The 72,089-nt window shown below is 36.2% G+C and overlaps 1 protein-coding gene and 5 long non-coding RNA genes across 37 annotated transcripts; 4 read left to right on the top strand and 2 right to left on the bottom strand.

The window, feature by feature from the left end:
- The first annotated feature begins 14,830 nt into the window (after positions 1–14,830).
- On the top strand, positions 14,831–17,814 carry LOC111889335 (uncharacterized). Of its 2 annotated transcripts, none has more exons than XR_006185361.2 (5): positions 14,831–14,935; positions 17,166–17,219; positions 17,414–17,475; positions 17,563–17,647; positions 17,732–17,814. It is a non-coding gene; the product is annotated as an uncharacterized LOC111889335 (long non-coding RNA). The 2 variants fall into 2 exon arrangements; XR_006185360.2 differs by having other exon boundaries at positions 17,171–17,219.
- An 856-nt stretch (positions 17,815–18,670) lies between these two features.
- On the top strand, positions 18,671–19,647 carry LOC111889333 (callose synthase 9-like). Its single transcript, XM_023885466.3, has 5 exons — positions 18,671–18,754; positions 18,848–18,929; positions 19,010–19,167; positions 19,245–19,365; positions 19,447–19,647. Exons 2-5 carry the CDS (start codon positions 18,852–18,854, stop codon positions 19,645–19,647), a joined length of 558 nt encoding a protein of 185 aa, XP_023741234.2. The 5' UTR covers positions 18,671–18,754; positions 18,848–18,851.
- A 2,403-nt stretch (positions 19,648–22,050) lies between these two features.
- On the bottom strand, positions 22,051–25,328 carry LOC122195272 (uncharacterized). Of its 3 annotated transcripts, XR_006185358.2 has the most exons (4): positions 24,948–25,279; positions 24,554–24,716; positions 23,988–24,389; positions 22,051–23,571 (listed from the first exon to the last, which is right to left on the bottom strand). It is a non-coding gene; the product is annotated as an uncharacterized LOC122195272 (long non-coding RNA). The 3 variants fall into 3 exon arrangements; XR_006185359.2 differs by lacking the exon at positions 22,051–23,571 and having other exon boundaries at positions 23,985–24,389; positions 24,948–25,263; XR_008225306.1 differs by lacking the exons at positions 22,051–23,571; positions 23,988–24,389 and having other exon boundaries at positions 24,424–24,716; positions 24,948–25,328.
- Positions 25,329–25,339: 11 nt separating this feature from the next.
- LOC111889334 (uncharacterized) lies at positions 25,340–35,948 on the top strand. 28 transcript variants are annotated; one of them, XR_008225305.1, is made up of 12 exons: positions 25,340–25,706; positions 25,835–25,923; positions 26,565–27,367; positions 27,499–27,568; positions 27,644–27,751; positions 28,405–28,493; positions 28,602–28,703; positions 29,033–33,153; positions 33,244–33,308; positions 33,691–33,760; positions 33,835–33,956; positions 34,684–34,947. It is a non-coding gene; the product is annotated as an uncharacterized LOC111889334 (long non-coding RNA). The 28 variants fall into 28 exon arrangements; XR_006185348.2 differs by having other exon boundaries at positions 25,341–25,706; positions 25,835–26,044; positions 26,565–26,671; ... (1 more) ...; positions 27,252–27,367; positions 29,033–33,760; XR_006185347.2 differs by having other exon boundaries at positions 25,341–25,706; positions 25,835–26,044; positions 26,565–26,666; ... (1 more) ...; positions 27,252–27,367; positions 29,033–33,760.
- On the bottom strand, positions 33,021–39,193 carry LOC122195273 (uncharacterized). Of its 2 annotated transcripts, none has more exons than XR_008225307.1 (3): positions 38,439–39,193; positions 38,029–38,342; positions 33,021–33,144 (listed from the first exon to the last, which is right to left on the bottom strand). It is a non-coding gene; the product is annotated as an uncharacterized LOC122195273 (long non-coding RNA). The 2 variants fall into 2 exon arrangements; XR_006185363.1 differs by lacking the exon at positions 33,021–33,144 and adding an exon at positions 37,659–37,904.
- LOC128127516 (uncharacterized) lies at positions 36,042–38,913 on the top strand. Its single transcript, XR_008225308.1, has 2 exons — positions 36,042–37,100; positions 37,171–38,913. It is a non-coding gene; the product is annotated as an uncharacterized LOC128127516 (long non-coding RNA).
- Positions 39,194–72,089: the final 32,896 nt, after the last annotated feature.

Consider the following 72,089-nt stretch of genomic DNA (forward strand, 5'->3'; position numbering starts at 1 on the left):
GGAGCCTCGGCTATCGAGGCAATGACCTGGTCGGACTTTGTGGCTAGGTTCAGGGCAGAGTTTGCGCCAGCGGTCGAGCTTCAGCAGCTGGCCAGGGAGTTCTTAGACATGAGGCAGACGACAGAGACCGTGGCGGAGATCACCGCCAAGTTTCGGGAGAGGGCTTTATTGGTGCCCCAGTATGCAGGTGACGAGAATATGAGGAGGACTCGTTACCACGATATGCTACGAGCTGACATTCGGGAGCATGTTAGTTTTTCGGCTTGCCCTACCCTGGACTCCATGATTGCCAGGGCTAGGGAGAGAGAGGTAGATTTGGAGCACATCCGGAAACGGAAACTTGAGGATGGTCAGTCATCGGGGGCTTCGGGGAAGAAGCCCAAGGGATCAGATGGGAGGCCGAAAGGCCAGTCGGGACCGAGCCGCTGCAGGAGGTGCGACAGGCCGCACGAGGGGGCGTGCAGGATGGGATCGTCAGGCTGCTACAAGTGCGGCAAGTTTGGGCATATCAGCAGGGATTGCACTGCTCCTGCGACCGTTATTCAGACATCGGAGTTGCTGTGTTTCCACTGCAACCAGAGGGGCCACAAGAAGGCCAATTGCCCCATGTTGACAGCTTCAGCGCCAGTGAAGGCGCCAGCTCCAGCAACCCTGCGGATCATGGATGGCCGTCAGGACAAGGCAGAGGCTCCAGTGGTGAGGAGTCGGGCATTTCAGTTGACTGCCGAGGAGGCACGCGCCGCGCCCGATGTGGTGACGGGTATGATTCCTTCCTTCTATCTTTTATTTTACGTTGTTATGATATTGATATGTGCTCCGTGTGTATACATGTGTATTAGGATCGTTCCATGTGAACGGCATCCCGGTTCAGGTATTGTTCGACTCGGGTGCATCCCGATCGTTCGTTTCTCTTGCTCTTAGCAAGAGATTTCATGAGACTTCAGGCGAGTTAGATTGCCCGTTAGAGGTAGAGATTGCCGATGATCGATCGGTGCGAGCATCGATGGTGTTTCGAGATTGTGTCCTGCGACTGTTTGAGGAGTGTTACCTGGTAGACTTGGTTCCCATTCCATTGCGTGGGAACAAGGTGATTATTGGTATGGATTGGTTGAGCCCTAATGGGGCAGTGATAGATTGCGCACAGCAGCTAGTGCGAGTCAAGACCCCAAGCGGGGGAGAGTTAGTGATTCATGGAGAGTGGCCGCAGTGTGGACCCACTGTATGTTCAGCAGCGAGGGCTAGGCGCTACCTTCAGCAGGGATGCGCGGGTTATGTCGCGTACGTGATGGACACCCGGGAGGCGGGTAAGGCGACCGTGAGCGAGGTCCCGGTGGTTCGAGATTTTGCTGATGTTTTTCCGGAGGAACTACCTGGGATACCTCCGGAGCGACAGGTGGAGTTCAGGATTGACCTCGTTCCCGGTGCGGCTCCGATAGCCAAAGCACCGTATCGGTTGGCTCCTCCCGAGATGCAGGAGTTGTCTACGCAGCTGCAGGAGCTGCTGGACAAGGGATTTATTCGGCCGAGCAGTTCGCCCTGGGGAGCCCCGATTCTGTTTGTGAAGAAGAAGGATGGGTCGCATCGGATGTGTATAGATTATCGGGAGCTGAACAAGGTAACGGTGAAGAACCGTTACCCGCTTCCGAGGATTGATGACCTCTTTGACCAGCTTCAGGGCGCATCCTGGTTCTCCAAAATTGATTTGCGTTCGGGTTATCATCAGATGAGGGTCAGGGAGGAGGATATGCAGAAGACCGCGTTTCGGACGCGCTATGGCCATTACGAGTTTGTGGTGATGCCGTTTGGGCTCACCAATGCTCCTGCCGCGTTCATGGACCTCATGAACCGTGTATGCAGACCGATGCTGGACCGGTCTGTGATAGTCTTTATCGATGATATCTTGGTTTATTCCAAGACCCGGGAGGAGCATGAGGAGCATTTGAGAGAGGTGTTAGAGACCCTGAGGAGGGAGAGCTTGTATGCCAAGTTCTCCAAGTGTGAGTTTTGGTTGCGCGAGGTGCAATTTCTGGGGCACCTCGTCAACCAGAACGGGATTCTGGTCGATCCGGCCAAGGTCGAGGCCGTGATGAGATGGGAGGTTCCGAAGTCCCCATCTGAGATTCGGAGCTTCCTAGGATTGGCAGGCTACTATCGGAGATTTATCCAGGATTTCTCCAAGATAGCCGTGCCCCTGACGCGGCTGACGAAGAAAGCCGTGGTCTTTCGGTGGGGACCCGAGCAGCAGGCTGCATTTGAGACGCTGAGACAGAGATTGTGTGAGGCGCCGATCTTAGCCCTGCCAGAGGGCGTAGAGGATTTCGTGGTTTATTGCGATGCGTCCATTTCTGGGTTGGGCGCGGTGCTGATGCAAAGGGGGCATGTCATTGCTTACGCTTCGAGGCAGCTCAAGCCTCACGAGGCGAACTACCCGACGCACGATTTGGAGTTGGGGGCGGTGGTATTTGCCCTCAAGATTTGGCGACATTACCTCTATGGGGTTCGGTGTACCATCTACACGGACCACAAGAGCTTGAGGTACCTCATGGACCAGCCGAATCTGAACATGAGGCAGCGTCGGTGGTTGGATGTGGTGAAGGATTATGATTGCGAGATCCTTTACCACCCGGGAAAGGCCAATGTGGTGGCCGATGCGCTTAGCCGCAAGACGGCGCCGATCAGGGACGCCTATTTGAGGATGACTGTGGTGACTCCCCTGTTGGAGCAGATTCGGGAAGCTCAACAGGAGGCTATCAAGGAGGAGCATCGGAAGAACGAGCGCGTAGTAGGTCAGGTTTCCTCCTTCGATTATGATAGCCGAGGGTTATTGACACTACACCATAGGGTGTGGGTGCCGTATCACGGGGGCGTGCGCCAGATTTTGATGGAGGAGGCGCACAAGTCCCGATTCTCTATTCATCCCGGGGCGACGAAGATGTATAGGGATCTTCGTCTAGGCTATTGGTGGCCCTGCATGAAGCGGGATGTGGCATGGTACGTCGAGCGGTGCTTGACCTGCAGGAAGGTCAAGGCCGAACATCAGAGGCCGCATGGCAAGATGCAGCCGTTGGACATTCCACTGTGGAAGTGGGAAGATATCACGATGGATTTTATCACGAAGCTTCCCAGGACCGCGCGTGGAGTGGATTCGATTTGGGTCATCGTGGATAGATTGACCAAGAGTGCTCACTTTATTCCGATTCCGGAGAGCATATCGGCCGAGAAATTGGCCGACATCTATATCAGGGAGATTGTGGCACGGCATGGGGTGCCAGTATCGGTGATCTCGGACAGGGATGTGCGTTTTACTTCCAGGTTTTGGAAGAGATTCCATGACGAGTTGGGCACTCGTCTGCATTTCAGCACCGCCTTTCACCCGCAGACAGATGGACAGAGTGAGCGGACCATCCAGACTTTGGAGGACATGTTGCGGGCGTGTGTTCTGGATTTCGGTGGTAGCTGGGATACCTATCTTCCTTTGGCTGAGTTCTCCTACAACAACAGCTATCACGCGAGTATCGACCGCCCTCCCTTCGAGATGTTGTACGGACGGAGGTGTAGGACCCCGATATGCTGGGGTGAGGTTGGCCAGAGAGTTATGGGAAGCACCGAAGTGGTGCTCAAGACGACTGAGAGGATACAGCAGGTCCGGAGCAGGCTTCAGACTGCTCAGAGTCGACAGAAAAGTTATGCCGACAAGCGTCGATCCGATTTAGAGTTCCAGGTCGGGGATATGGTCCTCCTGAAGGTGTCACCGTGGAAAGGCGTCATCCGATTCAGGAAGCGGGGCAAGTTGGGCCCGCGATTCATCGGACCGTTCAGGGTCTTAGCCCGGGTGGGCAAGGTAGCATATAGGCTGGATCTGCCAGCCGAGCTTAGCCAGATCCACAGCACTTTCCATGTTTCGCAGTTGCGGAAGTGCCTAGTGGACGATTCTGCAGTAGTACCTTTGGAGGATATTCAGGTTGATGACAGCCTGAACTACATCGAGCGCCCAGTCGCAATCCTCGACAGGAAGTCGAAGGATTTAAGGAACAAGAGGGTGGAGCTAGTGAAGGTGCAATGGCAGCACCGCAAGGGTTCAGAGTGGACTTGGGAGCCGGTAGACGAGATGATGGAGCACTACCCCGAGCTGTTTCAGGATCAGGCAGCAGACTTCGAGGACGAAGTCTAAAATAAGTGGGGGAGATTTGTAGCACCTGGTTTCCGGTATGTGAATTTTATTTGAGCATTGCCCTAATTTAGCCTCAGACTCGGCGAGTCATAGGGTCCGACTCGCCGAGTAGGGACGAGACCCAGGACGCGTTTTAAGTAGGCGACTCGACGAGTCCATATCCTGGACTCGGCGAGTCACCGCTGCGGGATGAAACCCTAAGTTTCAAGGGTTTGCACCCTATTTAAACTCTCATTCCGCCCCAACTCGTCCCCATTCACCCCCAGAACTCCCCCTACATCGTTTTCCCTTGTTTTCTTGAGAGTTTGAGGTGTTCTTGGTGTGTTCTTGAAGGTTTTGAAGAGTAAGAGGAGTAGATCAAGAAGAGGAGAAGGAGATCAGCCATCCTTGTGTCATTTCAACATTTCCTTTGAGGTATAACCCGTTTTCCCCTTGATTCTATGCTTAAAACTTCATTTGGGTCCTTCTTGGTCAATTCCCCAAGTTTGCATGTTCATTATATGTTGTAATAAGGCGTTTGGCCTTTGGATCTATGTAAGATTGAGCTCCAGGAGCTCAGATCTGTTAGCTTTTTGGCCTCATGAGGCTTGTTAGCCCTAGATCTACCATTTTGAGACATTTTGAGCCTTATAATCCATATTGGTGAATATCCACACGTAAAGTTGGAAACTTTACGTGTGATTCGTGTCCTAGAAGTCCAGATCTATGAATGGCATGGTCTGGAACCGAGCAAATCGGTATATTTAAGGAGTGCATGGCGACGACTCGGCGAGTCGCATAGGTGACTCGGCGAGTCTGGTCGCGAGTCACCGAATTGGTCCCTTCTTCATGTGTCGAGTTGAGCCTTGAGTCACAGGGGGTGACTCGGTGGGTTGGGAGCTGAACTCACCCATGTTAGGACTCGGCGAGTCAATGCCCTGACTCGGCGAGTCCAAGGCAATCTTCATAGCTCAAGAACAGACTCGGCGAGCTGTTCATACAACTCGGCGAGTCTTAGCATAAAGTGTTCATCGGATGAAGATGAACTCGACGAGTTGTTCATACAACTCGGCGAGTAGGATGAAGGTGTTGAATGGCAGTTAGAAGGTGAACTCGTCGAGTCATAGCCCGACTCGACGAGTAGAACCAGGGACCCAGGACATTGGTTTACTAGGGACTCGGCGAGTGGTGATCCACTCGGTGAGTCGGGTCAACTGAAAGTTGACTCCAGCTTTGGCTTAGAGTTAATCCAGGGGTAAAATGGTCATTTTACCTAAAGGACAGTTAGCAGTGTTTGATTGAGTATGTCGTGGAAATTGCAGCCGGAGTACTCCCGGAGCAGCAGCAGTCAGTTAGTTCCCGATCAGTTCAGCAGCTACTTTGAGGTGAGTTACCTTCCAGTAGCGGTGGGTCTAAGGCCACAATGCCGACCCACCAGTAGGAGTTGTATGATAGATGATTGTCTTTGTGATATCATCTAAGTTCGCTAGTACCTGACATGTTATATGCTAGCATGATATGCTGTATGTGATAGTAGTAGAGTTTGGTTGTTCAGACCGAAGGGTAGTCAGACACCCCAGATACGTCTGACAGTATGTGACGATATGTATGCATGCTGGCTTGTTATGTTATATGTGATCGTAGTAGTAGGGGTGAAATAGTCCCCGAGGATCGGTTGTTAGGACCGATGGGTAGTCAGCACCCCAGAATGGCTTGACACGGGTAAGACGGCACCCCAGAATGGCCGTATGGGTAGGTCGGCACCCCAGAATGGCCGTACCGGGTAGTCAGGCACCCCAGAATAGCCTGGCAGTATATATGTTATGTGTTTGTATGGTATGCGGTACGTTGGGGGAACTCACTAAGCTTTGTGCTTACGTTTACAGTTTTGTTTTCAGGTACCTCTGCATCGAAGGGGAAGGAGCCGGCGCGGTAGCGGCACGTCATACACACACTCTTCGGTTTCCGCATTTATGAGATTTACTGGGATTGTACTCTGATATTTGATGGGATGTACGGTTTGGCTTTTGAGAACATGGTTGCAATGTGTTATGGTGTGAACAAACAATGTTTCTTTTTATTTAGACAATGTTTTTATTTATTAATGTTTTCTAAAGTAATATAAAAAAAAAAAAAAAATTTGGGTCGTTACATTACATGACTTTTAGCAATTTTAGTAAAGGATTATGTGACACTTTACTTTTACACCCAAAGATCTACTTGAACTATATCAAAGGTAAATTAATGACATACATATACTTGCTACCTTAAATATTAATTAATACATACGACCTCTCTAGGTTTCTTTCTCTTTCTCCTCCATTTAATTTTTGTTTTGTTGGTCTTTTGGATTAGGTCACCCAATCAAAACTAGAGCATCTATCAGACAAAGATGATTGGTTGATGAAATGTCTTAACTAAGTTAAAGAGTTTTTTTGCTTTGTTTTGAGGGTGAAATTGTGCAGAGAGAAGTAAATAATCACCAACCAAATTAAGATATTAAACAACTTATTAAGCTATTAGAAATTCATTTAGAGAAAGATAATTTATTGTTTGTATTTTCAATTCATTTACAAATAGAAGTGTAATTTGCATATTTGAAACAATTTTTGATTTTCATTGCCACAAAAATATTATGGGTATGATAAATTTATGTATTTTAGTAAATTTGATAAGGCCTATTGATGCTCAATTAGGTGTGTGATTATTGTAGTGAAGTCATATCGCATCTGATGGCCTGAGAGAAATTAGAGCAATGCTGGAGCTGTCAAGAGCAACTAGAAATCTGGAAGAAAAAAAAAAGCTAAATGAACATTTACAATGATGCCATGGTAAGAAACCAAATTGTACTTTTCCTATTACTTAATATTAATATATATGCAAAATGTCAAGTAGGGAGTAAGTCTTTCCATATTGCCTCATAAGTTTTTATGCTCTAATTGAATGCTATTTATATGCTAAGTTATAAAAATTCCCATTAAAACATTATACTTACATAATCAAACCTATCAACACATTGTAATTTTATTATTTTTCCTATTTAGTCTCTGTACTTTGAATAACTAAACATGTTTGGTTTTGGTTACCAACTATAGTATTATAACTTCTAAGTTTTTATTATTAAAACATTGTACTTTCAAAATTTATTCCAAATCCTTTCAGAAATTCCATTCTTATCAAAAATATTTTGTGAACCACAAGTTCCCTTACATTACACTGAGATGAATTGCTATGCTTAATTCCAATTCCTTTAATAAGTTCCATTCATTACTCTGCAACAAGAAAAGGTTTTGGAAACCAAATAAAGAACTTGTGGTTGATAAAAGGAAAAGAATATGTGATAGTTTCGTTTTTATTACTTCTTTTCATAGTTTATTTTTAGTTAAAACCATCTCATTTTAGTCAATCTTCATGCATATTTTCTCTTTTTGTCATTTTTCTCCTTTACCGGGTGCTTTCTAGTCTTTTGAGCTTAATTGCAGGATTTACCGAAGACTATTTGTTATTGGAGGCTTAGAAGGATGCGGGACTTATGGAGGCATGTGAGTTGCTTGTGGACTTGAAGTTGTGCGATTGGGCTTGGTGCTTGCGTAAAAGAAGAAATCAATTTGGATTTAATTTGTGGGCAAGGATGATGATGAGGCGATGCGGAATCAAGCTACAAGAAAATTTAAGGAGTATTGGGACAATCATTAGAAGGCTTTGGAATGACAAATGGGTCCTAAAGAGTTATGGTTATGTGCTGAAGTTAAAGAAGTGAAGATTTGACTAAAATGCATGATTAATGGCCCAAGTCTCACATTCAGCGTGACCCACGTGGTCCGCGTGGACTCATACACGGTCTGCGTGAATTGTTCTGAGCTGATTCCGGGTTTGACTTGTTGACTCTATTTGTGGAAGTTTGGTGGGTGACTTTTGGCACCTTTTTGAATCCGGAAATCAACTCCCTTTTGCTGGAGATTGGAGCCATTTGGGGGGGGGGGGGGGGGACTTGAAGAACACACACCATATTCTCTCTCAAGGAGTCTTAGAAGATTTGAAGAACTTTTGGAAGATTAGTGTAATTTCCTTTCATCTTGCATCTAAGACAATGTTTGATACCACTAATCTATATTGTTTTTCTTTTACTTTGGCCATGCTTGGCTAAACTTTCATTTGGTTGATTAGGGTTTAACCTATGGATGATTATTTGCTTTGAAGACTTATCATTACATTTGTGTTTGATGTTTATGGGAATGTTTTCTAGTTAAACATCTTGGTATGTTTATTTATATTTGATCATGAGCTTGGATGAATGAATGCTTGTTTTTGTTGACTAATTTCTTGGTTAAGTAATAGACCTTCAAATTAGTAAGCAACAAATGGTTTATATGTTTGTTTTCATTTCATTTAGACCATGGAAATGTTTCCTCCATAATGACAATGTAAGCATTTGATTATCTTTTGGACTTGGTAACTCTTACAACTTAAAGCTAATTGATTTTCACAAGATTTTATGCTTCATTGATTTTGCGACTTCAATTAAGGAAATGTGTTAAGAGATCCTCTAACCATTTTAATTTCTAAGAAGAGTTGAGGCAATTTGTGCTTATGAATTGCTATAGCCAAGTTAAACCAATTCACAAGTGTTATTCCATTAAGTCTAATGATAAGTCAATCATATCATCCATGAGGTGTTCCCCAACATCAACCAATTCCACTTCTTTGAATTTAATCCAATCTTTTACTTGTTTACTTGTCATATTTTCATTCTAGCTGGTTTTAATTTTTGTTGAACAATCGAAAGAATTACCCCCCCCTTTTTTTACTTTTGATTTTATTTTGCGAGTATTTTACAAAGAGATTTACATAGCGATTTAAATTGAACCAATCTCCGTGGATACGATCCCTTTACCACTATATACTATTTTAGTGTAAAAGATTTAGGGTTATTAATTTTGTTGGCCTCGACAACCACCAATATGCCCCTGAGAATCAATGTGTTAACATGTAGTTTTTACCCTTAATAGTATAAAACACTTTATGTTCTTATTTAGTTTTTATGTTAATGTTTAAAGGTACACTTTTAGTTCTATCGAACCCAAATAAGGGTGTTGTGTTGGGTGATTATGCCTTCTTGGAAATGATATGATGGTGTACAGGTAGCTATAGCTATGGGTCCTTGTTTGAGGTTTATAACGTTTTTTTACTCGTTTCAAGTAAAATGACAAAAAAATTGGAACCAAAGTTGCAAAAGTCATCTATATTTGGGGACAAAAAATAGTCACATGGAAATAGGGAGCGAAAATGGTACAAGGACCCAAATTTTATAGATTTGCTTTATTAAGGGACCAAAAGTATATTTTACTCTTGTTTCTAAGTTTGTATGCTTTATATTATATTCTTCTAAAAAACCCATGTTTGATTTCATGTGTAAACACCCTTGGTCACTAGAGATATTATCTTTCAAGATTTGAAGTGCATTTTATCACCATATATCTACACTGATGCACTTAATTCCAAAATATTTTGAATTCATGGTTCATTAATAATGCAGATAGATGCTGATAGATCACCATTGGCATTAATTAGGGTTCATTTTACACACATATTTGTGTTCTTTGGTTCTTTAAATGCATTTCATACCATTTTTATACTACTTTCCAACTTTTTGATCATATTCAGTCTTATAGTTTCCGAATGGATATTATGGGCCATGTATGTGGCTTCCTGAAGTTCTTGTAGGAGTCTACGAAATACATGAGAGTATATATATATATATATATATATATATATATATATATATATATATATATATATATATATATATATAGGAATGAGTTCTATGGAAAACAAATAACTAGGGCAACATCTACCGGAACCAATAATCAAATGACATGTGTCCATTTCTTTCTTCACAAGTAATGTATTGTGGAAGTTATTGTGGAAGTGATGTGTTGTCATGTTTTCATTGGTTCAAATATGTGTTGCCCTAATCATTCGTTTTCCATATAACTCTTCCCTATATATATATATATATATATATATATATATATATATATATATATATATATATATATATATATATATATATGGTACATATGTTTTTATATACAACTTATGCTTTTTTAACATAGAAGATATGCCAATAGGGCTTGAGTAGTTTCGTGTCTTTCAACTCGAGGATAACGTGATGTGGGGAGAGTCACTGGAGGAGGAAGAGGAAGAGTTGAAGAAGCATGACGTCCAATTCCACCATTTCCCAAAGAAGAGAAAACATTTTCACATTGATCTGAAAGTGGAAGATCATCTTCTGGAGAAAGAGGAAAACCATTTCCACAAAAATAAGGAAGACCATTGTTATCTTGACACGACATCTATAATAGGAGAAAAGAGAATTCAAGTTAGTTGATTTTAGTCCTTAATTATTAACCCATAAATTTTAAATTAAGGCTAGGATCCATATTTTCCAGTGGAACTTTGAAGAGGGATGCCGTAATGAAATTCAAATCTATTTTAGGTAGGTAAGGCTTTTACCAATTTCAATCTTATGAAACTCCTAGATCTTTTAATACTCACTGAATCTAATTAATGACATTTTTAATCTCAGATTATGTTCTCACATTTGTGACTGGAATGTCGATGATCACAAACGATATATGAATAACCATGCAAATTAGATTGGCATTCTCGATGTCATTTATCATCTCGTTTTACTATTTCAGTTAACCATGCGCGCTCCATTAATCAACGATAATTTTCGAGACATCCACTACCACTCTTTATTAGTCCCCCATTAGTGTGTTGGTTAACCACACACGCTCCACTAACGACTTATAAAGTGTAATGTGCAATTTCATGAAATAGCATACAAATTCACATTTTTCCAAAAGTAACTAAGAGTGAGATTTTTTCAAAATAGTTTAGTTACTTTTTCATCGCATTATACTTATTAATGAGAATTAATTGTCCTATCAAACCCATTCGGCTAACGACCATCACCATACAAGAGAGCGGTAGGTAAGAATGGATACCCAATGACGGTCATTTTATAGGCTGCTTCCTTAAAATTCCATTATAGTATCACTTCGTGAATGAGGTGTACTAGCGGTTCGACTGACTTTTTTATACACATTTTAAAATTGCAATGGTTTAATCTTTTAATATATTAAACTTTTAATTTAATTAAATTTAAACCTTTTATGGATTTATTAATTATCTTTTAATTAATCACTTAATTAAATTAATAATAAGATTCATAAGGATGTATTTTAAACTTTTCAAAATACCAAATATTATTTGACATTAATTATTAAGTTCAATTAATATTTGGATTTATTATTTGTACACTTAAAAGATCAATCATATTGATCAACAAAACAATTAATCAAGTCAAATAATTATCTCATAACTTCTAGGCTTTTATTTTATCATATTAGATACACCAAAATCAGATTTGAAGGATAAGTATAGCAAGTAATTATATATTAAAAAAAGGCAGATTAGGCAGAAAATCTTCAAAAAATCGGACCTAAGCTGAGCTCACGTTGTGGGCATCAATGCTCATGTCGTGAGTTGCGACAAATCCAAAAACAGGTTTCTTTTTTCTTTCGATCGATTCATCAATGTGCAAATATATGAAAGATAGCCCTAGTCCCTGATACCACTTATGGGTTTTAGGGTTACAACTACAATGCCTTAAGCAGAAAAACAGTAAAACAATCAAATGATTAAAGCACATGCAACTTATAAGGATATATGTCTTTCATATATATACAACATACTATGAATTGTCATCCTACAAAACTTTCCTATGAAAAACTAATTCATAAGAACAAGAAGTCAAAAGTTAGGGGTTATGTGCCTTAAGATAAGTGGAAATGTTTTCTTAGTATGATAATTTAGAAAGAGTGTTATTGTATGTACCCCGATAATCCATATAATTCCTCATCCTTTTTTTGTCATTTTATTGTCTTTAAAGTCCTTTTTGATTAGACGTATTTTGTCCTTTTTGTTGTTTTTTGTTTTGTCTTTTTGTTGTTGTTATTATTATTATTATAATTATTATTTTAAAAAATGATTTGATTAGATGTCTCTTTAATAATCTAGATGTCTCTTTAATAGTCTAGATAAAAAAATAACACAATGATAGTGTTAATGAAAAAATAACATAAAGATAGTCTGAATGAAAAAATAATAATAATATATGAATAGTTTGAACGGAAAAATAATACAGAGATAACAAAAAAATAATACAAAGATAGTTAAAACAAAGAAAAAATAACACATTGATAGTTTAAATGAAAATAAAAATAACACAAAAATAATTCAAACGGATATATAGATATATATAGCGTTAATAATAATACTATTAATAATAATGACGAAGACATATATATATATATATATATATATATATATATATATATATATATATATATATATATATATATATATATATATCGTTAATAATAATATTAATAATAACGACGACGACGACGACAGTCCAAACGAAAAAAAAAAATATTATTTATTTATTAAAAATAATAGAAAAACAACAAAAAAAATACTTCTTTCGTCCCAAAATTCTTGTCCACCTTATTATTTTAGTTTGTCCCAAAATTATTGTCTACTACCAAAAGTAGATATAACTTTTTACCATATTACCCATAGCATTTAATAAAGTAAACTACAATAATTAGATATACGCATTTTCCACTGTTCTGTTATTTTATTTTATTTTTTGTAAATGACATTTTTTGAACTGCAACGAATCCAACTTTTTAGTGGTAATATTTTAATCAAAAAATACAAAGCATTATCACAATTAACTTTGAGGACTCGTTGGAATATTTTAATTAAAAAATACAAAGAGTTATCATACTTAATTTTGCACACAAAGAGTTATCATACTTAATTTTCTTTTCCTCGATTAACTATGCATATACAAATGTTGTGCAGCTTCGTTTATTAGATATTGATCACACTCAATTCAGAGTGGCAAGTTATCTTCTCGATCCAACCTACTCTTACCAATATGCGGTATTTGATAATTGTTGTCACCTCGAACCTTTATGATTTCTTTCATGCACGTTTGCAAAGTTAAAAATACATTGTTAAGTTGTCGTGCTTGCATTCTTTCAAAGATGTGTAAACTGCAGAAACCAATTCATTAATTGTACCCAAAGCCTCTTGTTCTTGAAGTGATTGGATAGCTCGAAAAAAACCAAGGTCTAAAACATTTAAATATGGACTATTGGGGGGCTGAAAACATAGTGGAATATCAAATCCATCTCGAGGTGTTGCTTGAAGGAACTCGCTACCATTAACATCGATATGCGGTTTTGCGTTATCTTGTTGAATAAATATGGGACCACCATGAGCCTACGGCCATTTAGCTCTAATATCTAGTAGCACTTTTTCTATCAACCATGACCTTGTTACCTCTTTGGTAACCGACATAATGGGCTTCGTCTCCAATGTCCCCGCTACTTGGTTTTTGCTTGAACGCTTAGTAGGTTCTAATGTTGTAAATGGATAGATACCAATTTTTCTCGAAAAAACTTCTTCCCATATTCATTAAATCTTGGTCTCGCTACGGTTGCCAAAAACATAACCTTTGTGATGAACTTTTTTCTTTGGTATGTTCTTAATGGTTCACTTTCGTCGGGCACAAGGTAGTAACGTTTTGATGGTTTTGACATGTAAAACCACTTTTAATCAATATGAACAACATTAAACATATCATGGAATTTAGGAATCGGACTTGACAATGATCGTGTGACCTTAGATAAACAAAATTCCAGCCTTGCTCTTTTATTCTCAACAGTGAGTTTCGGTTTCATGGCGTTCGTGTGTGGTCGAAGTTCACCTTCCTTGATATGCCTATGCATGGTTGATTTAGAAACACCTAAAGATTTAGCAAGAGATCTTATATTGGTTCGATGACGTAATGGAATTTCCATAACTCGATTTAAATTGATTTGAACCTTTTTCCTCCAACAACTGTTGGCATGTTTGAAGATAAATCAACCGTTTGTCCATTATCAACTTGACATTTCGCTTGATGCCAAATGCGACTAACGGTCCGCTTGGATACCGAGAATTGTGATACTAAATCACATACGGAACCCTTTTTTAACTCACCACAGGAACTATCTAGCAATAAGGACTGATATATAGCTTGACGGTCTTCATTACTAGTGTTCTTTTTAGTTACTGAAATTGCAGCATGCTCCATCTAGAAGAGGTAAACCTGGAACTAATTAAAACAACAATAAAGTTCAGCAACAACCATAAACTAAACAAAGTCCACAAAATTTTGATTATCTAAAGCTAAAACACAATAGTAACAGCTCGCAGTGAACCAAAATAAATCGTAATCTATAACAAAATCAAGAATACAACAAAAGCAAACAAAAAATAAACCAAAACAATACAACAGCAAACAAAGTGTAAAACAACACATTAAGAAGCAAATCAAATTGTTTACATCAAACATATGTAAAAAAATCATTCCAATAAACCAACTACATGCATATACAAAAATAAGCAAACAAACTACAACGAACGCAAGCTAATCAAATTGTTAAAAACCGACTACAACAAACGCAAGCTAATTGAATTGTTAAAAACCGACTACAACAAATGCAAGCTAACTGAATCACTAAACCGATTTATGTATATAACAAAAGAAAAAATAAAGCAAACACTACTAGAAACATGAGTTTTAGAGACGGAAGTATCCGTCGCTATTCCGTCGCTAAATGTTGTTTGCGATGGATCAGCGACGGACTCACTCCATAGGTAATTTATAAGTGGCTAATTTCTCAGCGAGGGTTTTAGCGACGAAGTGGTTTTTCCTTGCGACAAATGTAGCGACAGAATATCCGTCGCTAAATGTCATTCAACACATTTACTCAGGGCATTAGCGACAAAATTTGATAAAGTCATTCTGTCGCTTTTCTGTCGCAAAATTTCAGTGATCGATTTTTTTCCGTAGCAAATCCCTTGCAAAATTCATATATTGATTTCTTTTTTTTTTCGTCACTAATCTGTCGCAAACTTTAGACATGGTTTTTTTCCGTAGCTAATCCCTTGCAAAATTTATACATTAATTTTTTTTTGTTCCGTCGCTGATCCGTCGCAAACTTTAGACATGATATTTTTCCGTAGCTAATCCCTCGCAAAATTGATGCATTAAAATACTTTTTTTTATTCTCACCAATCCGACGCGAACTTGTAATATCAGTTTTTTTATTATGATTCTAAAAGAAAAAAAATACTACAATCATCAAATTTTTATACTAAAAAACATCAAATAACAATGCAACCAAACATTACAATATCAAAACTATCAAAATTTACCAAAGTATCATTCAAAGAACATCCAAAACCAAAACTATCCATATAACATCAAACTCCCAAAGGTTTAACTTCAAAATAACATTTTAGCACCAAGAAATCCAAAGTATGCATCGGGAAATGAGTTTTCACAAAACATAATTTCAAAATAACATTTTAGATGCTCTCTTCATTTCATGTCCATCCAATCATCTTCGGTTCAAATTCCTATAAAATATTATTCAAAACAATCAAAAGTATCAAATACAAAAGGTTAACAAGTCATGCAAAAACATCAAATACTAATGGTTAACATCATATTACCTCTAATTTTCAATTTCTCATCATATTTTGCAAGGCTGCATACATCTTCTCCATTGCTTCATATTTTGCATCAATTTGTTGTTGTTTGACATCTATTGCTGTAGCTTTCGCATCCATTTCCTCACGCATTTGTTGATGTTTAGCTTCCATTTCTGCAGCTTTAGCATCCATTTCCCCACGCATCTCATTTCGTACACGTTCATAGACAACCTAAAGTACAATGCCATGATAGGAAACTTTGTAAGTACAATGCCATGATAGGAAACTTTGTAAATACAATACCATGATAGGAAACTTTGTAAGTACAATGATATGATAGGAATTTTTTATAAAGTACTTCTTGGGATGTTATTGTACTAGATGTTCCTTCCAAAAAGCTACAGGGACAAGAATTGTAATTCCTGCAAACTAAAAGCTTCAGGGACCAAAAAGATAATTTTGGAAAACTAGAACTATAGGGACTAAAAGTGTCTTGCTTATTTCCCTCTTTCATAGTGACCAAAATTGTAATTCCAGAAATTTAACTTTTGCAAATTAAAAACTACAGGGACAAAAATGTAATTTTGTAAAAATAAACTACAAGGACCAGAAATGTAATTCCCGCAAACTAAAAACTTTAGGGACCAAGAATATAATTTTGGAAAACTAAAACTATAGAAACCAAAAGTGTCTTTTGCTTATTTCCCACTTTCATAGTGACCAAAAGTGTAATTCCTAAAATTTAAAGCTACAGCGACTAAAAATATAATTCCGGAATATTAAAACTACAGGGACCTAAAGTGTCATTTGCATATCTTTTGTTATCTAACGTAATACTATACAATCTTTTCAAAAAAAATAATTTTTCATATATTTTAATTTCTTGTACCTAATTTTTTTTAGTTAATGTTGTTATAAAGATGTTATATCAAGTTATATAATAATATTATTAGTTCTATGAGATCTTATTTAATTAATAATAAGAGATTAGTTATTGGTAGTACTATTAAATTCGTGTTAATTTTAATACTCAAAAAAGCGATACTTGATTTAATAAATAAAAACAAAGAAAGTGAGTAAGGTAGAATTAGGAACAGAAGCTTAAATAACGATGTGGTTTCTAGTAGTTTTACTTTTATGCCAATCCTTTAGTATTAATAAATTGCCCCTGTTGACAGTTTATTGACATTTTACGGACGATTTTGCCCCTCACCTGTATCTATTTCTGTTTAGTTTATTGACCATTTTCCCCTGTTAACAACTTATAAAACCAATAGTATATAGGGAGTACCAAAATGACAAAAAATGATAATTAATAGGGCAACATATGACTCCTTTGCATGAGGTGAGTCTCAAAATTCCAGATTATGTGACCCATTTTGCCTAAAAGTGTAGGGTTCTCACCAGTTCTAAAGCCTAATAAGAATTCAAGAGAAGCATACAGGTTAGTTTCTTACCTTTTTTCTATCTCTTCTTATTCAAATTTGACATAATGACTTAATGGGTTAAGTCAAAAAACTTGGCTTAATCTATTAAGACACTAACTTTTTAACTACTTACCATTCTTTATCCTCCTGACTACTCTCACGTTAAAAGATTGACTTAACATTGATGAATATTGTAAAATTTGTTTTTTAGGAGTGTAAGGGTAAAATGGTCATTAGCGCACCATGATCTCAGTAGTAGCTCAGCAGACTCAGGTAATGAATCTAGAGTTTGTCTTAAAGTTGTGGCTTACAAAAATGTTTCTAAATTGATGGCTTACTAATTGTTGCTTTAATGCTTAGGAACATAAGAAAAGAGTTTGGACAAAAGTTGGTCATGGGCGAAGTTCCAGTAATGCAAATAAGAAGACTCAGCATCAGATAAAAGGTAATTATGAGTCATTTTTTTTATATGGGAATTGAGTATTGTTGTTTTTGTCCTAAATTTGTATTTCTTTTTTGAAAATTTCAGCTTCCATGGAGAATATGGTAACGGGAGTCCAAACTTTGGTTCTCCCCAATCTTATACACAATCAAGGCCACCAAAAGATTCTGTGTGTCCCATAACTAGCCATATCTTTAGTGATCCAGTAACCCTAGCAACTGGTCAAACGTATGAAAGAAAGGCCATTGAAGAATGGATAAAGAGGGGGAACACAATATGGCTCATCACAAGACAACCTCTCTCATCCTATTCCCTCCCTAAAACAAATTAGGTCTTAAAACAAATTACAAAAAAAGACTTCATGTTTCACAAGCCATGAGAGGATCGAAGAAGAAACCTATCGAAATTAACTTCGGATTGTGGGGTAATATCATTATATGTACAAGTATACAACTTTGCATTCATTTCTAATAATCACATTAAAAGCATTTGATTGTTAGTTTTACACTTATGGTCCTTTAGCTTAACAATTTTTCTTTGGGTTTGGTCCGAAAAGAAATGGGTTAGCAAATTTTATGCTTCTTAACTTTTTTAGTCCCTGATTTCTTAAAATCCAACTATTCGGCTTTTAATTTTTCTTATGACCATTTTGCCCTTGCACCAAATTCATTAATTTTTTTATCTAAATTATAAATTATCTTTAAATGTAAGTTTTGTATAATTTTACAATTAAAATGAAATTTTGTACTTTGTCCACCGAGAGTTTTTTTTAAATACTAATGCAAAATTAGAAACTGCCATGATAAAAGGGCCCATACAATAAGTCATTTGGAATCATCATTGATTATGTAAGACAATTAGGACGATTAATATAAGATCGTATGCATGCACTTGCTATGTATTTAATATAAGATGTCTTTATGAAATTTCGTAACATAATTTGTTGAATTCCATTTTCTGTCCTATATTAATGTTTAATTATATTTTTCAGGAGTTCCCTTAAGGTAACTGGTCAGATTCTTGTAAAAGATAAGTTTGATGCTGCTAGATTTCACCTTTCTGGAATGAGATTGTCAAGAATCTAAGAGAAGAAGATTACATTACTAATCTGTGAGTTTTTAACTTCTATTAACATGACTTGTTTAGGTAAAATATTACATTTTTGCCCTCAGGTTTTGACTTTTGACGTGTCTTTCTTTTCAGGGAAATGGAATTGCTTCAAATGCCTAAAAATACTGGAACTGTTCCCATGGTGCAATGGCCTCTTTTTCTACTAGTCAACAAGGTTACTAAAAATCCTTCAATTTTGAATTTTTACATTTTCTTTATAAATATTTATTTATTTATTTTCTTTTTTATGTTTAGTTATTCCTTGCAAAAGATATAGCTGGAGAGAGTGACACACAAGACGAACTATGGGATAGAATTTCAAGAGATGATTATATGCAATATGCAGTTGAGGAATGTTTTTACACCATCAAGCTAATTTTGACTTTAATTTTCGACAAAGAAGGGAACGAATGGTATGTGTTTAATCAGGGTCAATTATGTCATTTCACTATTATTATTATAATTTTTTTAACATATTCATCTCCCACAGGGTTGAAAGAATATACGATGACATTAAAGCAAGCATAGTGCAAAGAACAATCCACTTTGACTTTCAACTGAAAAAACTCTCACTTGTTATGCAAAAAGTCACTGCCCTTACTGGAATTCTGGTCTGTATTTGTTTTTTTTAATCAACTTATTTTCTTTTTAATGTAATAATGTGGTTTTAAATTTTAATTGTATACTTACAGAAAGAAGGTGGAAGCCCTGAATCCTTAAATTCTCAGAGAGACCACATTAACTTCAAGACCTCAAAAGGGAATAGGACTTATCAGAGAGACCACATCAACTTCAAGACCTCAAAAGGGAATAGGACTTATCAGAGAGACCACCCCCTAAATATGAAAGAGAATTGGGGAAAACCTAAATGTTTTGGCTACTGGTGTTCCTGAATCCTTAAATTCTCGTAAATTGGATGACAAACTATGATGAATCAAGCCCTAAATCAAGTTCTAATTCTAACTTTCAGGGTTATTCATGTATATAATGCTGAGAGATAAGAGGGACATCGATTGAAAAAGAAAAAAATGAGAAATTAAACCCTAACAAAGTATATTGTGCAATTGAACTAAAATTAACCTAATAGGGATGAGATTTACCTGAATCCGAAAGTTAACGAAGAATACTTTCAGCTTAAAAATGTGGAGGTTGCCGGAATCGAGTGAGTAGTGTCGTCATCGTCATCTGTTCAAACAGAGATTGTGAGATGGAAGTGGGTTAACAGATTGAAGGGAACTTCTATGCCGTCATCTGTTCAAAATTCATGTCCAGAGTCCAGAGTGATAGAAAAAACAAAACGCATTTCGTGAACTTCAAAGTATGCTGGAGGGAAGGAAACGCGTACCAGAAATTTCAATGCATTTCGTGAAGATGGAACTGGGTTGTGCCAATTTCAGCTAGAGATTGGCGATAGGAAAAACAAAACGCGCGTACCCACAATATAGTTTCCGTCGATGTTCTCTCGCTAAACGCGTACCAGATGGCGCAATTTTTTATCCTTCGTTGAACCCTAGCTAAGGCCCTTCATTTTTCGACTGATTAGCGAGGGATAGTGGTGCATCGATAAATACTTGCGAGATCCATAGCTGATCCCTCGGTAAATCCTCACTAATATTCCACATGTTGAATAAATAAAATAACTATAAAAAACATATCAAAAACATGGTAGATCCGTCGTAATTTCGTAGCTATAAGTCTAAATTTTGCTAGAGAACATATCCGTAGCAAAATCCATAGCTGAAACTCAAGTTTCTAGTAGTATGTATCAAATCGATCCATCAAATGCAATTTCTTAAACGCGGTTACATGGTATCCAAGAAGTATATCAAAACTCCAAATCGTTATCACATGTTTCCAATCGACATAACATGAAGAATAAAATGTGTACCTTGCATGCAACAGTGACTGATACATAGAGATGCAAATTTGACCCGTGGATTCGGGTATCCGCGGGTACCCGACCCTAACGGGTCGGGGATTACCCGCATTAACGGGTAACGGGGCGGGTATGGGGCTTATATTTTGCACCCGAAGCGGGGGCGGGGTGGACACGGTTACAATACTGTTCGCCCGTTTAAAACCCGATTATATATATATATATATATATATATATATATATATATATATATATATATATATACACACACACACACACACACACTAGTCGTTTGCCCGCGCAAAGCGGCGACAGTGAATAGATTTCGGACAACGATTAACTCATTTATGTGAATAGTTTTCTTGCGGCTATCAGATCAAACCATAAAAATCATGAAGTATTAACCATGGTACAAAATATTGGTAATTCTTTAGTTTATACAATCCTCAAACAATGCCTTCCTTGCAAATTGTAATTAATCACTTTCTTTTAAATTGTAATAATGTTAACTCCAAATAACTATAACATCTTAACTTATTCCGAAATTTTGAACTGTTTGATGAGTTGTGGGTGTAATATTCAACGAAAACAATGGTTAAAAATCAAAGTATATTGTTAATGTTTCAAAATGAACATACATTTTTGTTTTGGATTAATAACTATCCAACATTGTAAAACTCAAACAAATAACTTTTCCCATTTTTTAGCGTCGTAGTAGATAATTCATGTTAGAAAATTTTATAATTATCTACATAATATGACAGAGCTTGTTGTATATTTATTTGTTCAATGTTGTATAATATACTTTCAGTTCGTGATTGTTTATTATGGTTTTGTTTATTTGCATGTATTTAGAATCATTCTTGGTAAAAAATAATAATAACTGTTAATGTTTAATTATATTTTCATAGAATAGCAACAAAGATATTCTTTTGTTCAACTCGCAATTTACACCAAAATTTGTTCTTAATTTGATAAAGGGTAATTTTAAAGATCTCATGTACCAATGGTAATTTCAAACTCATTAATCTCTTACATAGCTCCAAGTTGACAGCAAACAAAGAACCCAAAGTGCAGGGGTTCTGAATTTTCCAGAAAATAACTATTATTAAAATTCAACTAAACAATAAACAAATAAAATATGGTAAACATGAGATACAAACCAAGAACCAAATGACCAATGGTGTACCACACACATTTATTACCAGCAACTTATACCTGTTTCTCAACAATTTGGTTTCATTCTTGACGTGGTTACTGAAAACGGATATGACGCTATTTTTTTTGACCAATTTCATATTTCAAAGCTTCGATTTGCTCCTTTTAAATCATTTAATTAGATCTAAACCATATATATATATATATATATATATATATATATATATATATATATATATATATATATATATATATATATATATTCAACACTAATGTTCATAAGTAAACAATTCAAATGGAGTAATATGAAAAATTAGTAAGCTTCCTTTTAAATAGATCTACAAGTATAGTAATCTTCCATTGTTCTCCTAGGTCTCTTACAACCCTTTTCTACTACTAAATTTGGAGGTGGAAAAAAGTAGGGGTGTGTATGGGGCGGTTTGGTTCGGTTATTGGTTAAAACCGAACCATAACCATTATGATTGGTTAATGCATTTTGGTAGCCATTGGGTATGGTTAATATTGGTTATGGTTAGTGGTTTTTATCGGTTAACGGTTTTGGTTAATGGTTAATATTGGTTAACCATAACGTTCAAAATAATATAAACGACGAAAGTATTTTGGCATGAAAAATGAAAATAAAATACCAAAAAGTCCTCGACGCCGATGTTTGTAACCTAACTTATAGTAATAGAATAAAATGTGTATCTTTAATACTTAGAGTGAGATAACACATAGTCACATTTAAAATCAAAAATATTCAATAAAAATATAAAACATTAAAAAAATTGACATTAATAATTTCATATATTGATAATTGATATTAATATTAAAATAAAGTCAAACATTCATACACGCTCAATACGATTAAATTAAAACTATTAAATAAAAGAGCCAAACATTCATATTATGTGTTATTAGATATAAAAAAAAGTCAATCACTCATCTACATTCAATGTGATTAAGTCAAAAACACTAAAAAAATTCAAAAAATTATAAAAAAAAAAAAATACATTCTTAATATATCACATAGTCAAAAAGAACCAAAAACTTAACTTACCTAGAAGTCTTGATTATAAAGTCAAAAAATCCTTCGAATAGGACTATAAAGTCCAAACAATCTTTGATTAGGATTAACGGTGTGAGAAGCCTTCGATTAGGATTATGAGTGTGAAGATTAAACTAATTGTGAATAATGTTTACAAATTGTAGAATTAGCCGATTATGAATTACAACATTAATTAATAACCTAATCTCAATGTATGATTGGAAGATTATGTGTGTCTGAGTGATCAGTTTTTGATGGTTTGATTGCTCGTTCGTCTCCTGGTAAGTGAGGATTAATAGATTATATTTTCAAAATTTTAATGGATCTTAAATAAGTTTGACTATATTATTTTATATATAATCTATATTTTTTTATATATATTAAAATATAAAGTTAGCGGTTCGGTTCATAATGGTTCGGTTAACCTATAAAACTATAACCGAACCGTTAGTTATTGGTTAACAAAAATTAGAAACCGAACCAACGGTTTTTAAAATGGTTCGGTTATATCGGTTAATTTGGTTTTGGTTCGGTTTTTCGGTTATTATGCTCACCCCTAGAAAAAAGACATCCAAGCATTATTCGCTTTAAAAATACCTCAAAGTTCATGGGTCCTTTCCTTTCACACACGCGCACAAATACACATCTTTTATTTGCTTTTGAAGAGTAGCAGTCACCATTATGTCAAATATGTTGTATAGGAATATTAACAGTCGGATGCCTCAACATAGTCACCTGTATTTATAGAAGAAACATAAAAATATTGCTATGAAATTATAATACAAATTTACATGGCTAGACTATGCTTGTGGTGATAAAGATGAGAATTTTACAAAAGAAAACCATTATCTTAAAAGTGAATGTGAAGAAGGTGTAATTGTTTATACCTCATTCCAAAAAAACTGTATTCAAAAGCTTAACATGAGTAGGCTGATAAAGCCATATCACACCCAAGATTAAAAAAATAAAAATAAAAAAATAAAAAAACCCTGAATACAGGGCTTTTAAAACGAATGAGTTAATTCTAGTGTTGGCTGCAACATAATATGCCAACCATAACAGTTAAAAGGAACTCAAATTAGCAACAACGTTGACTGGGAAACAAATGAGCTAAACATCAATAGCAAGTACGAAACAAATGTAAGAAGTACCTAAACGGACGATTCTACGGTTCCAAAATCAAGTGGCATCAACATGGACACTATGGAATGGAATATCAAATTCCAATTCTACCAGAATCCTTGAACTGTACATTCCATTACAATCAATAATATAATGATTGGGACAAATCACGAAGCATGTTGACATAAAAGAACTGATTACTATGATATATGTAAAATTACCCAACTACCCTTAGCTTTAACCAACAAATTAGGATCTTAGTTTCCATAGAGCAAAATTAGGTGGATATCTTTCCTGGAGTTAATTGCTACTTGTTCACAGTCATGATTATTTTCCAAGTTCTGCCTTGAAAGTCATCACTATTTAGGAAACCAATCAACTGAAAAGTATGCATCACCTTCAACTCTGTAGACACATCCATTACCAAGGGTCTGTGAAATGTAAACATCAATAAGAAATGGGAAGTATAATAAATGGCAAAGTACTTTCATTTCATATAATTTTTTCAGTCACTTCAAGGAACAATAAGAAGATATATGGTTTAGCATATTAATGATTTGGGCTATGAGATTTGAAACACAAGATTAAACATTACGAGAAAAGAAAGGAATATATGTCTTGTCTCGATGAAATTCCAACCATTCCCCCAATTTTGATCCTCTTGGGTTTCCATCTCTTCGTGGTGGTGGAGACCACAATGTTGGGTGGTTGAAGACGTAACCATGAGTAGGACAAATACATGCCTCAAATAAAAACACCTACAATGAATTTCACAAAGAAAATCTGGTTAATTTATAAAATCCAATGAAAACCAGAATAAGAGGAGCCACAAGAACCTAAAAATCAAAAAGTGAAATCGATGATACACAGTGAAGCGTTTGAGGTGAGCGAAGATGGCTATAAATGATAGTTAAAGCTAGGATTTCATTAAGAGAAAGAGGAGAAAATATCACTTAGAGAGAGAGAGAGAGAGAGAGAGAGAGTCTTACCTGGAGGGCGGTGACCGGAACAAACAGTCGTGGTGGCGGTTTCGACTTCATCAGATTCCTAAAAATCCAATAAAAACATAAATTACAAAGAGTTGGTATCAGTAAAATAGATAATGGTGGTAGAGACGACGATGTGTGCGGTAAACATCATGTTTAGGGTTTTATCGCCAGAGATAGGTGAATAGAAAATGGGAGACGATGAGGTAGACAATGGTGATGTGTGGTAAAGGTCGTGTAGTCAAGGTGAAGGTGCGATTGTTTTAGCAGTGCAGGTGACGATGAAGGGAGTAAAAAACAAAAAACAACAAAATAAATAAACAAATAAATAAGGAGGGTAAGAAATTTGAGAGGTGAATAAAAAGGTGTTAATTTTGGAAACGTTAAAGCTTTTAAAAAATAACCGTTGTGGGAAGTCAAAAGGGTTGCGTCGGTGTAGTGGCGCTTAATATTACAACTTCTTCGCTCTTCCACTCTTCACTCGTCCACCGGAGAGTGAAGCACCCCCTATACACTCGCAATCATCTCTATAATCCAAAGAAATTAACAAGATCGCCATAAGTTTTCATTGTTCTCCCATTCATTCGTTCTTCAATCATCCCGCGGCTCTCCAAACACCGCCGGAGACATGTTAGAGGGTTTTACTTGGAGTGGACTCTTTCACACCGCCGTATCTCCTTTTTTCTAGCGACACCAGTGTTTCCTTTTTCTTTCATTCTCGGGCTTTTAAGAATCCTCTGCTTTCCCCTCTTCGTCTCTTAGGTAACATTCTTGATTCTTGTATATATGTGTATTATTGATTTTGTTAGGTAGTTTCAATTAGGCAAAGATTCTTCGGGTCTCTCGTCATTACTAGATTCATCATGCTGTTGGGTTGTACCTTTATGCAGTGTATTTCATTGACGTCTGGTTGCGATGTAATTTTGGTCCATCATCCATCAACAAAAAAGAATACAGATCTTTCTCATCTGATCTCCAGGTAGCGTTTTTAAGTTTATGGTAACTTTTTATGTCATGAAACTGTTTTTTTCTAAGCATGCATCATCATCGCTTGAAGGATCAAACACTATGCCCATGGATCTTCTTGAACTTTATTAGAGGTAAATTAATGACATAAATATACCTGATTGCTGCCTTTAATATCAATTAACACATACGACCTCTCTAGGCTTCTTTCTTTTTCTCCTCCATTTATTTTTTGTTTTGTTGGTCTTTTGAATTGTATCACCCAACTAGAGCATCCATCATACAGAGATGATTGGTCAAGAAAGTCATGATGTGTTGTCAGTAAAACTTAAATAGTTTTGAAACCCAATAAATTATTGTTTAGTTGTAGATTGTTCTTCTGTGCATTTTAGGTGTTTGATGAAATGTCTTGACTACGTTAAAGAGTTGTCTTGCTTTGTTTTGATGGTGAAATTATGCAGAGAGAAGTAAATAATCACAAGCCAAATTAAAACATTAAACAAGTTTTTGAGCTGTTAGAAATTCAAGTAGGGAAAGATAATTTATTGTTTGTATTTTCAATTCAGTTAGAAATAGAAGTGTAATTTGATTTAGTTTTTGATTGTCATTGCTACAGAAATATTAGGACTTATGTTTGTAATTTTCTTACTGCAGGATTCTAGAGATTGAATCTTAATCAAATGAGGATACTTCCAAGAGGCGATGTGATTTTTTTTGTGGGCCTGTTTATATCATCGACTCTCCTTCTATTTCTGAGTTAGGTCAAAAAAATGTCTCCTGTTATTTTGGTTCATTGAAAAAACTGTCTAAAATTTTCTATTATAAGGTTACAAAGAAGAGGTCCATCTAAGAGATGCATAGTTTATATAATTTTTTCTATTTAGAGGTTCACAACATTGATTACATGTTATAATGCATTCCTATTAATTAAGTAACAAATGTTCCCTTTTGGGGACAAATCTTCTGCTGCATCTCCATTGAAGTTAGTTCCTGACATTGGTACCTTACATTTACAAGATAATTTTGTGTCTACATGTCTGTCTGTATTATACTTTCTTCACTGAAATTGTATAACATTGCAATAGGGATCCTGTATTGGACCATATATGATGTACTGGTAATGCTATCTCTTCCATCAGCAACTGGGGTTAATAAGGTTGTATCATTTTCAAAACTTTAATACAATTTAGTGCAACTTCAAATCCTTTTTTGTTGATTCACAAGTTTGTGTTCGACTTAAACATCTCCAATAACATGAGCTTCTTTGATTTGAGTTCACACTTTATGATTTCTGCCATTTTGATTACTGATTTATTTGCCACATGAATTGCTGCTTTTTAGGGAAATGACAACCCTCGCCCTTTTCGTCCACCAAAACTAGATAATTTGTTATACAAGTGAACAACAAAGGTGCTTTCCCATGGAAACCTGATTGGCACACATCACATATATGAAAGGTCCAATGCTCTTTCCAAATTAATTTCTAATAACGATTTCTTGATTGTACTTGATTACTTCATGACAAAACTGTTGTTTCTTTTTTACTTGATGAGGGACAAAACTTTTCACTGTAATTTTGTTTATGTAGGACAACTTGGATGACATGGCAGAATTGAGACCTATTGTGTGATTATATAACGAAGTATATGATATGACGGGTATGATAAATTTTATGTATTTTAGTAAATTTAGCAAGGCTTATTGATGCTGAATTTGGTGTGTGGTTATTGCAGTGAAGTCATATCTCATCTGATGGTCTGAGAGAAACTAGGGCAATACTGGATCAGTCAAGAGCAACCAGAAATCTGGAAGAAAAAATGAACATTTACAATGATGCCATGGTAAGACACCAAGTTGTACTTTGCCTATTACTTAATATTATATTAATATGCAAAATGTCTAATAGGGAATAAGTCTTTCCATATTGCCTCATAAATTTGAATGCTATTTAGATGCCAAGGTATAAAAACTTCCATTAAAATATTCTTCTTTCATAATCAAACCTATTATTAACACATTGTAATTTTATTATTTTTCGTATTAAGTCACTATACTTTGAAAAACTAAATATCTTTGGTTTTGGTTGCCAATCATGGCTTTATAACTTCTAAGTTTTAATTATTAAAACGTTCTACTTTCAAAATTTATTCTAATTCCTTTCAGAATTTCCATTCTTATCAAAAATATTCTGTGAACTTGGTTCCCTTGCATTACTCTGAGATAAATTGTTATGCTTAATTCCAATTCCTTTAACAAGTTCCTTCTGTTACTCTGCAACAAGAAAAGGTTTTGAAAACCAGATAAATAACTTATGGTTGATTAAAGTGTTCTTATTTAGTTTTTCTGAGAAACCCATGTTTGATTTCATGTGTAAACACCCTTGGTCACTAGAGATATTATCTTTCAAGATTTGAAGTGCATTTTATCACCAGATATCTACACTGATGCACTTAATTCCAAAAATTTTTGAATTCATGATTCATTAATAATGCAGATAGATGCTCATTGGCTGCACACATAGTAGAAACAACATCCGAACAGGGGACATCAATTAGTGTTCATTCTGCTTCAGAAGCAAACAAGGTGAAAAGTAACATACATACAAATTTTATGTTCTTTGGTTCTTTAAATGCATTTCAGTCCATTTGTTTATACTGATTTCCAACTTTTTGATCATATTCAATCTTATAGTTTCCAAAGGGGGACATACTTATAATATGGCTCCTGAAATTCTTGTCGCTACAAGCTCTTCGAAGTTCATGCTTTCTTTCTTGGAATGGCTGTTGATCAAAGGTGAAGAAACTGTAGATTATTTAGAAATTCAGTTGGATGATGGCATTGAATCTTTGAGGGTGTCATATAAGTATAAGAAGACAAATCCTTTTTGTGTAAGATAGTGATAGTCATCAACCTTACTTGATCACATAAGATGTTAGTTTAGTTATGCACTCTGAATATTCCTTAACTAGATTATACTCCTTGTAGGTGGACGAAAATTGTTTTGAACATAAATTAATGCTACAACTTTTAACCTTAGTTGTTAAATTAAAAGATTAGAATTCAAGACATTAGATATAATCTTTCTTTTTTAAAAATGTTGTCTAACGTTTATTTTCTAACAGGGATAGAAGATATGCAGGTGTTTTTCTCCTTTGTGATAATGTCCATGTTTCATGGACAAGGTTTGTCACTTCTCTCTTCTTTATTTTTTTTTCTATAAAATCCGATTTGGTGTGTATGGTGTGTTTAGATGGCTTTGTTGTAGTGAAATCGATTTTAATCTTATTGTAATATTGGCTAACAACAACATTGACATATCATGGTTAGTTGTTAGGATCTAATCTGCCACATTTACTAACAAATTCTATTTTTTTGTGGCTTTTTGATAGAACAACTGGACCAGTTGAGAGCACCTATAGATCTAAAAAAATAAAAAAACTAATTGACTCACCATATAAAATTCCTAATAGGCATTATACTTTCTTGACTTTTGATACCAACTATGTCATCATACTTTCAATAGTTTCTTCCTATTAAGATGTTCTACTTTAATTTTAGCTTTATACCTTTAGTTAAGAATTAACCTATCGAACCAGAAGTTCCCTTGCATTACTCTGAGATTAATTGCTAGTCTTATTTTCAATTCCTCTGACAAACTCCCTTCATTGCTCTGCAACATGAAAAGGTTTTAGAAATCAGATAAAGAACTTATGGTTGAGAAAAGAAAAAGAAGATGCCACTGAGAATCGTATGTTTTTACCCTTAACACTATAAAACACTTGATGCTTTTTATGTTCTTATTTAGTTTTTCTGTAAATGTTTAAAGGTACAGTTTTAGTTCCATCGAACCCAAATAAGGCTGTTGTGTTGGGCGATTATGCCTTCATGGAAATGATATGTACTTTTAGCTATGAGTCCTTGTTTGAGGTTTGTAACATTTTTTTAACTTGTTTCAAGTAAAATGACAAAAAAATTGGGACCAAAGTTGCAAAAATCAGCTATATTTGGTGACCAAAATAAGTCACTTTACTTAGAACAGGGACCGAAAATGGTACAAGAACCTTATTTCATGGACTAAAAGATTATGTTACTCTTGTTTCTAAGTTTGTGTGCTTTATATTATATTCTTTTGAGAAACTCATGTTTGATTTCATGTGTAAACACCGTTGGTCACTACAGTTTTATCTTTCAAGATTTGAAGTGCATTTTATCACCAGATATCTACACTGATTCACTTAATTCCAAAATGTTTTGAATTCATGGTTCATTAATAATGCAGATAGATGCTCATAGATCACCATTGGCATTAATTAGGGTTCATTTTGAGAAACAACATACACACAAATTTATGTTCTTTGGTTCTTTAAATGCATTTCATTCCATTTGTTTATACTAATTTCCAACTTTTTGATCATATTCAGTCTTATAGTTTCCAAAGGGAAAATATGGGCCATATGTATGTGGCTTCCTGAAGTTCTTGTAGCTACAAGCTCTTCAGGCTCTGTTCATCTTTTCTTTCTTGGAATGGCTATTGTTACTGTAAATCCATGATTTTCTTTTTTTTGGAAAAACGTATGTTGAGTCCCTGTAGTATTGAGTAAAGCACTTATGGCCACCATAATAATATAATCTTATTGATTATCAAGGGTGAATTTGTCCAAAAATATCAATTTTGGCTAGAAAGTTGGAGTGATGTGAAAACATTGTCAAAATTCGTATGATTTTCAAAATTTATCATTTTCTCTTTGAGTTCAAACTTCATATAAGATTTACTCATTATTTTCTTCTGTCTTCCTTTACATCCAAGCTTAGTAGTGTCAATGTATTTTTTTTTTGGTTTTAACTGTAACCCTGGCCATCCAGAAGCTGTTGCAATTTGGTGGTGTGAGTTTTGTACTATAAACATGATGATATTTTTTCTGCAAAATGTGATCTTTTTTATTACAATTTTTTATTTATTATTCGTTCAATCCTACTAATTGAAGAACGATGCTTCTTAAGATAACAAATAAACGGCCAAAGGAAGCAAGTAAATAGAAAATTGTGGCTTCAAATTTTGAATTAGGGCATAAACATCTTCACTTAACCTTGCAAAAAGTAAAGATGACATTTGAAGTGAGTGGTAAGTACATTTCTGTTTTTCCAAATTGCCCTTTTTATGGTAAAAAATCGTCCTTATTCTCTTTTGCTACCCTAAAACGCCACAACATCAACATGTTCAACATTTAGTTCAAAAATGAGAATTGTAAAAACAAAAATTTGTTTGATAAGTATGAAGAAGATGACAAAGATTTGAAAAAGATTGGTTTTTGTTAAACGTTATAATTTCAGTCTTATTGAGTGTAGTGCTTTATTTATCTTTGTCATGTCTGGTGTGTTTAGATGGTTTTGTTTCAAAGAAATCTATTTGTGTGTATATGATCCATTGCTTTCTATAAAGTATAAAATATGGCCTAATGTTTATTGTGTTTCCAGTTTCTCTTCAATTGCTTTGCATTTACTAGTCAAAATCTTGGATCTAGTCATGGTTTGAATGTGTTATGTTTGTTTACTACATTTTAATCTTATGTTAATATTAGCTAACAACAACATTGCCCTCATAGGTTGTTATTAGGCTCACATAATCTGCCACATTTATGTATTTCAATTATTATCATAGAAGAGTAACTTAACTGGAGCAGTTGAGAGCACCTACAAATCTGGAATAAAGCTAAAAATGACTGACCATTATATGATGCGGATACCAAGGTAAGAAACCAAACCTTACTTTGTTGATTACTTAATAATATACATACAAAATGTCTGTCTGATAGGCTATGGTTGGTTTCTTCACTTTTGTTTTATACTTTCAATAGTTTCTTCCTATTAAGATATTCTACTTGACTTTAAGCATTATACCTTTAGTTATAGCATTACTTTTTCGACAAATAACCTATTAAGAATATCTACTTTTTATCTTTTTATTCCCTTCTAAAGAGCATACGAAAGTTATTGTATTTTGATGATCTAACCATGTATAACATTACACTTTTAAATATAACATTATACTTTTGAAATTCAACATTTTACTTTCATTTGTTTTTTCTTATTAAGACTTCTATTTTGTTTTTTAAGTTTTAAGACTCTTACTCTCAAAATTCAGTCGATTATGGCATTATGGTCTCATCGATTATGGCATTATGGTCTCATGTATATCATTATCATTACACTTTCAAAATCTTTTTTATTAAGATATTGTACTTTTAAAATATTACCCTTTCTGATTTTTGTTACTATTTATTGCATTATACATTTTTCTTATTAGGACATTAAATTTATTATTATTTTTTTCTATTAAGACTATAAATATTCCTATATATGCATTATTATAACATTATACCTTCACTTTATAGCATTTTTTTTTATATATAAACTATCTATGCATTTAACTTTAAAAAATTAAACTTCATTTGTTTTGTTTTCAATTATTATATTATATTTTTAGTTGTAGCTTTTTACTCTCATAATCTAACCTGTTAAGACATTATATTGGAGGTATGAATAGTTGTACCGACTACATAAGAACATGTATCAGGTATTTGATACATTGTACTTCTATCTTTTGTTATTGTACTTTCAAAATCTAACTTATTAGAATACGCTTTTAATTGGTTTTAATATTTAACTGTATGGAACATTATATCTTCAATTATATATTTTTACTTTCAAAAACTAACTAATTAAGATATTGTAATCTAAATTGGTTTTATTTTTCTTTTCTAAATATGTATTTATGAAAACATTGTCCTCTCTATACCTTTTCTAATTAAAACTTTATACTTTTAAAATCGAACCATATGCAACATTTTTTTTTCTATTTTTAATATATTATTCATTCAAAGTCCAACTTCTTAAGACATGCTTTTTTTTTGTAATTGCAGTTTAAAAATGTCAACTTATACTAATTGTGGCATATTATATACTTACAAAATGTAACCATGTATGGCATTAAACTCTAGACAAAACTGCAAAAATGGTCCCTGTGGTATGCATATTTTTCGAGGTTTGGTCCAAACCTCAACTTTTTTGAATATAAGAGGTCCATCTAAGAGATGCAGATGCATAGGTTGTATAAATTAATTTTTCTATTCAGAGGTTCACAACATTGATTACATGTTATAATGTTTTCCTATTAAGTAACAGATATTCCCTTTTGGTGATAGATCTTCTGCTGCATCTCCATTGAAGTTAGTTCCTGACATTGGTACCTTACAGTTAGTTGCAACATCATTTTGTGTCTACATGTCTGTCTGTATTATACTTTCTTCACTGAAATTGTATAACATTGCAACAGGGATCCTGTATTGGACTTTATATACATACATCTCTGTCCTTTTATATGATGATACCCTTACCCTGGTTTGTCCCCCATTAATTAGTGCAACTTCAAATCCTTATGTTGATTCACAAGTTTGTATTACTTAAACATCTCCAATAACATGAGCTTCTTTGATTTGAGTTCATACTTTATGATTTCTGCCATTTTGATTACTGATTTATTTGCCATATGATTTGCTGCTTTTTAGGGAAATGACAACCATCGCCCTTTTCATCATGGTTGTCATTTACTTAATGTATTTTCATCCATGGAAACCTGATTCGCACGCATCACAAATATGCTATTTCCAGATCAATTTCATGATAATGATTTCTTTATTGTAGTTGATTACTTCATGACAAAACTGTTGTTTCTTGTTTACTTAATGTGGGACAACTTTTCACTGTATTTTCATTCATGTAGGACAACTTGGATGACATGGCAGAATTGAGACCTGTTGTGTGATTATATAACAAAGTATATGATATGATGGGTATGATAAATTTATGTATTTTAGTAAATTTAGCAAGGCTTATTGATGCTGAATTAGGTGTGTGGTTATTGCAGTGAAGTCATATCTCATCTGATGGTCTGAGAGAAACTAGAGCAATACTGGAGCAGTCAAGAGCAACCAGAAATCTGGAAGAAGAAAAAAAAAAGGCTAAATGAACATTTTCAATGATGCCATGGTAAGAAACCAAATTGTACTTTGCTCCTATTACTTAATATTAATATACATGCAAAATGTCTAATACGGATCAAGTCTTTCCATATCGCCTCATAAATTTGAATGTTGTTTAGATGCTAAGGTATAAAAACTTCCATTAAAAGATTATACTGACATAATCAAACCTATTAACCCATTGTAATTTTATTATTTTTCTTATTAAGTCAATGTACTTTGAAAAACTGGACATGTTTGGTTTTGGTTAACATGTAATTTTAATTGTCATTGTACACTGGAAAATACTTCATGCTTTTTATGTTCTTTGTTAGTCACTCTGTTAATGTTTAAAGGATGTTGTGTTGGGTGATTATGCCTTCATGGAAATGATATGTTGGTGTACAGGTAGCTACAACTATGAGTCTATGACCCTGTTTGTGTATTTCCATAAATACCCCTCTGTTCCTAAAACTTGTGGTCATTCAGGAAGTGATGGGATTAACATACTTCATGTTAAATCAATCAAAAAAGATTCTGAATATTGCATTTAGTTCGCTTGGTAATTCTTTACAAAAGATATTTTGTTATTTAGGCAATTCTTTTATTTGTTTAAAAATGTACTTTTATTTAGCAAATTGGGACATCACTCATCAGGGACGGGAAATGCCACATGGTGTGGCCTTTGGTGGGTTGAAATGTTAAGAACAATAATTATATGAGAATTTTGTTAAAAAAAGTTCATTTTTTTGCAGGAATCTCTTCATCCAGCTGTGATGCTTCAACAAGCATCTTATTGTTACCTTTTAGAAAGTATGGATTTCGTCTCATTCTTTTTGGTGGTGATCTGTACTAGAAAGAAATGTGATCAGGTGTTGCAATTTTTGTCAATACTTTAATAGATAATGTTGTGTTACTTAATAAATAGTTTTCATTATCGAATATCAGTATTTAAGTAACAATATATGAATGATTTGTCTATACACTGATGCACTTAATTCCAAAATATTTTCAATTCATGGTTCATTAATAATGCTCAAAGATCATTCCATTTGTTTATACTAATTTCCAACCTTTTGATCATTCTCAGTCTTATGGTTTCCAAAGAGGGACATACTTATTATCATATGACTCCTGAAATTCTTGTAGCTACAAGCTCTTCCGGCTCTGTTCATGCTTTATTTAGGGACCAAAAGATTATATTTGTACTTAATTTACTTCATTTTTTTGGAGTTACACATAAAATAGTGTTGCACACATAGTAGCAACAACATCGGAACAGGGGACATAATTTAATTATGGTTCATTCTATTTCAGAAGCAACCAAGGTGAAAGGCAACATTTATACAATTTATGTTCTTTGGTTCTTCAAATGCATTTCCATTCCATTTGTTTATACTAATTTCCAACTTTTTGATCATATTCAGTCTAATAGTTTTCAAAGGGAGACGTACTTATCGTATGGGGCTTCCTAAAATTCTTGTAGCTACAAGCTCTTCAAGCACTGTTTGTGAATTCTTTGTTGGAATGCCTATTGATCAAAGGCTTTTGTTACTGTAAATCCATGATTTTTTTCTTTCTTGGAAAATTGAACCAAATGGAGTATTCTTTATATGAGAACTATGTGGTTGAAGAGGGTATATATATGGTACATATTTTTTCTTTTATATACAACTTCATAGTGGTTGAAGAGAGAGCCGAATATGTCTGTTAGGCACAAGGATTGTTATGATTTTGAAGAAAATATAGAAATTGGGATAAATATATACCACAAAATTAGGCAAAATGATATAAAAGTTGATGGCTTTTGATAAATTGTATAGATTATAAACATAAATCTGGTTATGCTTTTTTAACAAAGAAAATGTATTTTGGCAGTTAATTATGGCAAGTCTCTTTCAATTATTTTCTGAAAAGGAAGGAGATGAAGAAACTTTTTTCCATTGTAAATGCCGGGTCATCATATTTATGTGCTTTTGATGGCTACGATAATATGAGCCAGAGATGAAGGACCTAAGTAGATCTTCCATATATATATATATATATATATATATATATATATATATATATATATATATATATATATATATATATATATATATATATACACACTAGTAAATGTATTCGGGCCATGATAATCACGACCCTAAGCTAGTTTTAAGTAATTTCATGAAAGAAGCAACAATGTCCCTCAATTTGTTTCATTCCTCTTATCTTTATTACCTTCATACTAGAGGCTCATGGCTGGAACCCGTTTCCTTCAAATTTGACATATAGTTGCTTCCTTGACTAAAGATTTGAAATACATAATGGTTTACCATTAAAAATAGTCAAAGAAATCTGCCTCAGGTAACAGAATGAAAGTAGGATGCTATAATATCAAAAGAAATGAATGTATACATATATTTCTTCCAATTATCCAGAAAAAGAACAACTAATTGTTGTTTCCCGACTTTCCTCTTATGTAATTATATGTTATTTCAATCTGCTCATGAACTTGTACCACCATTTGAATGAAATCATTTTTAATCCTTCTAGTATCAACTTTCGAATCTGCAGATTCTCTATGTCAACAAGTTTGTGTTTATTGTCTATTTCTAATTTTTTTTTTGCATGTAATTTATTAGCTTTCTACTTTTCTTTCAATGCCCTTAATTTTGTGTTATGATATGTTTTATATCTCATCGACTCTTTTCATAAGCTTCTTGTTGCTTTTATAGTTTTTCCTCTTTATGGTTTATTTATCCATATAAAAGTCTCATAGATTCCAAGGCGTTTTTATGGGTCTACACAGGCTTTCACTTGCAAAAATAAGTTGCCAGAGCAGTGGGGCACCCACTACGGCTTCCCTAGTTTACAAGGATACGGGGATGGGGCTTGCCAGGCAATCATGTTAGGATACCGAATCTCTATATGCGGAAAAAAAAAAAAAAAAAAAAAAAAAAAAAAAAAAAAAAAAAAAAAAAAAAAATTAGTTATTACTTGAAACATGTCTGCAAAAAGTTGATATATGTCGAAATATTACTTAAAACCTCTTTCCGACGGATATCCACTTTATTTTAATAATTTTATTTCAGGAGATTCTACTAAGAAACGGGTGATCGGTTCGTTGAGCCTCAACAGATTATTTACTTGCTGCCATTGGTGTATTCAAATTTGATGATATTTCAGGGTATAGCAACACAGTAACTACAAAATTCTCTTACAAAACTTGCTCATGTTTCTAATTTCTTTTCATGCAGATCAACGGATGGAAAAAAAAACCTTATTATATTGGAATAGGTATCTGTTTCAATCTTTTTGTTGAAGTTGTACCATTCGAGGATCCCAGAGAAAAAAATTGAACTCCCACTTGTTTTCATGAATTATCCTCTAAAATCATCCTGTTGTCTGTAATGTGTTTGTGTAGTTAAATCATGATAATTTTGTCATTAAATTACTTAAGCTATAGGTATTAAGAAATTTTGGTATCTAGATGTTTATTATTGAACTTAATCACTGATGTAACTCACATCCTTTTTAATACATGGAAACAAGTGGAAATTGGTTTGTTTGTTGGATGTGAATTAGATAAGCAACAACTCATGGCTCTTCTAAAATATTAAAAGGTTTTTATGAAGAAGAAGAAAGCTCTATAGGAAACTGAAACAGAGGAAGGAAGGTAGAGACACTAACAAAGAGCTTGCCTGCAATGCAGAAATTCTTCAACAAGAAGACCAATGATGACATCTTTGGTAAATGGGTGACAATTAACAATATTATTTTAGTTTTGTTGTTTTCATTCAGCTTTTAAAGTTGACATTATGCAATCGTTTTGACTTTTTTATATATGCATAGAATATTAACAAGGAGCGACTGCAAAAAATGCTACTGGTACATGAAATTCATAATATGTGCTCTTTCTCTGATATCGTCCGCCCTCCTTGTGTTTTCTTAGGGCTTGATTAAATCGTTCACAAGCACCAATTTTAGATTTCTGTTAATTCTCAAAACAACTTATATTACCTTTTAGTTAGCTAAAGACAGAATCGATATATAAAAGTGTGAGCGGTGATGAGATTAATCAATTTTGAGATTGGTGAATAGAAAGAGAGACATACATGTTTCGTTGATGGAAGTAGATGTTGTTCTTTAGGCTAAGCCGGCAACAAGAGTTCTTGTAGCTTCGATTTGAGGTAGGAACAACTAAATAAATCAATTTACAGAGGTTCAAGAACTTTATTGCAATTGAGGCGGCAAAAGGTAGGCTAGCGATGCAGCCTAGAGGAGATGAGCTTCAAGGTGGGGGCCGACACTCATATCAAATCATAAGATATGATGTTCGTCCCCTTGATATAGAAAAAGCACCGGCAAGACGGTGGAGGAAAGAGTGATTATACCTCAGGGCTCAAGCTCAACTGCAAAGTCAGCTGCTCTGGATAATTATAAAAAGACCATGTTAAAGACAAGGTGAGAAAAATCTAGATACAACAATCTATTTGTAGAAGATATGTACGCGGGTACAAATAACCTTTTTCACGTCGTATCTTATGATTTGATATCTTACGATTCACCCGCGTACATATCTTCTAGAACCAACGATTCACGTCGTGAATCCTTTAAGTCTCACATCATATCTTAGATTAAACTGAACCTTCAATTGGTCACATGGAGAAGAAGGAGAAGAAAAGCGAGACGAAGATAATATAGTATGGCGTTAAGAAGAAGAGACCTAGAGGCAATTACTTACACCAATAAGGAGGAGAAGAAAAATCGATTGGACCAAAAAATAAGCCGCTCACTTCAATTGGACCAAAATCCGTCAGCTTTGGGGGAAACAAACCAGAAGAGGCAAGTAGGCAGCCAAGGTGCTGTGCACCGGATACGTTAAAAGAGGCCGCCCGACAGCCTTCCGATTGGGGGAGTACGTGAAGTCGATGAAAGACCTCGCTGATGGTAATCATACGTCACAGGTGTTGCTCACCGCCATATACCATAAAATCACCGTGTCCAGTCTTTCACTCTTTCTATTGGTCGGAAAGGAGGGCGGTTCATTCTCAAGAAGAAAGAAAACGGATGAGAAGAAAGAGTGGCAAAAAGAAAAACGTGAGAAAGAAAGAGCGACTCGCCTTAAGAAGCTTAATTGAGGCGGCAAAGAGCTTTGGGGGAAAGGCAATTAAGTAAACCCACCTTCGTCGGCCTGATGCAAGGATGACCGGAAACAAGCAGGCAGATTGGTGATGGAGGTAGTAGGGCTGCCGATTCTCGACGACACCCAACACACAAAACACAAAACGAAATAAATAGGTTTGGGTTGAATTTTTCAATCCGTCAACCCGCCAACATGTTTATTAAACGGGTCATATATGACTTTTTAAAAAAATTAACGGGTTGACCCGTCAAGCCGCTTATATTTTTAATAAAAATATTTTATTTTATTTTTAAATATATTTATGTATCAAGTATTAATATTTAATAAGTATTATATAATATAGGGGTGTCGAACGGGTAAAATTTTCAGGTTTCGGGTAGAACGGGTATTTCCTTAAGAAAATAATACCCGATACCCGACCTATATTATAATTCAGGTTTTCGGGTTTCGGGTATTCGGGTTTGGGGTCGGCTCGAGTAATTATCGGGTATACTCGAAAATTTCTTAAATGACATTTATTGATATTTTTTTTACATGTTGGTTGGTTTAATAAAGAATTGGGTAGGAAAATACTCAATACAATTAACAAGTACATCTATAACAACAATAAAAATCATTATAATATGTTATGTACTTTTTTAATTCCATTACATGCGATAGAGAGAAACTGAGAATTGTGATGACGATTCAGGGCTTCAGCTTCAACGTTGTATTCCTTTTGCAAGTTTGCGTCGACTGTCGAGCCGTCGTTCATAAGAAGGAAACGAAGAGTTTTGTTTTATTTGAAATGTGCATACATGATTGCATTGTATATTTGGTATTATTTAAAAAAATGAATTCGGGTATACCTGAAAATAAATATTCATACCTAAAACTCGACTTATATTATTATCGGGTTAACCTATTACCCGAATGTTCATACCCGTTACCCGTTCTACCCGACTCATTCTACCCGAATTCGGAACGGGTCGGGTGGGTAGAACGGGTTTCGGGTTTTTTCAACAGGCCTAATATATACCATTGATTCAGAGACCATTTGACTGTTTTGACATTTTGACTCGTGGTGGATAGCCTAAGGTCGTAAGTCGTAACCTGTATGGCTAAGTCTGTAACCATTTTGCCCATTTTCCCTAAATAATAATCTCAAAATCAAATCTCGTATGAGTGTATCTCCCTCTTCCAGTCTCCCAGTCTCCCACAGTCCCACTCTCCCCTCTGTTACTCTGTGATCGAAATCAGGTATCGAAATGGTGTTGGAGAATTAAATTTGTTATTTGGGAGAAAATAATGAAGATTGTGGCTATTACTTTAGCACTTTAATTATCTATGTTTGTATTAATGTTAAGTTTGAACATGTTTCTATGAATGTTTTTAATTTTCATTTGGATGTTTAACACTTAAATGTCTAAAATGCGGATATGTTTGCATTAACCATCAAGAATTTATTAATGTTTAATTGTCAATTTTATTTATTGAATCTGACCCACGAGCTCGTCAACCTGTGAACCCGTATAAATAAATGGGTTGGCGGGTCATATATGGGTTTATGTTTCAAACCTGTTAACCCGTGACCTGTATATTTAAATGGGTCGTGTTTGGGTTGGCATATTTTGACTCGCCAACCCGTCAACCCGCAACACGCTAACCCGAACACGACACGATTGTCAGGCCTAGATGCAGGCAGCCAAGCAACTAAAGGAAGCAACTAACGGAAGCCGAAAGGATAATGCAGGGCATAACGGAAGAGCATAGCACCGTTTAAAATTGGCCGCCCATTAGTCTTCTTATTGGAGGAGGGAAAGCAACCATCGACGTGGACATAAGACTAAATTATAAATTGTACACCAACATGGTAATACAAGCAACAATCTTCAATCAAAATCATCTTAAAAATCTAAGATCATATAACATACAAAGTGTGTACATCGTATTTAAGAGAGAATTACAAGAAACAATCTTTCAATCAAAATCATGTTAAAAATCTAAGATCATATCACATACAAAAAATCAAAACAAATCCTAAATTATAAATTGTACACCAAAAAAATCACACTAAAATCAAATTAAATCTAAAGGATCATATTTTATATATACAATCACAAGTTAAATGTGAAATAAAATAACTCCCTTCGCCCATCTTTCCCTCAGTGAAGACAGTAAAAGCACTTTTTGTTTCCCTTTCGTTCCGGCTCTTCCCACCTGCATTTGTCAAGAACATCAAACCCGATCAATCCTTTACCTACTATCGCATTCTGCCAAAACAAACAAAAACTGAAGCAGGGAGTTTACCGACTGCTGCTAACCTTCCTCTTTCTTCTTCAATTTCAAACAAAGATCGAAAGACTCCATCGGAGGTGGAGCTTCCTCCGGCAGCCAAGAGGACATCAACCTGTCCTGTTTTTCCCCTTCTTCCTTACGAACACCTGCTCTTCTTTGTGTTCTACTGCTGAAGACGAGAAAGGAAATCACGTGGACTCCCCAGAGATCAGCTATACCTCTCAACCTCTGCTCATCGATCCATCTTTTGAAATGGTTGCTTCTGCTCATCTTCTTCCCGTATGCCAGTCTAGGAATCGAAGACCCTTTTCTTCTTCTTCCGATTGAGTAAACACCACTGAGGCCGAATCCCTTTCTCTTTTTCCTCGTTTCTGCTACTGTTTCGATCAATCAATTAAAACCGATGCATATTGTGAGATTTTCTATACGATATTCCTTTCATATTCTTGATATGATGTGAATGACGAACCCCAAATCGAACCCTCTTTCTGACTTCGAACCATCATCGGTGTTGCTTCCTTTCCGTTTGTCCTTCCTCTCCTTCAGTTCGGCCAGCCACAGTGTAACATTTCTTCTGAAATTAAATAAAATAAGTAAATAAATAATAAACCCTAAACCCCTTTATGTAAAATAGAAAGTTTATCCCCGTTATGTGGGGGCCATAAGCTTTCAATATTGTTTCCGAATCGATAAATATGACAGACGCAGAAAGTGCAAGGGTGAAAAGCCCGGAGTTTGCCCCGGACCGTTTTTTTCATGTTTTTATGAAAAAAATATAAAAGTTTTGACAGCAAGGATCAGAAGTTTCAAAGCGGTTAAAGAATTAAAGGGGTAGGAATTAGCAAATTTTTAGAAAATGGATCAAAGTTGTCAAACGTTAAAGTTTTGTGGCCAAACTTTAAATATTAAAAGGTTCCTAAAAAGTGTAAAAGTATTGATTGCAAGGACCAAAAATGTCAAAATAGGTAAAGAATGAGGAGCAAAGTGCAGGGACCATTTCTGACAAAAAAATACCAAGTTTACTATTCCTAAGCTTCATATCTTTAATATATATATATATATATATATATATATATATATTAATTATATTTTTTTATATTATTTTATTTTATCCCTAAACCCATAATAATTTAGCAGGTGTTGGTTTGAATGTCCTAATTTTGGATTTCGGGGGGTTAAAGTGTAATTTCTAGGGTGGCTTTGTAAAGAATTTCAGAAAACAGGGTATGTTTGGTAAATATTGGAGTTAAGTTGAAAAAGGTTTTGTGGAGGAAGGCCAAACTTGGAAAAAGGAGCATGTGTTTGAAAGAGAACACAGGATTAAACCTATTGCCATTCCCCCTCATTTTTTTGGTATCAAACCCTAATCCTAGCTACTTTCTCCAACCACCACCATTTTTTTAGTCTTCTCATTCGCCACCTGCATTTCCGAGTCCGACCACCACCCTACCTCCCTGCTACCTTGTCGTTGAACGCCACCACAACAGACCCTGCTGCCGGTGACGGCGTGAGCAACCGAAAGAACCACCGAGACCAATGAATGAAGTTGTTAACGTCGATGTGTGGGTCATGAATGACCGGAAGGCTCTGAGTAAGGCTAACAGCATCTCACCTATTCTCTCCTTCGTTCCTCTCTGTGTGTATAGCGTCGTGTGCATCGTTTGCTGCCGCCGTTGGCCTTTGGTCGTTGTTTCTGTTTATTTCGGCGTCATCATCCGCTTAGTTGGTGGCTAAGAGTTTGTGGTATCACGTGTATATGTTGTTCAGAACCCGTGAAGTGTGTGTGTGTGTGTGTGTTTTGTTGGCCAGAAGTGAGGCGAACCATAATGGCAGCCAACCATGGTGGTTGCCGCTATGATGTTTTCTTTTGCCGCCACTACCGTGAGGTTGTGGCTGTGTGGGTGATATGGTGTGCACCGTGAGGTTGTGGCTGTGTGGGTGATATGGTGTGTTTGAATGGTGTAAGGCTTATATGTGTGCTTGGTTGTTGGAACTATCTCTTGAGCATCTGCCGTGTGCGGGTGGCTGCAGCCGTGGACCGCCACCACCCAAGGTGGCAGTAGGTGGTGTCCGACCTAGTGAAACCCAAATTAATCGAAAAAAATCTTAACCTTGGACCTAATTGGCATGTGTTTGGGTTGGAAACCCTAATTAGGGTTTAGAAAACCCTAATCTTGGAGAGTTTTGTTGAGACTTGTCGAGACCCGCGTTTTGGACCATTGGATTGGAGTTATGAATTATGCCCGACCACATTGTATGATTGACCTAGTAGAGTGATGGACTTAACGAAGTAAGTCCTTAATGGGTTAAGTGTTCTTACTTAACCCTAATCGTCATTTTATGTGAAAATCCTAATTGTGTTTGGGCTTCGAGTTGGGTCTTTCTTTTGGGCTTAGGTGTTTGGGTTCTTGTTGGGCCATCTGAGAGCAAGTGTATGAACTAGGATATTTGGGTGGGCCTTAGGGTAAGCCCCATGTAAGGGTTTTGGGCCTAATTTGGAAAATTGGGCCATATTTGGGCCTTGGTTGCTTATTTGGCTTTTGGGCCTTCAGAGTGTGAGTTTGGGCCTTGGTCTTGGACCAAGCTAGGTTAGGGATAAAATGGTCTTTTTACCCTAAGTATGGATTTATGGTTATGCATTGGAACCCAATTGTTAATTGAATTTTGTTTTGATGTTGACAGTTCGGGTATCTGTCAGCCAACATCCAGAGATTTATCCGCGGGACTTCATCAATGTAAGGTGAGTCTCCTCACTGGGTTTAGCAGGTCGAAGACACTAATACCGGCCCATGATTCTATGTTAGGATGTTAGATTTATGTTCGACTCTTGCATGCGTTAGATGATGATATGTTTACCGGGTAAGGCCTGATGTCGTCCAGGGCCCGATGACTGTATGGTATGTTGTAGTCTTTGTGATTATTGTATGAGTCATTATGGTTATATGTCCATATGATTATATGATTATATGGTAATGTATGTATCGGTCGGGGCTCGATGACGGGCGAGGCTTGATGACTGGAACATATGCTAGTGTTTATGATCATATGATGTGATAGCATATTTATGTGATATTTTGTATGTGTTTAGTGGGCGAGGCCTGAGAATAACAGATCTGTAATTCGGGTATCTATCAGCCAACATCCAGAGATTTATCCGTGGGACTTCATCAATGTGAGGTGAGTCTCCTCACTGGATTTAGCAGGCCGAAGACACCAATACCGGCCCATGATTTTATGTTAAGATGTTAGATTTATGTTCGACTCTTGCATGCGTTAGATGATGATATGTTTACCGGGTAAGGCCTGATGTCGGGCGGGGCCCAATGACTGTATGGTATGTTGTAGTCTTTGTGATTATTGTATGAATCATTGTGGTTATATGTCCATATGATTATATGATTATATGGTAATGTATGTATCGGTCGGGGATCGATGACGGGCAAGGCTCGTTGACTGGAACATATGCTAGTGTTTATGATCATCTGATGTGATAGCATATTTATGTGATATTTTGTATGTGTTTAGTGGGCGAGGCCCGGTGACAGGAGAGGCCTGAGAATAACAGATCTGTAATTCGAGCAGGGCTCGAGGCCAAGTGGGACTCGGGACCAGGCGAGGCCCGATGGAGGGCGGGGACCCAGTATGTGATTTATGTATGTGTGCTATATGGTATCTTGGGGAACTCACTAAGATTTGTGCTGAAGATTCGCAGTTTATGTTTCAGGTGCTACGTTTTTCAAAAATAGAGGAGCTCGAGATGATTACGGTGCACACATCACATGTTTCCGCATTCCATGATTTACCTTGATTTAATGATGTTTGCTAATCTTGACAACCATGGTTTTATGGACATGATATGTATTACGATTTACTAATTTATAAACGAAAATTTTATGTTATTATTTTTGAGACGTTACACACAGCAGCCTCGTTGACTCCCATCTTTCTTCCCATTCAGCCTCATCAAACCCCGAAGACATCCTTCTCGCAATCGATCAACCAAACCACCAGAGTAGCTTCCCTTTCACCATATTCATTCGTTCTCCCTTTTGGCCACTCAATTATTATTTCACAATTGCCATCGATCCATGATCTCCATGTTCGATTGCTTTTACTCGCGTCTCATACCCGATGCCCGATCAAACTAATGACGACAGGGCATAAAAGCCCTAGATTAGTTAAGTTTCGATCGTTAATCAAAATGGTCCCTCCATGAAATTCCTTTTCATAAAAGCCCCATTTTCATTCAACTTTGATGAAATAGCCAAATTATCCCTTATTAAAACAGTTATTCGAAATCAATCCCAATCCCCAAAAAGTGATTCCATTTATCCACAACCAACCCCTCATTTGGTTTTTTTTTAACAAAATAGTCTAACCATTTAATTAAATTAACAAAAATCCCCTATACTTTAACGAAGTTAGAAATCAGTCGCCAATAGTTCAAATTTGTTATGAAATGGTCCCGTGAGTATTTCAAAGTCCAAGAATTGTGGATTTACGGTTTCTCACGTGAAGCTTCTCAAAGAAACTGAAATAGAACGATTTGAACTCACGCTTCAAGGGTGAGTACTTACAGACCCTTTTTAATATCTTAATTATTTCGAGGGGAATACATGTGCCTATATACTTCATTTATGCAAACAAATTATCTTTTTATGCAAAAATACAATAAATATAGTTTATAAAAATGTCATTTAACAATGTAACATATTGTTACAAATAAACTATTATAAACTTCCCGTATACATATTACGGATTTTTATCGTGAAATAACTAGTACACACGACAAATGCTACATGACACAAAAATATATGATTTTTATGTGACATTGCATATTATAACAAGCACGTTATAAAACTTTTTTTTGTTTCAAGGATTCAAGCTATTACTATTCATGTATATTTATATGCTTAAATGCATAAAGTTTATACATGTACATATGTTCATTACTTTGAAACATACATCTTTATAAAAGCGAGTACATTACACTTTTACATACATACCAAGCATACTCGGCTTTTATATACTTTATACAATGAAATTCATTATGCCTAGTGACTTAATAACAATTAAGTTAGGGCTGAGAGTTATTCACAAACTTTTTAGTTAAGGCGTTTTTAGTGAGACATTATTCATTAGCCGAGTTTAAACACTTAGCCTACCCACACTACTATAACCGTTAATCTTCGGAGCGAGATACATATGTAGAGATCTATCCTTAGATTGACATCCCCACTTGCAGTTGCTTGCTACAACCTCGACCGATCAATCGATGTGGATGATAGGTGTCTACAAGTGTTACAACGACGTCTAATGAAGCGTTGTATGTGCTACCCTCTGGCACATAGCTCTGTTATAGGACTCACTATAAACATTAACTAAAATATCTCTCTCACTACAACCATGGGCTCGGTTGCTTTCAAAACTATTTTAAGTATGAAATTACTTATATAACAATACAGTTTGGTTTTCAAGTATATTCAAAGTTTCTTTACAAGCACGGTTTTTAAGTATGGATTTACTTATACGAAGATACATTTTGACTTTTAAAGAGTCATTGCAAACATTGTTTTAACTATTGTTATACATACGAATAAAATACTTTTTAGACTTATTAAAAGTTTTATTGTTGTTAGCAAAAAACCTGTAACACTCACCAACCTTGTGTTGAACCTCAAAACTACATGTATTCTTATAAAATCACTAAACAAACATTCAAGATGGATTAGATTACAGGTGAAATCGTTTACTTGTTGTGTATTATATGCCTGTATGTTAAGGCAATTCATGTATTATTAATATTTGTAAAAACGTTGTATCAAACATCAAGATGAAACATGAATGCTATATTGTTTATTGTTGTACTTGTGCTATATATTCAATTTACCTATGATCCGTGAACTTAGTCTCATAGCTTGGCATGTTCCACCGCCTCGACCGGAGGTATGACACAACCGACTTCCCCCACCCCTCGTGAGATCTTTGGAACACCAAATCATAATCAATTAGGGAACAACTTCGGTTAGTGTCAGGCCATATCGATATCCGCATCATTAAAAAGATTAGATATAGAAAATGATCAAATAAAATTTTCCAAGCCAATATGATACAGCCGAGTAACAGCCCCTACTCAAGTCCAGTGATCATAGTCAAGAAGAAAATGGGTCTCGGAGGTTCTGTGACTATAGGGCTTTGAATAGAGCCATCGTTCCTGACAATATCCTTGTCCACGTGATAGATGAGTTGCTAGACGAATTACGTGGGTCAACTGTTTTCAGAAAATTGGATTTGAAATCCGGTTATCATTAAATTTATGTCCGGGTTAAAGATGTCCTGAAAACATATTTCCGTACACATGACGAGCGTTACAAATTCAAGGTAATGCCTTTTGGCTGTATTGGTATCTGCATTATCAAAAAGATGATATGGAGAAAATGATCAAAGAAATGCTCTAAGCCAATGTGATACAGCAGAGTAACAACCCCTACTCAAGTCTAGTGATCCTAGTCAAGAAGAAAAATGGGTCTTGTAGGTTTTGTGTTGACTATCAGGATTTGAATAGAGCCACCGTTACCAACAAATTCCATATCCTGGTGATAGATGAGTTGTTGGACGAATTACATGAGTCAAATGTTGTTTTCAACAAATTGGATTTGAAATCTTGTTATCATCAAATCCGAGCTTGGGTTAAAGATGTCCTAAAAACAGCTTTTTGTACACATGATGGACATTACAAATTCAAGGTAATGCCTTTTTGTAACGAACCAATTTTTCAAAAGAAAATTTTCATTTTTAAATATCAAAACATTTTAATTATCCATAAAATCTAGACACAATTGTTTTCAAATTCATAAATCAACAAATCTTATTTCAAATATCAGAGTGTCCCAAAAGAAAAATGTGTGTGAGAGTGCATGCCGTGCCATCAGACATTGCCCTTGCCCTTAGGCTCAGAAGTACCTGAAATAACCAACAAACTGTAAGCTAATGCTTAGTGAGTTCCCCAGAGCATACCCCACACAATCCACATAATCACATAATCATATTATCTATGAAAGCTACATAAACCACAAAAGCCATGCATACAACATATAAGGAAGCCATGGAAACCCTCAAGGATCTTACACCTAGTGCCACTAGAACTCCCACATGGTCTTAAGAAACTACCATGGGAACCCCTACATGGTCTTCCTACCATGGGAACCCCCACATGGTCTTCCTGCCATTGGGAACCCCCACATGGACTTTACAATCAAGAGATGACATACAAACCATACAAGCAAATATACTAGAATGCCATGGAAACCCTCCAAGATCTTACATATAAGTGCCTCGGGACCCCCAAGGTCTTTCATGCGAGTATCACAAATAACTAGCATATCGCATATCGTATAATCAACTAATCATAACTCATAACATTAATGGGCCGGACTTGGTGCCTTCGACCCGTTGGTATGGTGAGGAGACTCACCTCGCGTGAATGCTGAAGTGACAAGATAAGATCAGATAAACTCCACGTGCTGCTCCAACTCAACTGCCTATTATCATCATGTGATTAACTTGTCATAATCCCAAAATACCATAAATTCCCTCAAAATCAACCCCGGTCAACCCTAGTCAAAGTCAAGGTCAACAATCTGTATTGACCTCAACTCGTTGAGTTGCCCGAGTAACTCGTCAAGTTCCTCAATGTCCAGAAGACTGAAAACCCATGTAGATCAAAAACTCTAATCCTTCATAGAAATCACTCAGAATATCGAAAACGGGTAAACCTTACCTAACTCGTCGAGTTGGCTATGGGACTCGACGAGTTCCTTCAGTCCTTTGTGTGTTAGAACCTTTTTAAGCTATCCCAAAGCTGCAGATTGCAAATCTAGCCTCCTAACGTATGGTTTCCACGTAAAGTTGCAAAATTTACGTGCATGAAAGCTCTTAAGTGCCAAAACCAAGCTAACTGAGGGGTTTTAGGCAAAGAAAAGGGCCAATGCTTGATAAATTCAGTGACTTTATAACTCTAAGGACTTAGAGGAGTCCATATCTGAAGTTTCAACTCCAGATCTTACCCCACGCCCGGAATACTTCACAAATATACTAAATATGGCCTAAAGCCCAAGAAAAAGAGGATCTAATGCTAGAATGATCAAGGTTACAACTTGTTACCTTCAAATGGAAGCCCAAACGATGTAGAAGCTGGATCTACAAGCTCTTTCTCGTTCCAAGCTTCGTAACCTTCAAACTTCTTCAATTGGCCCTATGACCTTCGCTGCTGTTATCTTTTGTGCACTCCAAGTGAGGTATTGAGGCTTGGCATGTGAAACATAAAACTCCATTAAAGAGTTATCAACCTTCTCATCTATAACAGGAGCATTCGCAATTACATAAAAACTGCGAAACAAGAATGCTCTCGAAGTGATAGGCACGTCGAATTGAGAATCCTGCGAATTCTCCAGATCAAACGAAGTTATAGGATCCAACCAATTCATGCTTGGATTATCAACTGCCTTATTAAGAATCTGCTCCAAGGTCCATGGAGGAAACAAAGTCTTTCGACTTTCCAAAGTGACCTGAGCTTCGCATTCTGCTCGCTCATCCATTTCAGCCTCACGAGTCTTTCATATTTTGAGCTCGTTTTCATTAGGCTCTTCCTCATCACTATCCACTAAATTTTCTTTGCCTTTGGAACCCGAAGCTACATTAACTTTAGGTTCATTGGAGACTTTCGGTTTTTGCTCATCAGTCTTCGGAGGTTGTTGAGGTTCTTTTGACGATTCCCCCTTGTTTTGGAAGGTTATGTGACTCCAAAACACCCTCTATCTGACTAAGCATGGCAAGAACAGGACGAAAATTTTCAGTTAAATGCCTTCAAATAGAGATGGAAAGTATTGGATCATGAGCATCAAGAATATTGGAGAGCAAAGCATTGACATCTCCAACAATGCTTTTAACAACAACACGTTCAGACTTAAGCTCCTTGATCTCTTTGTTGGCTTGTGTGAGTTTGGCAGCTTGAACTTGGACTTTCGTTGTTTTGGCAGCAAGTTTGTCCATTATACCACTTTCAACTGCCAGATCTTCACGCAGCTTATCAACTTTTGAGGAAAACGACGTCTGAAGCTCAGAGTTATCTGTTTGCAGACCAGTGCGAACCTGCACAAGCGCTTCTTTTTCAGATTGAAGTGAGGTGCGAAGACCCATTATTGCCTCATTCTCCTTAGAGGTATTTGTCTCAGCAGCTATTTGGAGAGTCTTCATAAAAGTTTAAGCATCGGATATGAGATTTTCAACCTTGCCAATTTCCTCTTTGCACATTGCAGTTGAATAAGAAATCGCTTGATTCACTTTATCCATATTAGCCTGATGTTCTTTCGTCATTGACTAGAAAAAAGCCTCCATTTCTGCCTTAGAATAAGCATCACTGGAAGAAGCCTGAGAAGAATTGATCAGCGAATCTAGCTTCTCGGTGATAGCTTTGAACTGTCGTTGAGTAATGGGAGCATCATCATCACTGTCCTCCTGAACTCTGAAAGGACTAAACTGAAACGATCTAAACTCAAAGCCATCTCATTCGAAAAAGGTATCTGAATCATCTTGTCTCAAAGGAGAAAGTGGATGTGTTGAATGACCAATAGATAAACTTGAAGCTCCTACCCCCACATCAGATGTGTTGATAGTAACAGGAGGTTCATTGGTCATGTTTGTGGAGGAGGTGGTGGCAGTAGAGTCAGTAAACAAAGGAGTGGAAGAAGAAACAATGGTGTGAACTTGTGAACTGACTGGTGGTGGACATGGTGTAATGGTGATCGGGGTTTAAATGGTTACAATAGAAGAGGGAATAGATACATCCTCAAAGAAATCATCAGTAATTGGAACTGATACTGGAATTGAAAATTGTACCTCTGGGTTTGTAGAAAAAGGTTGCAAAACCTTAGGATTTGAGGTTGCAGCAGTATCTTCGTTTTGAACCGAATCATCCACTTCAATGCGAACGTCTGACTGAATGTGTGATTGTGAATGTTCGCTTTCACTGGGAGTGGGAGAGAAGGTTCTGCAAACGGATTTCTTGACCTTTCGCTTCTTGGTAGGAGGAGGAATTGGTGCAGACGAACCAACTTTGGTCTTTCTTTTCTTGGGGGTTGCTGCCGCTGTTGAAGGATCTTCTTTCATAGAGATAGCGAAACATGGCTTCAGGAATTGAACCCACGAAGGAGAATTTGGAGTTGTCAGTAATAATGAAATTTATAGTGTTGAAGACAGAGATAGTAGACATGAATGAATCACGCATCACCGACAACTTAAGCTTTTCAATGGACATTTGAACAACAATCGTCCAGAATCGAGCACAGGAAATTTCATGGTGTCGGGTTGAAGAGTGGGTACTTTAGACTAGTTGATCCCAAAGAACTGCCCCAAAGTCAATGTTTTTCCCATTGTAGATCCCATACATGATGGTCATGAACAGTATGCTAGCGCAATCAGAGCCAATCACCCTCCCAGAAAAGCTCTTGAAGAGCAAAGTAAAAAGCCTATTCCTTTGAGGTGGCAGATTGGGTTTGCCGAACTTGGAGATGGAGGTTAGGGTTCCTTTGTAACCCATTTAGTAGAACATCTCCATAATAGCGGAGATGGTGATGGAGTCGGGGTCTACCATATCAACAGTCTGTTCAAGCCCTAGCAGAGAACAAAAACGAGTTAGTAATGGAGGTTTTCATGTCGAGAACTTCGAACATGATTCGTTGTTCTTCCTTGTTGTAGCAAGCATAAGAGTACACCTTGGATAGAAGAGACATTGGAACAATCTCACATGTTGTTAGAGCTTCGACAAGAGGGGAGTATTTCAGGCACTCCATGATCGTTAACATGAAGTTGTCGTACTTGAGAGGGTCGAGATCAAGAATTAGGTTTTGGTTTTGCTTCATGGCGAAAAGGGATGATTGCGCTGAGGTTGATAGCTTTTTGATCGCCAAAATTCTTTAAGAGTATTTATGAGTGGTAAGGAGAGAGGTAGCATCAAAAAACCTTTATACCGTTTGTTTGGTGAGAGAAATCCAGAGAAAGATTGTATCGAGCACTGAAAAGTCGCCTGCAAAAGCGTGATTTGACAACCGTTACATCAGAAACGCATGTCAAGTGGTGAAAAAGATTGTATCCACTAGAGTGTCGCTTTAGTTTCTCCCCTTTCGCTTTTAAGCGTATATCAACTTTCGCACCGAAAACAAACTTTCGCTTTTAAGTATACTTGACTTGAACTGCGAAACTGAAAAGATAGTAAGTACTACGAACCAGACTTATGGAAAATCACAAGGATCTCCGTGCTAGAGTGTGCCAAAGATAAAGAAATAAATCAAAGAATATGTGTGGGATTTCAGTGATGTCTATTTTAAGACACGAAACTGTGGATCCCGTGCAAAGATCTCTTCCTTCAAAGTCAAGAGAGACTAAGAAGTATCTGTGTGGTTCCCCGTTAAATTATGATCACTAGTTTATTAAGAAATAGTGAAAGGCATCTTTCCTTTAGGCTTTCAGGGTGGCTCTTTTTTCAACCAAACTCCGAAACTTGATATAGGTACGAACATTTGGATGAAGTACTCGTGTGACCAGTGTAGTCAGTTGAACGAGTAGCTTTGGAATTGTTTTAGTGACTTGGATAAAGGTAGAAATCTCAAACAAATAAAAACTAGATCTATTTGGTAGAAACGTATTAGGTCTAGAACATTTCATTAAGATCTTGCAAAAGAAAAAGAGATTTCTTGGTACAAACCACGAAAGTGGAGTTTCTTTAATTCCTTGGTGAATTATCTAGAACATTTAACTGTTCATCGTCAATCCATAAAAGTGTGTTGAATTTTGGGTTTCACTCAGTTTGTGGTTGAATGAAATTAAGACCATTAACATAGATGTCGTGTAACCATAAACCTCAGTGGTAATTTCTTAGAGTCTCAAGGGTTACGATTATGAAAGCGAAAGTGATGGAGAAAAGTATGAGGTGGTTCCAAAGAAACAAATGTACCTATTCTATGCGAAAGTGACCAAGCAGACAGCTCTTTACTCAATGTGAGAAGAGTAAGGTAGTTCATGACTTATGTGAATTCGTAGCTTGGTTGGGAAGAAATGATTGGTGTTATCGATTCATTAAGGCTTCAACATAGAGTCGTCAAGGCTTTGGACAACATGCAACAGCATGCTTCTAGGGACACCTATCTAGTATATAGATAATGAAATTTATACCTGCTCCATCATTCTTCAAATTTGCACAAATATCTAAAAAAAACTTAAACAAAAAATAATTTGAATTTTGAGTTTTTCTGAACAAGAAATAAAAATAAAAAATAAAATTGTTTTTGCATTTTGAAAATTTTGAAATAAGTAAAATAGTAGAGAGAAATAAAATTAAAATTAAAGAAAACATTTTTGTATTTTTGATTTTCTTAAAAAAAAATTAAAATAAAGGAATAGTACATAATATACAAAAGGATATAAGATGCTCCAAACCACGAACGAACAGTTGACCATGAGATATGTAAAGCTTTCGCATGAAGTCATATGATAGATAAGGGATGCAAATTACTACGAGCATTCACATTGATTCGCATGACAAAAGATGGATGCGAATTACTACGAGCGTTCACACCAATTCACATGGCATGCTCTAGACTACGAGTGCGAAAGTATCATTATGAAAGCGAAAGTGATTTTGGAACAGATTCAGCTTCTATCATTCCTAAGCCTTGAAGTATTCGATTGAAGGTCGGTTTAGGAAAGGCTTTCGTGAATATGTCAGCTAACTGATCAGCAGATCTAACAAAGTGTATTTCAACATTACCATCTTCAACATGATACTTGATAAAGTGATACCTCAGTGCGATGGGTTTCATTTTTGAGTGTTGCACTGGATAGTAACATATGTGAATGGCACTTTCGGAGTCAAAGTATAAGGGGATTCGTTTCATATTCAGACCATAGTCACAAAGTTGGCTTTGAATCCAAATGACTTGTGAAGTGCATGAGGCTGCGGCTATGTACTTTGCTTCAGTAGTTGATAGGTGTTAGTTTCATTCTGAATGCCATTGGAACCTTCATTTTTTAGTCTCCCACCATTCCAAACTTAGAGAGCAAGGTCTTCGTGTATACCTCCTAATTTATAATATCCCTTCCCGGCTCTGTCTTATGTTTAATCCAAGGAAAAAGTTAATTGGACTCATTGAAAACATCTCAAATCCCGTTTCCATTAGCTTTCGGAATTCAGTTGATAAGATGGGGTTAGTTGATCCGAAGATAATGTCATCAACGTAGATTTGGACAATCATTAAGTGGTCACCCTCTTTCTTGCGAAAGAAGGTTGGGTCAACCGAACCTTGTTTAAATTTGGATATTTTTAAGAAATGAGTGAGAGTTTCGTACCAGGCTCTTGGAGCTTATTTTAGACCATAGACTGCTTTGTCTAGTATATAACAATGATTAGGATACTTCTCGTTTATGAAGCCAGGTGGTTGATCCATATACACTGTCTCTTCAAGTTCCCCGTTCAAGAATGCACATTTGACATCCATCTGGTATACTTCAAAATTCTTATATGCCGCATAATAAAGAAAGATGTGAATGGATTCTAGCCTAACAACAGGTGCGAAGGTCTCTTCGTAGTCAATGCCTTCTTCTTGAAAATACCCCTTTACAACCAATCACACTTTGTTTTGTATAAGGTTTCCTTTTTTATCAAGCTTGTTGCAAAACACCCACTTTAACCCAACAACGGATGCATCCTTTGGAGTAGGAATCAGTCTCCAAACTTTGTTTCGTTCAAATTCATTGAGCTCTTCCTGCATTGCCTATACCCAATCCGAATGATCCAGAGCAATTTGAACATTTTTGGGTTTGATTTTGGAGATGAACGAAATAAACATGCAATATTCTACTTTAGAGAATAAGGCAGTTCGTTTCACCTTTTGTTGTGCTCTTGTAAGAAATCCTGAAGACGATTTGCCTATAACATGTGTTTTTGGATGATCTATCGTCCATTTAGTCAGAGGAGGATAATCAGGATCACAAGATGGATCCAATTCAGCATTTACGGCCTCAAATTCTGACTGTATATCTGAATCATCAACTTTTACATCCGAATCATCATTCGTATTATTATATTTCTCCCCCTCGAATGATGTGAATCTCTCTTCTTCAGTTGTCAGATTCTCCCCTTGGAGTGGTCTGTCATGAGTATCTTGTGGATTTGAGTGCTCCCCATGAAAAGTTACATTGGAGGTTGATTCAGAATTCTCCCCATAGAATGTGGTGTTCGTGCCATGTGGGCCATTCGTACTTGGTTGCTCTTTGTTCATAGCATTCGCAGCATTGTCAATTATCTTCTTTAATTCATCATCCTGTTGACAGCCGCTTTGGATTCGAAATAGATAGACTTCTCTGGCACGTCGAATAATAGCATGAATTCTTTGTAGAGATTGGATAGTGAAATCGTAGCTGGGCTTGGTTTAGGAAAGATCTCTTTTGGTTGACTGGCATTCGCTTGAGTCCTCTTTAAGTAGTTGTTGTCGAACGTCACATAATAGGTTTCTTCTATTTGTTTTGATCATTTGTTAAGAACCCTATATGCCTTAGAGGTCAGCGAATATCCCAAGAAGATACCTTCGTTAGCTTTCACATCGAATTTGCTCATCTGTTCTTTAGAATTAAAGATGAAGCACCTGGAACCAAAAACATGGAAAAACTTTACGTTAGGTTTTCGTTTATTTAAGATTTTATATGGAGTGACAGAAAATCATTTATTGAGAATTGAATGGTTTTGTTGAAACAAGTTGTCCCAATCACATCCACCTAGAAATATTGTGGCAAATTCACAAATGAGAGCATGGTTCGTGCAGCCTCACACAATGATCGGTTTTGCCTTTCAACAACACTGTTCTGTTGTGGAGTGTATGGAGCCGAAAAGTTATGCAAAACTGCTTTTGTAGTCTGAAATTCTTCAAACTCCTCGTTTTTTAATTCCAATCCATTGTTACTATGAATATTGCGAACCAGCTTTAGCAGTTATAAGTCAATCTGCTTTATGAAGTCATTGAGCTTGGGAGTGGCTTTAGATTTCTGCTTAAGAAAATAAACCAAGTGAAACGAGAAAAATCATCTAGAATAATGTGAAGAGGAAGCCCTTGCACATGACTTTTCCTGCTTTGCTTTCCCATTTCGCATGCAGCACACATACGATACTTGTCATACTTTAGGAGAGGAAGCACTCGCACATGATCACCAAGAACAAACTTGTTGATATCTTTGAAGTTAAGATGCAAAAGTCTTCTTTTTCCATAGCCAACTATCGTTTGCAGGAGCTTTCTTTAAAAGGAAAATGGCTGGCTTCCCTCGTATCGGATTTAAGTTGAACTGATACATCTCGCCTTTGTTTTTAGACGTTAGAAGTACAACTTTGGTTTTCTTTTCTATGATCTCAGAACCTTCGTCTTCAAATGAGACCTTTAATCCTATACCAACGACCAATTGCGAAACACTTATAAGATTGTGTTGCAGACCCTCGACATAAGCAACTTTACGAATTGAGAATTCGCCATTTGTTATCATCCCATAACCTTTGATCTCTCAAAGTGAGTTATTCCCAAACTTCACTCTTCCACCATTCTCAATTCCCTATACTCTCATAGTTCCTCCTTTCATCCTGTCATGTGACGCGGACAACCACTGTCAATATACCATTCGGTGTCAAAATGTTCATCACGAATTACCTGTAAAAATTAAGCAGATTTAGGAACCCAAAGTTGTTTGGGTCCTCATGAGCCTTTTACAGAAAGATGTAAAGTAATTGAAAGATCAACCATATGGGTTCGTTTTATTAAAGTGGTGTTATCTTTCTTTGTGATTTTAAAAACCTTGATCCTTTTATCTTTTAGGTTAGTATCTATTGAAGATGATGAATTTTGATTTTTGTTTTGTCTTTTCACAAACTCTTTTTCACTTTTTTTATGTTAGTTTCAGGCTTCTTGACTAGTGCTTAATGATCTGAAACCTGCTTTCCTTTCCCTTAACATCTTTTGATGTCTTGTTAGGATGTGAAGCATGATTGTTTTGTGAGTTGTGACGTTTGGGATTCTCCATAGGGCTTTTTGTCTTTGAAAGAATAGGTTTTTGAAAAACTTTTTGTTTAGTATCTAGTGAACTGCAAAACTGATTTTGCGAAAAGCTCTTTAGATTCGCTTTTGAAGCTACTTTCGCATTTTGATTGAGAGGTTTCTCAATGCAAACGAAGTTGGGATTTCTGGATTGCCAGAACTGTTTTTTTCCTTGATATTTTTGTTATATCTGGCGTTCCTTTGACGTTTCTACACTGTGGACTGTTCTAAAGATTTGTGAATGTTAGCTTTCGCACTTGGCTTTCTTGCTGGAGATTCGTTTTGCGCTGAAGATGTGTCGCTAGGAACATTCTTAGTTCTACTTGTACTACCTTTATCATAGCTGGAATTAACCTTGTTTAAAGGTTCTGCTATGTATCTTCCTTATACTCTCCATGAGGTCCTTTCTGAGAGACTAACTATTTCGTCAACATTGTCGATCGGAGTTGAACAAAATGCTCATCACATCCATCTTCGTTGTCTTTGTCAACTATGGACGTTAATTCGACTATTTGATCCTTATTTACCCCATTGATTTTAAAAACCTGTTTAGGGATAGTTTGGAATTTTTGAAAAACAGTCGCAATTTCTTGTAAAACATTTTGATTATTTTCATAAAGACGTGCAAATTCAACATAATTTTTAGAAATTGGGACTTTCGCAACATGAGGTTCGTTTTTAACAAACTCTGAGCAATCAACCTCATCCTTTACAGATATTTCACTCATATCACTATCATCGTCAAATTCAGATGTGTTATCAACATTACGTTTGTTATATGAACTCAACTTTGTACTCAACCAGTCAAACTTCTGCATAGTATCATATTTAATTTGCTTTTTGTCATTTTCGTCCAAAAGCTGTTTCAGCATGTTCTTGTGGTCTTTGGACTTAATAAAAGACTCAATTATATCCAGTCCAATCTTATAAGCTTCTAAAGTTTCATCAAAAGAGACGATTGATTCACACTTATAACAGTCAACATCGATTTCGTCTTCCTTTAATTCAAGGAATGGCAAAATCATCTTATGGAGTTTTTGACCAATCTCACAATCAAGATGCAATTAAGTAATATTATGATAAATCCTTTTCTCAATCAAACAAAAAATATTACGTTCTTTTAAAAGCATTAAATTGTCTCGTTGTAAATAAATTAACTCATCCCTAGACTTAGCTAAATCAGACCCAATCATCTCTATCCATATGCGTCTATCCTCACTCTTTGACGAAACCCTATTGATTTGATCGGTTAGGTTAGAATTTGTCAATCGAGCTTGTTTTAAACTGTTACTGATACTAGAAAATGTGAATTTTAATTCATTTAGTTCAGTTTCATATCGTGACACAAGAATATTGAGTGATTCAAGAATAGAGTTTACCTTGTTGATCATTTGATTGCATTCGCTGGTTTGCTCAAAAACTGGTTTCACAACGAAGCAACTTTCACTCCCATGTCCACTATCAGTGGTGTATCCTCACATCTGTGACACATCACTTGTCACCATGAAACATATTCATCCTGAATGCGAATCTTCTTCTTTGGCAACAAAGCTTCTCCTATGAGTTGGCCTGCGAACCTCCTCATTTTCTGAATCCATGGACCAGACTTCCACCCTGCTAAATTCATCATCAACTTCTTTTTCCTGCACAATCAAAGCAGGCATAGAATTATCAGAGTTCTTTTTCTTCTTTATCTCCGCAAGCTTTCGGAGATGATAGGTTTCATCGTCTTCTCCTTCTTTCATTTCATTCAATATTCAAGTGGTTTCTACCATGATAGTAGTTACAATCATAGCCAGAGTCACCCATCAGCTTCTTCTCCTTATTTTTCTCTTCCTTTTGTGAGCTATTCACACTTTCCTCTTTTACCTTCTAAGAGTTGTAGCTTCCCTGCCAGTTTCGATTCTTATTGGAAGGAAATTTCTTCTTTGAGAATATGCTTCGGGTTGACATCATTAATGCAATCTCTTCATTCGTAAGCTCAAAACTAGAAAGAACAGATTCTAAACCATCTTCCGCTACTTTCTTGCCCTTCACAACGAGAGCCAAAGATCCCAAACCAAACACAACTTTTGCTTCTTTTGTTACCTCATTCTCATGTGACTTCAGGATTCCAACAAGCTTTGCCAAAGTGTAATTCTTGAACTGCTCATATGCCTTGACTGTAGACACCACTGTCATCCACTCAGATCTAAGCCCATTCATGAACGTGACCTTTTGTTCAATAACTTCACGTCCAATGCCATGATTCATCATCCTACTTTAAAGATGATTGTAACGATTGAAAGTTTGACTCAAACTCTCTTCAAGCTTCTGTGTAAATGCACCAAACTCTGAAAGAAAGAGTGTTTGTGTTGAGTGCTCACGATCTGCATCTGTAGATTAGAGTTCCTTAAGCCGATCCCAAATGGCTTTGTCTGTGTCACATGAACTAACCAGACGAAAAGTGTCAGCCGACAAAGCAGATCGAGTAATTCTCATTGCCTTAACATTGCTAATCAATTTTTCTTTCTTATCTTGAGGGACGTCCTTAACATCAATAAGAAGTTTGTTGTAGTTAGTTTGAGTTTTAATGACTCTTCTGGTTCCAATGTGAACAAACGGTCCAATAGTGATGGCCTCCCATATCAGATACCCATTGTCTTCTAGACCAAGAACGTAATCTTCGAAGTGAAGTGCCCATACTTTATATTCATTGGGAAAAAGAATTGGGATCCTAGTGGTCGATCCAATGTTGCTTGAAAGGTTTATGGAGTTGATATGAGAATCGTCATGCTGCATGATGATATAACTTTCGATACCTGCTACGAATCGGACGTGTAAACTGATGCAGTTTTTAGGGTAATATTAGAATCATAGAATAGCGTCAAGAACATTGTGATGATGGTTGAACCAGATCCAATATTAACGGAAACCCTAATAACTTTATAAACAGAAGAGATGCATATAGATTACACAGTCTCCTACTCTGATATCAATTGTTAGGATATTAATCCTTGAAAGATCGATTAGATTCAAAACACACTGTAAATAAGAACAAGAACAAGACAATGATTCAAAATACGCTTAATGATTAAAAGCCACAGCCTCAGGAGAACTCGATTAAGAATTGCTACTGTAGAGGCATGTTTTGAGTTACAAGAATAATTGCCAAAGTTATGAAACACGGTGCATGCATGCACTTTAAATACTCTTACCCTAATAAATGACGGGTGGACAAGCTCAAGCCCGTTTACATAAATGGACTATTAAATACACACAATGACGCAACATAATATTCCTAACAACATGTTTTACTTCCTAAATAATTCAATTATTCAAAATTCCACAGTCGTTCATACTTTTGGAAGTAAGTAGTGAAATAAGACTATCATGAATTGAATTGTAGATTGTCTATGGAGATTAGACATTGCAATGGTTTCTACAATGTTCATGAGTACTTTGAAAATGGGGATTTTGAGTATTAGATAAACCCACACTCAAATAATTACTTCATGGATTTTATCACGAATAATTTTGAGACGATAATATATTATATTCTTAAAATGGAGATATATGAGTTGTAATTTATAAGTCGGTTGTACATTGGTAATGCGTAAACGCATCGGTAACTTGATGTTATAAAATGTACTGTTGTGTATGATTTGATGAGTAAAAGATACAATCATATAACTCAAGGTTTATTCGTTCCTTTTTCCCTAACGGTAAAAGTGATATCTTTGGGCCCCTCGGTGATTTCGTGTTGGCTTATAAGTGCTAGGCCTAGCAAAGACTAAATTGATGTGTTTGATTAGAAGTCTTATGTCCTCATCACAAATCAGAAATCGGGAAACAAAATCTTAGACAATGAGATTGATTTCAATCCATGTCTCATGTCCATACGATATCTTGTAGAACAAAGGAATATTTGATCACTTATCTTAAGACACGTAACTGACTGGGTCAGAGTTCGACAACGGTTTTTGGAAGCTACAATTTGCTGATCGGTTCAGAAGTTATACTGGAAATTATAGTTATAGATTTATCCAAGTGGGAGACTGTTGGATTAGGTGTCTAAGCCCCTACTATAATTGGTATATACTTGAATTGATGGTAGCACACACCTTTTGTGTTTCCCTCAAACCTAGTAATTGAATAGGATGACTTTTAGAGATAGATACTGATTTATTAATCTATTATATGATTAATAAATTAACTAGAAATTAAAATAAATGATTTGTTAATATATTATGAGAATAATATATTAATTAGAAATAGTATTATTTTATTAAGAATTAACCAGAAATTAATTCTATTAATTTTGGGGTTAATTGGATTAATTAAAAGTACAAGGACCTAAGCTGTAATTGTTTAATAGTTGAATTTCCCTTGGAGATAATTAGAAATCCAGATAATTACCCAATTGAAGATATTTCTATTTTAATCAAGTAAGGGTTATCTAGGGTTTCTTGGTCAGCTATAAATAGGGTCTCATAGCCTCTAAACTTTGGCCACTTAACTCCTCAAGTGTATAGCCGAAAATTTGTCTCTTCTATCCTCTCTCTTAAAGTTTCCTTGGTTACTAGGGTTTGGGTGTGAACCATCAGAGGCACGACACTTGCTATGCATGCTTCCAAGAGTATTTCAAGAAGGATAGGTTTGTTTGTTTACTACAACAATAAAAAAGGTATGTAATTTCTATTTTTTTTTTTTTGTCAATTTTGAAAATACCTAGGGTTCATAGGTTTCTTTTTGTTTAATAAAACGTTACTTCAATAGTGTTATGACATAGATCTAGTAGGTTGCATGTACCCTTAATTGTTAATGATTTATCCACGTTATTGCATGTAAAACCCATCAGCCCCAAGTTTGCAAATAAGAAACGGGGCGGAAAGGGAAGTATGTGAACTTTTAATCCAACGGTCAATGAAAGTCGATGTAGGTCAACTAGTGATCGTAGGAGTTACACGACATGTCACATGACTTGAATGTCGTGCATGTATGTCGTTTCGCCCACACGACTTATACATCATTCCCATTGATGTGTCAATTGAAACATTTTCGATATTAGGTCATGCATTATTATTCGTACATTTTAAAATATTATGAGTAAAATTAGATGCAAGCTGATACACAAACATCATCAATACTTGTACCATCAGGAATCTTATTCCACCTAAACAAGATCTATAACAACGCATAATACAAAATACAATATACTCATTTATTATAGAATTGATGATGTTACACAATCAATACTTAAATAGTAATAGACATACTATGTGTACTCATAAAATAATATCCAAAGAAACCTTAGAGAGTCAATATACAAATCAAAACTCAAAGCTAACATCCTTAAAAACATTGTAACATATTTATTGATAGCATAAATTGATTTGTTTTGATTCTGTATAACCTATAGTTTTGGAAACTTTGTTATTTTCTTATATTTTTTATTGTATTGTTGTATTATTTAAAGGATTCGATACAAGTTGTAAATGGATTGATTTTCAATACCTAATATGGTATTAGCCTGAAACTTCCTGGTCGACCCTATTTTCCTCTCTCATTGCATTTCTTTTCTTCTCCATGATAGGAGATTCCACCGATTCTGCCCTTTCTCTCTCCACCCTTCTTCATCTTCTAACCATCAAACTCATTTCCTCCAATTATCTATTATGGAAGAAGTAGGTCCTCCCCTATTCTCTTACTAGATGCTTCTTGGACATGTTGATGGCTCGATTCCTACACCATCGTCCATAATTATGGTTGCAGATTCTGCTCCTGCTCCAAATCTGGCTTATCTCACCTGGTTAGCCACTGATCAAAAGGCTCTTATCCTACTCTAGTCATCCCTCTCTAAAGAGGTGATGGCTGACACTCTCGATCACAAGACCTCTCATGTGGTCTGGTATGCTCTTGAGGTTGCGTACAACCATGACTCAATTTAAAGAATGCACACTCTATGTGATTCTCTTAGCCAACTTAAAAAGGGTTCTTCCACTGTTGTTGAATTTGGATGGAAATTTAAGAGCATCTATGACCAACTTTCCTCTATTGGTCATTCTCTTGATGAGACTGATGAAATCCATTGGTTTCTTCATGTCCTTGGTTCTTCATTTGAGAATTTCACTACCACTCAACGTCTTATTCAACCTCGCCTCTTATTCCATGATCTCATTTCTCAAGCCGAATGTCATGAGATTTTTCTTAATTCTTTAGCTGGTTCAAATGTTTCATAGGTTGCTATCAGCACTTCGACCTCTTCTAGCTCCTCTCAGATACGTGGTCGTTCCTTTGCACGTGGAAATTCTTCACGGACACATGGACTAGGTAGACATTCCCCTCATTTCCATTTATGTCGCAAGGATGGACATTATGCAAATAACTGTCCAGATTTACATACCTTTGCTACTCGTCGATCTCCTACTCTTGATGCCATCTTACCATAGGCCTTTCAAGCTAAGTGTAATGTTTCAGATACTTCTTCAGACTGGTTTGTTGATACTGGGGCTATTTGACATATGACACCATCTTCCTCCCACATTGATTCAACTTCTGCATATTCTGGTAATGTTCTTGTTATGTTTGGTAATGGGCATGTCTCTCCCATATCTCATACTGGTTTTACTAAGTTGTCACCTCACATTAATGTATATAATATTCTTGTGGTTCCTCATCTAACAAAGAGCTTTCTCTCTGTTAACAAACTTACCAAGGATAATCTCGTTGATGTTTTATTTTCTGACCACGCCTTTCTTATTTAGAACCGGCTTTCAAAGGAACCACTGGCAAAAGGGATACTTAAAGATGGCCTAGATATTTTGGAGCAAGGGCAACATGCATTTTTGGCAAATCTTACTTCAAAAAGACTTCGTGCATCTTATGATTTATGGCATAACTATTTAGGGCATGTTTCATTTGACATTATTAAGTTATTGAATAAAATGGGTTGCTTGTCTGTTACATCTCTGTTGTGACATGTTCAACAGGGGTGTGGGTGCCAGATGATGGATCTGCCTTGAGAGTTTTCCTGAGAACACAACACAGAGAAGAATCATTGAAGGACGTCCGGGTGTTCTCCCGGGACGTTGCTCTAACGATCAAGTTAGTTTTCTGAGAAAGATAGTTTTAGGGTAATGTTTGTGAGAGAGAAGGTGGATCCCTTCCTTGAGGTGGAAGAGATCCTTTTATATTTCTTCAAACGGATCGTGGGGACCTCGACCGATCAGCGTGAAATGTGGTATCCCCTGACTGGGAGGATCACGCCCACGTTAACTAACTACCAGGTGACGTCAGTTCTGGGCGTCACTAGAGCCATTCGTCGCCTTCTAATTGGCTGCGAGTAAATGAAGAGATCAAGTGGAATGTTCTCTCTGTGTGATAGGAAATGATCTATCAGCCTGAAGCTGGAATGCGTGGGCCAAGACCGGGTTTCGGCCAAGGCATTGGCATGGTAACGCTCCGTCTAGTTCTTCCGTTAAGTTTAACATGATCGTACGAGGTAATGTTAACAATATCTTTTACCATATCCTCGTGTTTGTTCATCATGCCAATTATCTAAAAGCAAACAATTGCCTTTCAATCTAAATTATAACCGCGTATCTCATGTGTTGGATTTGATACAGTGTGCCTCGTGGGGACCATCTCCTGTTACTTCTAAGGATGGGTATCGATATTGTGCTGTTTTTGTTGATGACTTCTCTAGGTTTTCATTGTTTTATCCCTTAAAATTGAAGTCCGACTACTATGATGTTCTCTACACATTTTTCACTTTTGTACAAACCCAATTTTCTTGCAAAATCAAAGTTTTTCAATCTGATGGTGGTATGATGTTTGTTAATAATCATGTTCGTTCTTTTTTTTTTTTTTTGCAAAATGGCACTCATCACAGGTTATCTTGCCCATATACGCCTCAAGAAAATGCTTGTGCAGAAAGAAAGCATCGTCATATTACAGAGACTGGTTAAGCAATGATGTTTAATGAAAATGTCCCTACTTCTCTTTGGACTTATGCTTTCTCTTCTGCAACTTATATAATCAATCGGTTACCTACACCACTCTTGAATGACCATTCTCCATATGAATTGTTGTTCTCAGCTACACCAAATTATGGAAATTTTTGGGTTTTTGCCTGTTCTGTGTATCCTTATCTCCGAGATTATTCTTCTCACAAACTAGCACCTCGCAGTGCCCCATATGTTTTTGTGGGCTATAATGTGACATCCCCATTTTCATGGCCAGAAAAGTCTGATTTTGTTTATGCTTTATGAAAGTCAGAGTACCTCTTTTAATAAAAATGTTGCGGAATTTGTTCCCAGAAAAACACGATAAATACGTTATCAAAGCATTTACGAAGAAACATATTTTATTCATTTTAAAACATTTGGGATTTCATCGTCAATACAGAAACATAAGCATAAACATAACTTACATTCATTATCACTAGTGATTTATATCTCCTGAATCTCTCTGTGTAATGTGACTTCATATCAACACTTGTGATATAAATAAACTGAGTGTGTCAGGTTGGGAAACCTGGAGAGTGCATAGGGTTTTCAACCCACAATAATATAATTATTATGCTTAATCATCAAACAAGTAACCCAATTACCCATCCCCATTATCTTCTTTACTCTTAAGTACCTTCCCTAAGGATTTATCCTAAGGGTCGTCTCCTACATCATATTTACCTCTCATCTCCTTACATCGCATTTCCTTATATGTTTGTTCCTAAAGACTCTCCCTAAGGATCATCACCTACATCGCATATACAATATTGATTCATGGATTACTCCCTCAATACGCGCCCAACAAGGGTTAGGGTATCATCGCATGAATACATAGTTACAACATCGCCTGGACTCGTAATTCATAGTAAGCGGTTAGTGAATCATCGCATGAATACGTAGTTACAACATCGCCTGAACTCGTAATTCATCACCTACAGGCTATGAGCATGCTGGTGTTTCCACGGGGTTGTCTATAATAGTCCGTGGTCGCCATCTATACTCTGGTAGATGACTATATCGCCAAATTGTCGGACAATGTTATAGTATCCTTCATCCTACATCACCGATTCATCATCACCTATCTATCCTCACCTAATTATCATCACTTTCCTATCATCACCTATCTCTCATTATTTTATTTCATCACATACCAACTACTTCATCTACCCATATTTTATCCCAAAATATTTGTAGATATAAAATAAATATACAGTTTAAATCATTTAAAACATATATAAAATCATTCATCCAGCATAGACAACAACTATTCAGATAATATGCACACATAACACGTAATTCATATAAAATACTTCATATCTATGTGTAAGATGAAAGTAACTATGCACTCACTTGATAAGGTGGTGACTCGGTACTCGGACAACGCTTTGTTTACTTTAAAATAATTTCTTTCGATGAAACCTAGTATTATTACCACTAGAGTTTACTTTAATATTCACCGAGACTAATTAATAGTCTAGCTATTATTACTATTATATAAGCGTTAAACAATACTTATATAACCAATAATAATAGCCCAACTATTTATTATAAGTTCCTAATAACGTTACTATAATTAAATAAAAGCTATATTAAAAATAGCGTAGGCGTAGCTCACTTACAACCCTCAAAACCGAGCGCTGCTGGAGCAGCATTCCCGAGCTGAAAGGCTCTTCTTCTCGGAGCTATCGGGCACTCCGGGGCTTCCGCCTTGTGCTAGGGATGTTCCCTAGGCTTTTCGGGGGGTTTCGGGGCTAGAGAGAAGTTCTAGAGAAAGTGAGGGAAGTGAGGGGAGGTGTGAGGAATGAAGAGGGCTTCACCTCTTATTTATAGGAGGCTGGACGGTCACTCACATCGTGAATTTTTGATATTCACGTTGTGAGCCAGGCTGGCTACAACTAGACAGAGCCTGGTGCTGACACGTGGCATCGCACATAGGGTGGAAATCAGCCGATTTTCAAAAATTTATAATTTTTGCATACGAGCTCCGTTTTAGACGTTATTTATATCCACACGTAGGTAAAAACAAGATCTACATCTTTCATTTAGACTCCGTTGGCTAATTCTCGACCGATCTTAAATTTAACAGTAGGAGGCGTTTAGACTGTTAAATGACCACGAAGAATTCGTAACTCCTTCGTACGGACTCCGTTTTCGTCTGTATTTTTTACCGTTGAGTTCCTATTAATGAGATCTTCAACTCTCATTTAGGTTGCGTAAGCCAAAAACCGCTCAAACTAAAATTCGAGTTTCGGGCCATGCACTGATATGCCAAATCTTAGAAAAATCATAACTTCCTCATACGAAGTTAGATTTGGGCGTTTTTTTTTTTTTTTGTATCTTCTCGGTTTAACGTATACTACAACTTTTTTTAGATCACTAAGGCTAAAAATTTCTCTATCTTAAATTCACTATTTACATCTCCCGTGCCGTGCCGATTTTGCCGAAAAACTTCGACGGGCCATAACTTCTTCGTTATAACTTGGATTTCGGCGTTCTTTATATGTATGGAACCCTTGAGACATATTCTACAACTTTTCTAAGATTATTTATTTTAAATAATCTTTTGTCAAAAAGTCTTTTTCGACCCCTATTATCTCTAAATTGACTAGCCCGGATCTACGGGCGTTACAATTATCTCCCCCTTTGGATGATTACGCCCCAGAATCATCAACGAAACAGGGCTCATATGATGACTCCATACGTTATCTCTTCATCCTAAGTAATAACCGTAACTTTGATGTTTCTTCAAACGATTATCTAACTCTAAGACTTCCTGACTGCAGGCGGTGCCCGATTTTGGACCCGCTCTCTATCTCATGTTAGAATTTCAATCATGATCTTCATGTCACGATCTCGATCTTTATTCGACACTCCTTCTTTAACAAACTCGAGATAAGTTTCTTCCTTCGATTATCATAATAGACCGGTGGGTCATGTTCTAATGACCTCTCATCGTACGATGCATTACTTGGACTCAGGTCTTTTAGAGTCAAATTCCAGAACAGACTATACCTTCCTTCATGTTCTAATCACATCTTAAAAGGTAGCATTTCTAGCTACAAGAAATCGTCGCGATACCTCTACCGATCACTTCGATTATCTTTTACTTCAATCCTATGGCTTAAGTCAGATGTTACATCGAACTTGGTTCTCTAAACCACGTAACGTGCTCATCGTAGTCAGACTCAATTTTATATGACCACTAGGTTCGGAATAACAACAATCTTCTTAGTCATTACCGAAATGATGGTAACGACATGCTTGAATAAAACAGAATCAATTATTGGTTTCTTGGTAACCTTGTGACTTTCCCTGATCCAAGCGTGAGTCCTGTGCTTCCGGTAGTATATGCATCTACTACCTTTCACACCTACTCATACTCGTCCCAAGTATTGTCTCGCAGTCCCCAAGTCCTAAAATCACAAAACAATTTAACACATACGAGTGTGTCCAAATAATCATAAAAATTTCCCTAGACTCTACTAGGAATTCTTCCATGCGTATCTTCAATCATCAATTCTGCTTCAACTCGGTTGGTGATGGAAATTCCAGATGATAGGAAAACTTTAGGAATTACACCAATCATTCTATCATCCCACTAATCAAATGTGTACATTCATATGTACCGTACTTCTCTAGACATACTGTTATTTTATCATACATATTCTAAAGGCAAGATACCTCTCTTTTGATATCTTCGATAAGTATCATTCACTATCGTAAGCCATCTCATTTCCTCTATTTTCTCAATCTATCATGGTTCACATCACTTCCTGAACTTCTACCATTGTGATAGGTTCGGGTGCAGGCACAACGACCGATGCATAACCCATCACATTCTTAGGCTTAGGTTGTCATCTTCCTCGGATATTTCCTAGTCTGTCTTCACCATGACGTTTTGTACACCCAAGCAGACGTTCGGTGTACCGAGGCGGGAATTTGAAGATAAGAAAGATTTTATTTATGATAAACGTATAGATCTCCTTGTCACACCAAAAATTTATATGCCAGTTCTAATACCGTAATCAAATGCTTAGAAATCTGAACACATAAAATTTCCAGATCCGGTCGGCAACAGACCATAGATCCGAACAAATAATATCATATAAGGCATCGTTATAGCTATAACATAAAACATTTAGCACATAAAACATTTTAGGCATCTTTCCTAAAATAAACTAGTGCTTGTGTCTAAAATACAGCAGACACTCATCTCACAATCATCGCTTAGCTTTCTAAGTTTCAGTCTAGAAATAAATTCATATTCCTAGTTTGCTTAAACTAATGCTCTGATACCAACTGTGACATCCCCATTTTCACGGCCAAAAAAGACCGATTTTGTTTATGCTTTTTGAAAATCAGAGTACCTCTTTTAATAAAAATGTTGCGGAATTTGTTCCCAGAAAAACACGATAAATACGTTATCAAAGCATTTACGAAGAAACATATTTTATTCATTTTAAAACATTTGAGATTTCATCGTCAATACAGAAACATAAGCATAAACATAACTTACATTCATTATCACTAGTGATTTATATCTCCTGAATCTCTCTGTGTAATGTGACTTCATATCAACACTTGTGATATAAATAAACTGAGTGTGTCAGGTTGGGAAACCTGGTGAGTGCATAGGGTTTTCAACCCACAATAATATAATTATTATGCTTAATCATCAAACAAGTAACCCAATTACCCATCCCCATTATCTTCTTTACTCTTAAGTACCTTCCCTAAGGATTTATCCTAAGGGTCGTCTCCTACATCATATTTACCTCTCATCTCCTTACATCGCATTTCCTTATATGTTTGTTCTTAAGGACTCTCCCTAAGGATCATCGCCTACATCGCATAGACAATATTGATTCATGGATTACTCCCTCAATACGTGCCCAACAAGGGTTAGGGTATCATCGCATGAATACGTAGTTACAACATCGCCTGGACTCGTAATTCATAGTAAGGGTTTAGTGAATCATCGCATGAATACGTAGTTACAACATCGCCTGAACTCGTAATTCATCACCTACAGGTTATGAGCATGCTGGTGTTTCCACGGGGTTGTCTATAATAGTTCGTGGTCGCCATCTATACTCTGGTAGATGACTACATCTCCAAATTGTCGGACAATGTTATAGTATCCTTCATCCTACATCACCGATTCATCATCACCTATCTGTCCTCACCTAATTATCATCACCTTCCTAGCATCACCTATCTCTCATCATATCTATGTGTAAGATGAAAGTAACTATGCAATCACTTGATAAGGTGGTGACTCGGTACTCGGACAACGCTTTGTTTACTTTAAAATAATTTCTTTCGACGAAACCTAGTATTATTACCCCTAGAGTTTAGTTTAATATTCACCGAGACTAATTAATAGTCTAGCTATTATTACTATTATATAAGCGTTAAACAATACTTATATAACCCATAATAATAGCCCAAATATTTATTATAAGTTCCTAATAACGTTACTATAATTAAATAAAAACTATATTAAAAATAGCGTAGACGTAGCTCACTTATAGCAGGTTTTTCTCAAAACCCGGCGCTGCTGGAGCAGCGTTCCTGAGCCGAAAGGCTCTTCTTCTTGGAGCCTTCGGGCACTCCGGGGCTTCCGCCTCGTGCTAGGGATGTTCCCTAGGCTTTTCGGGGGGTTTTAGGGCTATAGAGAAGTTCTAGAGAGAGAGAGAGGGAAGTGATGGGAGGTGTGAGGAATGAAGAGGGCTTCACCTCTTATTTATAGGAGGCTGGAGGGTCACTCACATCGTGAATTTTTGATATTCACATCGTGAGCCAGGCTGGCTACAGCCAGCCAGAGCCTGGTGCTGACACGTGGCATCGCACATAGGGTGGAAATCAGGCGATTTTCAAAAATACATACCTTGCGCATACGAGCTCCGTTTTTGACGTTATTTATATCCACACGTAGGTAAAAACAATATCTACAACTTTCATTTAGACTCCGTTGGCTAATTCTCGACCGATCTTAAATTTAACAGTAAGAGGCGTTTAGACTGTTAAATGACCGCGAAGAACTCGTAACTCCTTCATACGGACTCCGTTTTCGTCTGTATTTTTACCGTTGAGTTCCTATTAATGATAACTTCAACTCTCATTTAGGTTGCGTAAGCCAAAAACCGCTCGAACTAAAATTCGACTTTCGGGTCGTGCACTGCTACGCCAAATCTTAGAAAAATCATAACCTCCTCATACGAAGTCAGATTTGGGCGTTTTTTTTTGTATCTTCTCGGTTTAACGTATACTACAACTTTTGTTTAGATTACTAAGGCTAAAAATTTCTCTATCTTAAATTCACTATTTATGTTTCCCGGTGTCGTGCCGGTTTTGCCGAAAAACTTCGATGGGCCATAACTTCTTCGTTATAATTCGGATTTCATCGTTCTTTATATGCATGGAACCCTTGAGACATATTCTACAACTTGTTTAAGATTATTTATTATAAATAATCTTTTGTCTAAAAGTCATTTTCGACCCCTATTATCTCTAAATTGACTAGCCCGGATCTATGGACGTTAAATATAACTCCCAATACAAAGAATATTGTTGTCTAGAATCATCAACAGGTCAAATTCACATTACATGCCATGCTGAATTTGATTAATCAA

The sequence above is a fragment of the Lactuca sativa genome, chromosome 8 (genome assembly GCF_002870075.4).
Source record: "Lactuca sativa cultivar Salinas chromosome 8, Lsat_Salinas_v11, whole genome shotgun sequence".
Lineage (NCBI taxonomy): Eukaryota > Viridiplantae > Streptophyta > Magnoliopsida > Asterales > Asteraceae > Lactuca > Lactuca sativa.

Bases quoted from the DNA above. Each gene is read 5' to 3' on its own strand.
- LOC111889333 (XM_023885466.3), top strand. From the start codon at position 18,852: ATGGAATTGCTTCAAATGCCTAAAAATACTGGAACTGTTCCCATGGTG. The intron at 18,930-19,009 runs GTTACTAAAAAT...TTTTATGTTTAG, and splicing joins TTTTTCTACTAGTCAACAAG to TTATTCCTTGCAAAAGATAT. The intron at 19,168-19,244 runs GTATGTGTTTAA...CATCTCCCACAG, and splicing joins GACAAAGAAGGGAACGAATG to GGTTGAAAGAATATACGATG.